General features: G+C 36.4%; 1 protein-coding gene across 3 annotated transcripts; it reads right to left on the bottom strand.

The window, feature by feature from the left end:
- Positions 1-16,554: 16,554 nt before the first annotated feature.
- Positions 16,555-67,631, bottom strand: TSC22D2 (TSC22 domain family member 2). 3 transcript variants are annotated; one of them, XM_068546094.1, is made up of 4 exons: positions 65,179-67,631; positions 52,364-52,435; positions 21,193-21,244; positions 16,555-20,162 (listed from the first exon to the last, which is right to left on the bottom strand). In XM_068546094.1, the coding sequence occupies exons 1-4, from the start codon at positions 67,155-67,157 to the stop codon at positions 19,902-19,904; spliced, it is 2,364 nt and encodes a 787-aa protein (XP_068402195.1). In that variant the 5' UTR covers positions 67,158-67,631; the 3' UTR covers positions 16,555-19,901. The 3 variants fall into 3 exon arrangements, with proteins under 3 accessions (XP_068402195.1, XP_068402196.1, XP_068402197.1); XM_068546095.1 differs by lacking the exon at positions 52,364-52,435; XM_068546096.1 differs by lacking the exons at positions 16,555-20,162; positions 21,193-21,244; positions 52,364-52,435 and adding an exon at positions 40,841-40,979.
- Between the last annotated feature and the right edge of the window lie 4,458 nt (positions 67,632-72,089).

The following is a 72,089-nucleotide window of genomic DNA, read 5'->3' as shown; positions in this document are numbered from 1 at the left end:
TCCCAAAACTATAAGGTAATAATTTTTTTTTAAGTCATCCAGCTTGTTATGGCACCCCTCGTAAACTAGTATACTTGCCATAAATATAAAACCATAAAAACAAATACAGTAAAAACAAGACGATGCTCTTAAATGTTATTAAATTCCAGCTAAATGCTTAGGAATGTACTAAAGACAGGCTTGAGCCTTACCATCTTTTTATTAAAAGGAAGAATAGTCAATGTTAACACCCGTGTTCACAGCAGCATTTTTGGCAATAAACAAAAGGCGGAAGCAACCCGAGTGTCCATCGATAAATGAATGAACAAACAAAATATGGTGTATACACACAATGGAATATTATTCATACTTTAAAAGGAAGGAAATTCTGACACATGCTACAACACTGATGAACTTTGAGGGCATTATGCGAAGTGAAATAAGCCAGTCACAAAGAGACAAATACTGTAAATGATTTCAATTATATTATGCACTTAGAGTAGTCAAGTTCATCGAGATAGACAGTAGAATGCTGGTTGCCAGGGGCTGGGGGGAAGGCAGAATGTGGAGTTACTGTTTCATGGGTATGGAGGTTTAGTCTTTCAATATGAAAAGAATTCTGTGGATGGATGGTGGTGGTGGTGGCACAGCAATGTGAATGTATCTAATGCAACTGAACCGTATACTTAAAAAACAGTTAAAATGGCCAACTTTATAATGTGTATTTTACCACACTTAAAAAGAAAAAAAGAATAGCTAATGTTAAAAGAGGTCGCAAAGGCACAATAACACAAAATCGAGGTGACCTATTCACACAAATTGGACATTAATTGAAATTCGAATTACTTTCTATGTGAGTCAATATAATTTTTTTGCTGGATAAATGTCTGCACAAGGTCATCTCACAGGGTGGGAAACTCTATCCTACAACATGTTAACTTCCCTAAAAAGATTTAAGACATACAGAGCCAGAGACAGGGCTTGAACTCAGCCCTTTGACTCAGTCTAGCACACTTTCCTTGTAACACAAAGGAAGTTTATTTTGAAATAATAACACCTGGTCCTTAGGTGTTGGACCAGGGGATAAACTGTGAGCCTGGTGCCCTCTGTTAGGTTGGTGGTTGGCAGGGAAGCATTCGGAGGTGAAGGAGAGAGGAAGAAGAAACTCTTGGATGGTTGAGTTTCCAGGGGGAGGTCAGGGAGCTTTGAAGCAAAAGTAAAGAGCTGAGGAGAGAGAGACAGTGACCAGAAAAAATAAATACAGTCTCATTACAGTGCAATTGAGGGGGAAAAGTGAAGATCCAAGCTGGAAAACTGCAGTTATTTGATAGTTGTCTATTTTATTCCTGTTTTGATTGATCATTCTGGGGAACTGCAGCACGGGTGATTCAGTGATAACTGGAGACACAAGCTTAGAGGCGTTTAATCCAGAGTTAGAAGCAAGAACGGTGAGAACAATTTTGTCAAGTGTGAATGGGAATAGTGGAATATTTTCAGACCAAATATTATTTGAAACACTGTTTTTATGGGTGGATTGGAAGACATTTTAAATGTGGGTTTAAAATTAGCTTGGAAATTGTCTTTAAGCAGGGATTGCATAAGTTATTTTAAAAGCTGGGCCTCATTAAAAATGCATTAAGGAACAATCAGATACTGTGTGTCTGCCAATGTGATGTAGTCTGAGGCACAGAGCACCTCGTAGGAAGCTTCTAGCCAGGAACGAGGACTTGAGTCTAAGGAGGCCTCTGGAGGTGTTCTCCTATTTACAGGAAATGGGGGAGGGGGGAGAAAAGAAAAGGTTAAATCATAACCTTTGAGCTGAGATTTGCTGTAAAATACTTCAGTAAGGAAAAAAAAGTGAAAGGAATGTGCATTAGTTTCCTGTGGCTGCCATAACAAATTATCACAAACTTGGCGGCTTTAAATAACAGAGATGCTTTCTCTGTAAGTTTGGAGGCCAAAAGTCCAAAATCAAGGTGTTGGGAAAGCTGCACTCCCCCCAAAGGCTCCCGGGGAGGAGTCATTCCCTGCCCCTTCCAGCTTCCACTGACTCCAGCTTTTCCTTGGCTTGTGGCTGCATCACTCCAATCTCGGCCTCCATGGTCATATTGCCTCCCCTCCTTCTATGTCAAAACTCCCTATATCTCTTTCTTATAAGGATACATGCAGTTGCATTTAGAGCCCCCTGGATAATTCAAGATAAGTACCTCCTCTCAATATCCTTAACTTAATTACATCTTTTGCCATATAAGATAATATCCACTCCTTTGCCACGTAAGGCAATATTATCTTTTATGGCAAAAGATGTGATTAGGGCTTCCCTGGTGGCGCAGTGGTTAAGAATCCGCCCGCCAATGCAGGGGACATGGGTTCTAGCCCTGGTCTGGGAAGATCCCACATGCCACAGAGCAACTAAGCCCGTGTGCCACAACTACTGAGCCTGTGTGCCACGACTACTGAACCCACGTGCCACAACTACTGAAGTCCACGTGCCTAGAGCCTGTGCTCCACAACAAGAGAAGCCACTGCAATGAGAAGCCTGCGCAACATGACGAAGAGTAGTCCCTGCTCGCCACAACTAGAGAAAGTCTGCGTGCAGCAACAAAGAACCAACGCAGCCAAATATACATAAATTAAATAAATAAATTTAAGATGCACGCCCTTTCTTCTCTAGCTCAACAGACCAAACACAAAGTAGTTCTCTGAAAGTAGAATCAGAGGACTTTAGAATTAATTAAAAAAAAAAGAAAAGGTGATTAAGTTAAGGATATTAGAATGCGGGCATATCTTTTGCAGGGCCACCATTCAGCCCACAAAATCTTGATAATCACTAAATTTTATTTATTTATTTATCCAATGTTATTGAGGAAAAATTGATATAATTATACATATTTAAAGTGTAGAACATGATGATTTGATATACCTGTACATTGTGGAATGATTACAAGATCAAGAAAATGAACACATCCATTGCTTCACGTATTCAACTCTTTTTTCTTTTTTTTTGTGGAGAGAATGCTAAAGATCTACTCTCATCAATTTTCAGTTTTAAGGTATATAATACTGTATTGTTAACTATAGTCACCATGCTGTACATTAGATTCTCAGAACTTATTCATCTTGACAATTGAGAAATTTGAGTAATGGGCCTATACAGGTTTTAGTTTTGGATAAACTTGTAAATTTTCAAAATTAAAAAAAATTGGATTTCTACCAATGTCAATGATGGAGTAACTGAGACCGGATTATGAAACAACTGTTTCCAAACACTGGACAAAAAACAATGCAAAACTGTGATTCCCTGACAGGAGGAAAACAAATGAGATGAGCCCTACAATCACCCTAGATTTCTGCATAGAGGTCATTTCTAGGTCACTGCACAGGGAGGGAAAACTCAAATAGGGCACAGCAGTGTCACTGAATTGAGAAGACTGAGATGGGAGTTTGGGAAAGCCGAGGAGGTTGGAATTTACAGGGCAGAGTGCTGCAGAGGAAGGAGCTGAATGGAGACATAGCTCCAGAAAATTGCATAGGGTTCCCAGTGAGTATATTGCTCAATACCCAATTGTACATGTATGTGTAGGGCAAAATTATATGGAACTAGGCAAAGAACCACCAGAGGGTTGAAAGATGGACGTCTCAGAGCTTATTTGAATTCCGATCAGCCAGAGTGTGAAATCCTCAGTGAACACCCAGGCCTTCTGTAGAGTCCACACAGGAGTCACACCTTAAAAGCGGGGGCTAAACTAGCTCCAGAGGAAAAGCTACTCTTGGGCTGCCCTTTCAAAAGGTTAAAAATCAGCCTCAGAAAGATTAAGCTTATCCTCAGCTTGCATAACTAACTGTCAGAACAAAGTTTGACACTCTTTTAAGGAAGTCAACAAAATTCAGTAATCAAGAATGTAAAATTTACAATGTCTAGCATCTAGTCATATATTACTAGATGTGAAAAAGGAGGAAAATGTGACCCTTAATTAGGAGAAAAATAAGTAAATAGAAACAAACCCAGGGCTTCCCTGGTGGCACAGTGGTTAAGAATCCGCCTGCCAACGCAGGGGACACGGGTTCGAGCCCTGGTCCGGGAAGATCCCACATGCCGCAGAGCAACTAAGCCCGTGCGCCGCAAATACTGAAGCCTGCGCGCCTAGAGCCCACGCTCCACAACAAGAGACGCCACTGCAATGAGAAGCCCGCGCACGGCAACGAAGAGTAGCCCCGCTCGCGCACAACTAGAGAAAGCCCGCACGCAGCAACGAAGACCCAATGCAGCCAAAAATAAAGAAATTAAAAAAAAAAAAGAGAATCAAACCCAGAAAGGATGAACAATGGAAATAACAGGCAAGCACTTTAGCTATTACAAATATGCACAAGGATTGGCGAGAATGTTAATATAATGAAGAGGGAAATAGAAAATATAAAGGGCTTTTTTTTTTTTTAAAAAAGGACGTCTACAAAAAAAGTCACAGCTAACAATATACTTAATCATGAAAGACTGAAAGTTTCTCCCCTATGATCAGAAATAAGACAAAGATATCCTCTTCTCTTCAACATTTTACTAGATGTTCTGGTCAGTGCAATAAATGAAATAATATTAATTAATTAATTAATTAATTAATTAATGGCATTCGGACTGTAAAAGAAGAAGTAAAACTGTCTGTATTTGCAGATGACATAGGCCTGTATGTAGAAAATCCTAAGAAACCCACCCACCTCCCAAACACATACACACACACTGCTAAAACTAATAAATGAGTTCAACAAGGTTACAAGGTATTAGATCAATAAACAAAAATTAATTATATTTCTATATAGTAGAGAGCAATCTGAAATTGATCTTGAAAAAAATTCCATTCACAAAAGCCTCAGAAAAAGTAATTAGGAATAAATTTTTCAAGAGAAGCGTAAGAATTGTACACTGAGAAGTACAAAATATTGGTAAGATGAAGATTTAAATAAATGGAGAGGAATTCCATGTTCGTAGATGGTATTTCTCCCTAACTTGATCTACATGTTTAATAAATCCCATCAAAATCTCCTCAGACTTTTTTTTTTGGGTAGAAATTGACAAACTGATTCTGAAATTTAAATGGAAATGTGAAGAACTCAGAATAGCCAAAATGATTTAAAAAAAAAAAGAAGAAATTTGAGAACTTAAATTATCCTATTTTAAAACTTGCAAACAACAAGGTCCTATTGTATAGCACAGAGAACTATATTTACTATCCTATGATAAACCATAATGGAAAAGAATATATATGTAAAAAGAATGTATACATATGCATAATTGAACCGTTTTGCTGTACAGTTCAGTTAATACATTATAAACCAACAATACAAGGATGGCCTTTGGAAAAAAAAAAAGCTTGCTATAAAGCTACAGAAATTGAGAGTGCAGTACTTGCACAAAGATAGACATATAGATCGATGGAACAGAATTAAGGGTTATATTTACATTGTAAGGGTTTTACATCTATAGTCAACCAATTTTTGACTAAGATGCTGAGATTCTATAGGGAAAGGATAATGTTTTCAATTGGAATCCATATGCAAAAGGGTAAATTCAAGCTCTTACCTCTTACTATATACAAAAATTAAATCAAAATGGATCACTGACCTAAATATAAAAGCTAAAAAAAAAAAAAAAAAGCTAAATATATAAAAATTCTAGAAGAGAACAAAGGAGAAAATCTTCATGACTATGGGGTAGGCAAAGATTTCTTAGATTAGACTGAAAGAACATGAACCATAAAAGAAAATTTTGATAAACTGTACTTCATCAAATTAAAATGTTCTGCTCAAAATGAAAAGACAAGTCACAGGCTGAGAGAAAGTATTTGCAATACCTATATCTAACAAAAGATTGTATACAGAATATACAAAGATATCTTACAACTTAAATGATAAGAAATCAAACAAACTAGTAAAAATGGGCAAAAGATTTGCAGGGATACTTCACAAAAGATATAGTCATGGCCAATAAACACATGAAAAGATGCTCAGCATCATTAGTTATAAGGGAAATGCAAATTAAAATCACAATGAAATACCACTACAAACTTCTCTGAGGTCTAAAATTAAAGAGTGACAGTACTAAGTCCTTGCAAGGATGTGGAGAACTGGAACGCTCAGTGAGAAAGTAAAACATGTAAACACTTTGGAAAACATTTTGCCGTTTTAAAAATCAAGCGAACTATATATTCACCATATGAATCATTCCTGGGTATTTATCCAAGAGAAATGGAAACAATATATCCATACGAAGACTTGGACACAAATGTTCATGCAGCTTTATTCATAACAGCTCCAAATAGGAAGCAGCCCAATTTTTCATTATCACTGAATGGACGCACTGTGGTGTATGCACTCAGTGATGTGAAGGAATGAATCACTGATAGAGCAACACATATGAATTTCCAAAACTACTGCAATGAGCAAAAGAAGCCAGGTTCAAAAGATTAATTCTGCATAATTCCATTTATATGAAGCTTAACATAAGGGAAATCTAAAATTTCAAAAAACCAAAAACAAAACAAAACAACAACAACAACAAAAACAACCTTCCTAAAACCCAGACAACAAGAAAGAGCCCAGGGGCAGGAGATGGGTAGGACTCAACTGCAAAGGGACAGGAAGGGATTTTTATGGTGAGAGAACCACTCTTCATCTTGACTGTGGTTGTAGTTACATGACGACGTATACTTGTCAAAACTCATCAAACTCTTTATTTTAAAGGGTGTATTTTATTGTACAGGTTACACTTCAGTATAGTTGGTTAAAAGGTGTTAAAGTTAGAACTATTTTAAATGCTTTGAGTAGTCTCCCGGGAGCACTGAGATTCCCGCTATTTGTGCTTTTTTATCCACTCAGATTTTCACCTGGAGGCAGGTGGTTGTGTAGCTAAGTGGAATAGAGGGGAAGGGGTTCAAATAAAAGAAATATAGCCTTTTGATATCTTATCATTAGAATATCAATATATTCGGAGCATAAAGGAAATCTGGGCTTTGGTGTTAGGGAACTGAGTTTCTGTTCTAATAACACATCTAATAGCTATAGTTAATAATACTGTACTGCATATTTGCAAGTTACTAAGAGAGTAGTAGATCTTAAAAGTCACCATCACAAGAATAAAAATTTTGTAACTATGTATGGTGATGGATGTTAACTGGACTTATTATGGTGGTAATTTTGCAATATATACAAATACCGAATCAGTGAAATATAATGTTATATATCAATTACAGCTCAATTAAAAACAAATAAATAAAAAGAATCACATAAAAAGGTATTTTATGATGTTTGACTCCCACCATAAATAAATGAAGATGACTATTTACCATATCTGTGCTAGGTTTGATAGTTACTACTTATAAAATGCTTCTTTGTTGAAGAAGAGTATATTTAGTATGATCCCATTTATGTTTAAAAAACCCCACAAAATGTGTGTATGCATATGTATCTTAATTATATGCAGAGAAAACTGTTAGCAGTTTCATAAGTTAAAATTTATCTTATTGTTTAATTCTGCATGATTATGTGTAGCATGAATACGTACAAGCCAAATAAGAAGAAATCAGAGCAAAAGGCAGTCTTCTCCCATTATCAGCCTCTAATAAGTCCCAGGCAAGTATTTCAACAGACTTTTTAGAAGGTCACATAAGGGAAAATTCCTCAGAAGTCAAGAAATGTGGAGTAGCACAAGTGTATACTTACTTAGTTGTAAAACAAAAACAGAAACAAAACTCTACTTTTTACCCTTTTGAACCTTAGTTTCCTACTTTTTTTTTTTTTTTTTTTTTACGGTGAAATGACTTTATACCCACAGCTCAGACGTCCTCTTATCCACATGATGTGAAGGCAAAGGACTCAAGAAATTGTTGGCCAATACCATTCTTTTTTTTTTTAATTTGAATTTTTGAATTGTATTTAATTTATTTATATATATATATATTTTATACAGCAGGTTGCCAGTACCATTCTTATTCTGAAGAAATTTTCATGCAACTGGACAAAGATATATGGAGAAACAATTTTGATTATAGGAAAAAATTGAGGGCCATCTAATTGTTCATTAATAGGGGAATGCCATGGTATGGCTTATTATACAATACTACGCAATCACTTAAAAGAATAAAGATGATCTCTGTGCTGTTATGGAAGGATGTCCGTGATTACTGTAGATTTGTAGAAAGCAAGTTGAAGAAGAGTATATTTAGTATGATCCCATTTACGTTAAAAAACCCCACAAGGACGGAGGCTAGCACACCATTGTGGGGCAATTGTACTCCAGTAAAGATGTTAAAAAAACCCCCAAAAAACCCACAAAATGTGTGTACACATATGTATCTTAATTATATGCAGAGAAAACTGTTAGCAAAGATTAACTCTGCAGAGTGGGGTTGAGGATGAGTACGGAGAGGATATTTTGGCTCTTTTTTTTTTTAAAGGTAAGCTTCTTCATTGGAATTTTTTTTTAATGAGTATGTGCTCCTTAAGAAAATGCACACTTCAAACAAATAAACAATAGTCAGCACCTCTCCGCTGCACTGAGGCTGAAGAAATCAGCTATCAGTAAGCCGATTGCAGAGTGGTTGGTATTCTATGGATGGTGACTTACCTTTCTTCATCCAAGGAGGATATATCGTCATATATTGTTCAATTTACCCATCCCACATGGCCATCTTTTGAATCACAGATGCTGTGATCACAGACCTGCGTCAATGAAATCAAATAGATGAATCAATGAATAGGAATAATTTGTGTAAATCTTTAACATAATTCGTTCTAGAAAAGTTTTTTCTTCCTGTGACCTCTAACTCACTTGAGTACAATGGGGAGAAAAACATGGGATATGGTTTTGTTCCAGAGCCTGGAATCTAGTTCTACCACTAACCAGATCTGAGATCTTGGGCAGATTCCAACCTCTCTGGATTCTCTAAACCTGTTTCCCTATCTGTCAAATGAGAAAAATATTTGCTTTCCCAAAACTTACGAGGATAGTTGTGAGGATCTAACGAGATAAAGGGGGAAAAAGATTTTGGGGAAGGTGGTTTAACTTATCTAGGTGACCTCTATTATCATAGGTGCTATTCCCAGGTCCTAAAAATCACCCAATCTTTTCCTAGAGCTTTTGGTCAAGAAGTGATGAGGAAAGAGAGCATGGCTTAGAAGGAGGAAAAAATGAAAACGAGAGTAAGCATTTACTGCATACTCACTATGGGCCAGGTCCCAGTTAAGCGATGTACATATTTCATCTTGTTTTATCCTCACAACACACCTATGACTTGGTATCTCAGGCTACATTTACAGATCAGAAAACTCAAGAAGAAAGAATGTGTAACCTAAGTGCGAACCCTCACTCATTCATCCATTTAGTAATAGTATTAGGTACCAGGAGTGCAACTGTGAATAAAAAAGCAGGAGTCCCTGCTCTCGCAGATCTTACCTTTGAGGGCAACCGGGTTTGAAGGTCCCCAGCTATCAAAGGCAAAGGAGGAGTTCTCATTCAGTCAGCTTCTGGCTCTAAGCAATGGCACCCTCCTGCCCTACGTTTTTTGGACTATTTACTTTATGTCCCATATGTTGGTCCCAGAACCCTGATGTCCTTTCTCCTCCTCCCCCTGAGACTCCTCACCCTGTGCCAACATTCTTGAATATCCAGCGGTAGAAGCCTCTATTAACCAGTTTTTTTCTCCCAAGGTGTGATCATCTGAGCAGAGGAAACCTCCAGGAAAACTGCATTCCCAGATGAGTCAGCTGTCATCACAGCCGTTACCTAATGCTGAACTGGATGGGTTCAGGAAGCTGAAGGCAGAGAAAAAGCCAAGACTCACAGGTTTGGAACTCAAGGCCGCTGGAAGCCAGGGGCTGGCCGTGTTTCTGCAGCTGGTGCTGTTTTCACTTGTTCATTCTCTCTGGAGAGCAGGACAGGGTAGACTTCAAGAGTCCAATTTAAAACAAGGCTGATATTCCTGGGAAGAGGTTCCTTCTCAACCTTTCCCAATGAGTGTTTACCAAGGACAGTCAACAGGAGGCAAGGTGGGGTGGGGAGAGGGGAGAGGAAGGTGGGTTGAAGAAAGGTGGATGGGAGGAGTGGTTACTAGGAGGTTCTTAAGCTCAGGTCTCAACACTGAAGCCTTTTCTTGGGTCCGGGGCAAGACGATAAAAATGATGAAGAAGCTGATCTTCGAGAAGAGTCAAGACACGGTTAACAAAGGCGATAAATAGAGCACTTGGGTACCAGTGTTGATCTTCATTGCCTTGCTTAGAAGTAGTGCTGCATAAGCTAAGTGTTACCCATCCCATGCTGTGTTTCTTAGGAAATTTCCTGGCTTGTTGTCAGCTTGTAAGAGGAGTATCTCCAGTCTCCATTTGGCAGAGACTAAGCACACAATAATCCACTGCTTGTTTGCGTAACTTTTACCCCCTGGATCCTCAGGGCACCCTGACCTGCTTTTTCTGGCCACTGATGTTGCTTCTGAACCAGCCCTGACTCTGCCCAGATATGGGCTTCCTTCCCGCATTCCCTCAAGGTACTCTTGACTCAGAAGTTACTTCCAGACTCAGCTGTAAACAGACAAGTCTTCAGGTTGCCATTTCCCATCCTCAACTTTTTGGGGTTATTATTTCCTGGTTTCTCCCTACCAACACCTGAAATATACCATCCCAAATCAACTCACTTTATTTTCTCTTCCTTCTTCTCAGAATAAAATATCTGAGGAAGTCTTCCTCAATCACTCCTTATTTATCTTTATTCCTTTCTAGACACTCAGCTTATTATTTTGAAAACTGAGAAATAAAAGCAAAGAATTAAGTCCCTGCGTTCCTTATATGAACTGTACCTCAGGGTCACTGAATAACTGAAAAGGGCAATTTTCTCTTTAGAGAAGTGTTTTGCTAATGAGTGAGAAGCAATGAGAGAATTAATAGGCTAATGGGTCTAGGTAATGCTTATCAAGGCCACCAAAATCACAAAATAGAGACAGCCAGACATTATGTGATGGAAGTATACACCACCACTGATGAATTAATCTTGACAAAATGTGAACCCAAATCTGATTAAGCTCCTAGAGCTTACTAATTTACCGGAAATACGGGGGTAGATGTCTCTACAAGAATGCAATCAGGAAAATTCGGACTTGGGGAAAGCTATTGGACAAAAAACTCTGATTTTTAAAGAATTTCAAGAGTCTGTACGTTAAAAGAGACTTAAAAGGCATGCCAACCAATTGCAATGTATGGACATTATTTTGATTAGAATTCAAACAAATGCACTATGAAAAAATTTAAGACAAGTGGGGAAAACATAGACATTAACTCTATTTTTAATGATATTAATGAATTATTGTTAATTTTGTAGTGGGATAATAGTATTATGGTTATTTCTTTTTAAAAAGAAACCTTATGTTTTAGAAATGTTATATTTTAGAAATATGTTAAGTGTTATGATATCTTGAATTTCTTTCAATATAATCCAGAGGATCATGGGGGAAATGGGTGCAAGTGTAAATAATACAAGATTAGATAACTGTTTAAGCTGGGTGATAGGTACGTAGGAATTCATTATACTCTTTACTTTTGTACATAATTGAAAATTTCCACAACAAGATGATAAAAAAATGTAAGATAAACCACTGGAAGAATGGACATAGAATGTATAACTCCCAACCATTAGAGGAGATAAAAAATGAATAAGAAAACAATCAATTAAAAGACAGGAAAAGGGAAAAAAGAGGGGGGGAATCTAAAAAGCATTTCAAGGAGAAAACACAAAACAAGATGGCAGAAATATATCCAAATGCGCCAATAATGATAATAGATGGGATCACATAATTAATCTATTAAAAGATGGATTGGGGACCTCCCTGGTGGTCCAGTGGTTAGGACTCCACGCTTCCACTGCAGGGGGCCCCGGTTTGATCCCTGGTCGGGGAACTAAGATCCTGCAAGCTGCTCAGAGCAGGCCCCGCCTCCCCTGCCAAAAAAAAAAACAAAGATAGATTGGGTTAAAAAAAATACAGCCATATATATATATACAAGAGAAACCCCTAAAAAAATACAAAGGAGGAAAACGAAGAGGTAGAAAACTATCTGCTAGACTAAACACGTGATAAGAAACTGAAATTAGGTCAAACAGTTCAATAAGATAAGAATGAAACGTATTGAATGGAATGACTGTAGTAGAAAAGTGACCATTGGTGACTATGACAAGAATGGTTGGGGTCACAATGGGGACCCCAACCAGATTGCATGTCACATGTGGTGAGCAGAAGAGAAAGAAGTAGAAAGGCAGAAGGAACAGAAAAAGCAAGTGGAGGGGGCACATTCCCAGCCTGCGTGCGTACTGATGCGATGAAGCCAGAAGAGAGAGCCAAGTAGAAGGAATGGGAGAGAGGGGGAAAGACAATCGTGGGGAGGAGAGAAGGCTGAAGATGATAAGATCCAGAGTACCACGGGAGACTTTAGCAACGACAAGAAGAAAACACCTTCTATTTGATTTTATTTCTAATTTATTAATTTGTCATTACACAAACAATACATGAATGCATACTCAAAAACATCAGACATTACAGGTAAAGCTAATGCACTCCACCAAACTACTGTGAACAGTTTGGTTAGTACCCTTCCAGAGCTTCTCTGTACATTTTTATAATACACAATTAGGTACTTAAGATGTACACTATACAGTATTTGTGTATGTGAATGGATGTGGTATGTTTTTTAACATCAATGGTATCTCGTGGATTTCATGTATTGTCCTTCCATTTTCCCTTAAACTTTAAAAAAATTTAACATTGTATCTTAGAGATCATCTCATGTCAGCGCATGTAGGACTCTCCTTTTTCATTGATGCCTAGTATTTTATAACATGTACCATGCTCTGTCCCCTTGATGCATAGTTTGGTTTTTCCAGTTTTATATTATTACAACCAAAGGTACAACAGTCATCATTATACAAGCCACCTTGTGAACAAAAATGTGTAAAGTGTGTTTCATTAAAAATTGGAATTATTGGGTCACAGGGCATGTGAATTTAAAATTGTAATGGATACCACTCAGCTGCATTTAAAAGTGGCCGTGCTAATTTATATGCTCACCAGCAATGTAGGATTCCTGTTTCCCCACACTCTTGATTCATATTTATTTTAAATACTTGCCAATTGGATCGGAGATAGTCTCTTGTGTTTTAATGTGCATTTCCCTTATTTTGCTAAAGTTGGGCATCTCTTCATAACCTATTTGTAAAACTTTTTGCTCACGTGCATTTTCACAAGGATATTTCTAAAAGGAGTATGTGACCAAAAAGCATAAGGGTCACTGCTAGTCTGGCTTGAACTTAATTTTTGTGAGTTAGAGATCTAAAGTTGTTTTTCCCAAATGGTTATGTGGTCTTAATACTATTTGCTGAATAATCCATTCTTCCCTTATTGATTTGAAAAGTCACTTTCATCATTTACTCAATATATATTTGTGTTTGTTTCTGGATTCTCAGCTTTATCAGATTTAATTTTGGCATCAGGTACCTGAGTTATTCTTAACTTGGTTCATTGAACGGTAGCTGATTTTATCAGCCAAGATAATGAATGTATTCCTTATGAGACAGTCGATGATGTAATTCATGACACACAAATTCTATTCAATTAAATCAGTTCTGTTATCTACAAACAGAGTATTAAGAAATGTGTAAACTTCTCTTTCAGATTAGTTCTTTTTTTTTAGGGGACACCTCACAGGCTAAATATAGAGATGGAATCCTTTTTACCAGCTCCCCTCTTTCTAGAAGTATTTGATGTTAAAGCTTTTTGGTGATTTAAAGTTTTTTCCTGGCAATGTCAAATGGTATCACGTGGCATGGCAATATTTACTGTTCATTTATAAGAACCTTTCATTCAACAAATGATCTGAGGTCCACAAACTGTGACATATACTTTGAAAAAAACAATGTGACACTCTAGCTTTTACTTTCACATTGGACCATGAGCTCCTGGAGTGCACAAATCATGTCTCATTCATCCTTCTATCCCCAAACATCCAGTACAGGGTGCAGCACCTGAATTGAAATAGAATTGAATTGCATTTCAACAATGTTTCTATAAAATAAAAAATAAATCTCAAGCTTCTCAAAAACAAAACCTTTACTTTAGGGGCATCACAAAATTATACATATTTATTATTTTCTGTCCATCTGCCATCTGATTAAATTATATATATATATATATATATATATATATATATATATATATATATATATATATATATATATATATATATATATTTTCTTTTTTAAAAGGAGGAACGCTAGATTTAGACACTGACCTGATAATTCATGCCCAAGTGTGAGAAAAATGTTCCCTTGCTGTTCGTGGACTTCCTCAGGTATAATCTATGTATAGATATGTTGCTTGCCTGTTAAATGACAGTAAGAACTGTGATCTGGAAAACATTTTGGATTGCAGTGGGCAAGCATACTTTACAGTTGTTATACAGAAATATCTCAGGCATGCAAAAGAAGGAAATAAAGAAGGTAAACTCAACTTTTTTTTATAGGAAAGTAGAAGTGTGACATTTGCCGTATTTTAAAATTCAGTTATTTTTATGATTTGAGTTAGCACACCTTTTCCTTCCTTCTTTCAAAGGGGTAGCTTTGGCTTTCATGGGTAATGCCTTAGCCCATAAACTTCACTGCTCTGTTTTACAGCTCAACACAAGACATTAGACCATGGGAAAATTCCCCAAACTACTTAAACTATCAGTTCCCCTGGTGAGGAGAAGGAAAAATAAAGCTAACTCACCACCCAAGTATGTTGAACAAATTCTGTGACCAAGTAAATCATGCCAGTGCAAAATATCAACTCCTTACCTTACCATTACCAATCCTGAAAGACTGTCTTACTTTTATTTTTGATGATTCTCTTAAAAAAAAAGGATGTCTCTGACCTTTAACTTACTTTGTATAGTGCCTCACTTAGCATTTTTATTTGTGAACACAGCATGTCAGCCTAATTGTAGACCACTAAGGAAATCGTTAAACTACACTTTACAGTAATCTCTCTACTGACGAAAGGAATACTTGCATTTAAAGAACAGATTTTACCATTAAAAATTCTGTGAACTGGTAGAGAAATATATGAAACAGGAATGCATACTGGAATGTCAAAAAGGGAAAAATAGGATGCAAATACACATCACTAAATAATACACTATTAGTATTGCTAGAAAACAAAAACATGGATTACTAGGCAGGAGGAAGTGGGAGAAAAGGTCCAGTTTTGCTTACGCAGGGGGCTTATAGGACAGAAAGAAACCTTCTGAATTGTGTCAAAGAATGAAAGGTTAAAGCCTAGCAAAACCTGTTCTGAAGGGCTGTCAATATCTGCAGTGGGGCTAGAACCCTTATTATCCTTTCTCGGGAGGAAGGGCTAGCTCTGAGGGGCAGACTTTGAATTCATGCTTCTGGGCCATTCGAACCCTAGTCCACTACAAAAGGACTAAATTTGGTTTACCTTTAGGGCTGGATTTACACAGAGGCATAAAGGGACAGCTAAGGCTCCTCTAGTCTACCCCTTTGCTAAATTCTTGAAATTCCTTTAACAGGAAACAAAGGCTTTCGTTTCATAGAGATATATGGCTGTTGGAAGGAAAAGTCTTGAACTTTCTAAGACTTGGAGCTCTCTGATCTTTCCTTGGAGCAAGAAATAACAGGCACCTGATGCTGGGAATGGAATGTTCACCGTGGAGAGAAAAATGGTACAGAAAAACTCAAGACAAACTTCCTTCACGAACCAAGATTGCCTATATAATTTTGCCTAGCCATCATTTCTGTTCTGGATTATTATTGTCTCTTCTAAATTATTTCTCAGTTTCTAGTTTTAGCTCTCCAACTACCTCTCATGTGCCACTGGAATGATTAATTTTTCTGAAATGCAATTCAGATTACAATCCCATTGCTTAAAATCATTCAATAAATCATTCCTGTTTTCCAAATTGATGCCAAACTACTCAGGTGAGTGACACAGTCATTGCCTGCGTGCCTCTTGTGGAACAGTTCTGTGGCTTCTCAAGGAGCTTTGCTTATGCTCTCCTTTAAGCCTTTGAGCACTGTTTTACTTTTGTGACCTTCAAGACTCAGGTGTCACCTCCTTGAAGAAACCTTCCCTAACAAAGCCATCCTTGACTGTGTATAACAAGTCTTTATTATTGCATCATATCTATTAGTTTGTCTATATCCTTAATTAAACTCTGAAACTTGAGGGCTGGGCTTTGTCCTTTTAAAGGATTATTGAAGAGAATTGAGTCATGTCACTAAGTGCCTGCCACTGAGCTATAAAGCTTCCTTTAAAATACGTGACTTCAGATCATCTTAAAAATTTGTTTCCAGAAAATTAGGTGATATTTTATTTCTGGTTCTACAAGGATGAATTCTCATGAACAGGTATTTTGGTTACTCTAATCGGAAGGATACTGCGCCCACCCTCCCCACTTCCCGTTTTTATAAAGGTCCAGAAGTTGACTATGGTTTGGATCTTGGAGAAATACCCTGATCTCTGACCTGTGACAATTCTTTGTGAATAATGGCAGTTTTTTGTTTTTTTTTTTAACATCTTTATTGGAGTATAATTGCTTTACAATGGTGAATGGCAGTTTTAATTACCCATCGCTGAGGGCTTGATGGTAAAGCATTCCTGTTTTTATACTTATTTATGCTTAGCTCAGAACATTGGAAATATCCAGCTATTTAATATCTCACAATCCCTCTATTTCTTGGGGGGAGGGAGGTGTATATCAAGCTATAAAATCACATTGTAGCTACTTGAAATGATTTTTCTTTGGGGAAAATTACGTTTGTACTGAAGACACATTGCCATATCAGAAACAACATTTTCTACCTATGATTTTGTGGTTGGTTGAAGTAAACCAACAGAACACTTACGTGGCACCTTGGTCTATGAGCATTTCACCAAGAAAATTACAGATGGCATTCATACAAGACTGTGCTCCTAAATTGGCATCTCAATAAATTAATATTCCAGCTAACTAGAGACCCTAAATATCTGAGGAAAAACTGAAATTTACTTAAGATCCTCAACTAATCATTTGGAGGAATGCTTGATGTTGTTTTCAAATATACAGTATATCTGATGCTGAAAAGCACATAGCTTTCCCACCCTTAAGTTTGTCCCTGACTTTGGATTGGGGGCATGCCTCATGAGAGTAGGTTTGGATGTACAGGCTTCCTTTCACAGCTATTTTTGGGGGTGTATGGGGGTGATGGGTCATACAAGAGAAGGGGGGGAGTTGGGAAAGCAGAGGACAGGGACTACTATAGTTTTGCATTTTTTGAACATGGCACCAGTAGTTGAGTATCTTCTATGTCATTAAGTTGAAAAGTTTATTATTTAAGGCTCGATACATTTTGCCATCTTACTTCCTAGAAGTTCACATGAAAGCTTGCCTTTCTACATTAGATCCTGCTATTTAAAGGACAAATAATTTGTTAAATATTAACTTATATTTCTTAGGTTACTAGAAGGTGAACCTTTAGAAACTGCCGTTTATTTCTTCTGTGAACTATTCATGTTCTCTCTTCTATTGTGATTTTTTTTAATGTAGAAGTAGTAATAATTGCTTTTAATTACCATTTAAAGCATATTAATCATTTCCTTTGTGACTATTACTTTAGCATTTATAATGTGTTTTTCTACCCCCAACACCAAAATTCATATTTTCACATAAACCCCAACCTTTCCTAATACGTTTTTTTCCACCTGTATTAAATATCACACTGTTCGCACTTGAGGGGTGCACCCGGTGAGCTTTTTGGTTAACATTCCAACGTGGAAGTTTCACTTTCTAGCTCACCTGGGATGGCTCTATTAAAAAATCTTACTCCATATCTTTAGGTTGCTTCTTCAAGCCTAAGTACTTAGTTCCTTTAGTTATTTCTATTAACATTAAAATTGCGTTTTTAGTGAATATATCCTGCAGCATAACTAGAATATAAAGTAATTGGAAATCCCATGTACACTCTGATTTTATGCATTTAGCTTGTGATTTATTTAAGTTTTAATTTTAGATAGATAAAGAACACTTAATTATCTTCTTTTAATGCAAAGACCTAACTATTGATTCTTATTAACTCCTGATTAGCTAGCTGGCTATAGATACAGAGCATGTTAATTTCTACAGGCACCTTTCTGAATTCAAGTAAAAGTTCTGGTAGACAAGGATTTCCTACTTAAGTGTCATTGACATAATATGAATATTGAGTACAAATATTGCTCACCATTCTTGCATTCTTTAAATTATTTTACTTTGAAAATTTAAGAACCATCATTAAGTCATTAATAACATAGGTTTTCACTGAAGGAATATTTGGAACTCTGAAAATACAAATCTAATCAAATTAAATTTTGAACACATATAGAGCCAAATATTTCAACAAAACTGCAGTTTAATTTCAGAAAATGTGTTAAAATATATATTTATACATCAATTTCTGACATATACTTAATGTGTTAGTATACACAAAATGATGCTTTCTCTTGAAACTGTATTTATGAAATGTACATTTTAATTTAAATACTCAGTATACACTGCACTTAATCTGCATGTTGCATTTATTAAATACATTAAAATCTGCAATGTAACAAAACGTTTTCTGCATACGAAATTCAAAACACCATTTTAAATGAACAAAAAGATGGCTCACTTCATTATTTTTTTTTTTTTTTTTTTTTTTTTTTTACAACTAGTGTATAGTACACTAGCTCAGCTCCACCATACTACCTGTTCGTTCTTTTTTATTTGACATTGTTCACAGACTAGTACATATTACAATAAGAGTGCTGGATAAAAACATGAGGTACGAAAGTGGTTCAAAGATTATAGGTCATGCAGATCATGCTAGACAGCAAAGAAAATTGTGACCGAGAGAACACTAAATAAAAATACATAAAGAATGTGCATTATAAAAAAAAAAAACAAAAAGAAAACAAAAAAAAAAAACCTCCATTACACAGCTTTGCTTCTTTGGTTACAAAGTAGGTTGAACAATTTCACAGCTTTTTATTCCCACCCGAAAAAAAAAGTCATACGAAATGTCAAAAAGCAGAGGAATCGTGGCAATTTCTCTATTAGAAAGTAGAAACAAATGAACAAAGTTTTCTTCATCAAAATAGCCCAATTATTTATTATATCACAATAACTGGTGACTACCTGTACAGTTGCACTATGTTCTTCATACTTACACTATACAAAATTTACATTCAAGCTGGGTCTTTACTACTGAAAATAAATACCGAAGGTAAATTGCCATTAGTGTTAGAAATATGCCAGGATTCTTTTGTTCAATTATTGCCTAAACGTTTCATCTATTAAATGCAATCCTGTCTTTCAATTCCTTTACTGATACTTATAATTATTCAAAAAAATTAAGAAAGTTCTGTGACATTGTTCATGTACATTATGAAAATAGCAGCCCTGTAATAAATAAAACACAAATAAATGAAAACTTATGTAGGCAAATGTTACTGATATTGAAAGAAAAGTGGCTCTTTAGATGAACTGTTATTTATAATGCGATAGGAAGGCTCAGGGTAAATCCATGGATGATAGGAAACATGGGAGAGCCACCAAAGCTCTTAAAAGACCCCACTCGTGCGCACCAGGTAAAATGCTAACTTTGCTCTCTTTAATACACCCCACCTATTATTCTCCTTGTGTACTGATGACATAAACTGGACATCAACAGCACTGCATGACATCTCAAAGAGAGGAAAAGCTCTTGCAGAATGATTGTCTAATACTGAAAAGGCCAAACACACAACTGAAGCATGGCTACCTGCTTTCGTATAAAGTGGAAAGAACACCAGTGGCACACAAGGATAGATTGCTTTCAGTTTTTTTCTTAATGAGGCAAGAAAGCTTTATGCTGAGGACACATTCGGCTGCTGCGGAGGCTGCGTTGGCTGCGGAGGCTGTGCTATCACTGCTTGCTGTTGAGAAGTGCTACCAGCATTGGCCTGTTGGGCTGGGAGTTGGGATAACTGATCATTGTTTGAAAGAGATTTTAACAGTGCATTTTCTCGTTCAAGTAAAGAGTTTCTTTCAACTAATTCTTTTATTTGTTCCTTTAGAACTTCCACTTCTTCTCTTACTGCATACATCAAATGGCTTTTCACCAGATCCTGTGAAGAACAAAATTAGGAATGTCAAAAAGAGTGAAAGGGAAAGGAGTTGCTATTTGGTTCTAGCCTACCTGGTGCCTTATAAACATTAGGCAGTTTTATATTTATATAGTTTTACATAGTTTATATTTATACTATAAATATAGTTTATTTAAACTACATTTATATAGTTTTCCTGCTCTTGCTTTTAATGTTTCTACTGTTTCTTGACTGACACTAAGGAAGATGGGGTGGAAAAAATCTAGTTCCCAACTAGGGCAGCAAGCCCAGGATTTTGTTTTCAAAGTTTGGAGTGATTTCAAAAAATACCAGCTCCTTAAATTGTCAATTAATATAAGCTTAGAATTAAAAAAAAAAGTTTAAAATCATATATTTAGACGTCAGATGAAGAGAACAAAGGATATTAAACTGTCTGATAATAAACTAGTTATAGTACTGCTTTAAGAGATGAAGTGACCTGCAATTTCCAACTTTAAAACCTCAGGATTAAAAAAAAAAATAGTTTGAGACCAATGGCCTTTATTTATAATCTATCTATGGTTTTAATAACTTGAATCAAAATATTTTAAATAATATGAGTAGAATATCTTTAAGAAAACCAAAAAATTGATAGTAATAGCAGAAATCAGAATCAGAATCAACAGAAACAAGTCTATTAATTAAAGCTGAGTAAAACAGTCACTGTAAATAACCAAAGGATGGAAGAGATTTCCAGCTGAAGTTTTCATTTTAATAGTCTTCTGTCTCTAAATTATTTTTGATGCTGAGATATTTAGGGGATCAAATGCATGTTGATTATGTATATTCCCCAAAATGGCATGAAATGTAACATGTTCAAGGGGAACAGGGGAAATATTTATTCCACTGGTATTTCTAGACTAAAAATTCTCAACATTCTAGCATTTTCAACCAAATCTCATTATCAAAATACACTCTGGTCAGCTTGGTTTAAAGAAATTAGGTATTTGTTTTTTAGAATTGATAAAACCCAACAATCTCTGAAATGAGAGGACTATAAAGTTTTACTTACCATTGCTTGTTCTATTTTGTTGTCAATGGCTACACCACCTCCCCCAGATGCACTGGAAAAAATTAGAATATTTCATTAAATTATTCTAAAAAATGTAAGCTCCCTTCCAACTCTTAAAATAATTAAAAACAATTGTGTTTTACTTAAAACCAAAAATAGTAATTTAAAGTAGATTATTAGCCTATTCTCACAATTTCATACTCAGAGCTTTCGTTTTGAAAATCTCAATAAACAGATGGCTTGTAAAAATCTTTGTAGTTTCAATATTTCTAATTTGCCAATGACATATATATGCTACTTTAAAAAGCAACTCCCAATTCTATTCAGGAGTTCTCAATTCAGTGAACTTAAGATACATTTTGAATGAACAGTACCCTCTCCACATCTCTTCATTTACCAACTATATATTCTAATTGCCTTTCATGTAGAAATTCCAGTGGTTACTTATTGCATTAAATTCAGATGATGATTTTTCTACTATAGATTTTATATTTTAATGTCTGGTTTTTAAATTTTAAAAACTGGCTTATAAAAACGATTCAGAGGGCTTTTGGGCAAGCAGTACTTGCAGGGTTGGTTAACAAGGAACTCAACATTCTGGCAGACCTGTATGCTTTGACTGTAGTTTACTAGCTGGCAAAAATCACCTACTAAGGTATGTGGTTTAGACCAATTTTTCCTAGAAAAAATTGGTAATAGTCTAGCTGGTAAGTACATCCCAAGTTTAAATATCACCTTAGCATTTCTGTGATAATGACACAGGAGGTTGAATAATTGTTCTCTTTGGCAGTTTATATTTCCCCATGTATATAGCGAGGATCTATATCCTTTTCTTGGTGTTTTTGTAAACTTTAAAGAATAGTTATTAGATTTTCTTGTAAATATAAATCGGATATGTTAATTTACTGTATCAATACAAAAAGAGGTCTTTAAACCATTTTTATACAAAACTTTTACTACATACTCTTCATTTAGTACGTAGTGCTAAATTTAGGTGCTAATATATCTGAAGACTATTTTGCTTTAGATGATGTGGACCCTCAATGTTCTATCAGACTGAGCCTCAGAAATATCCTGTCTGATGTAGTGGTGCCTTTTTTTATTATAATCTAAGTAGATCTGGTTACAATCCTGGTTCTGCTACTCAGTACCTATATGACCATCAGTAATCAACTATTTAACTTCCCTGGACCTCAGTTTCCTCATCTGTAAAATGAAGGGGCTGGTGTCAATGCCTCAGTGGACTTTGAACTTTTAAATCCTGAGTCAATGTGTGGAAAACACTAAGCTTGTTTATCTGAGCATTAACCACATTAATTACAGATACTACTTCACTTCTTGCTGCTGTTGCTAAGATGAAAAGGGGCTTCTGTATACCTAATAACTGGAAAGGATATATAGATCATTAATAAATACTTATATATGTTAGGCTTTAAATGCTTGTAGAGAGCAAAGTATGGCTTCATGTAACTATAAACTACAGAACTATATAAACTTTAATGTAAAGTTCAGTTCAGACACCATATAGATAAATTCACCAAACACTGGTCATAATTTGGCAAAAAAGATAGTGATAGGCATTTAGATTAGAATTTGCCTGAGAATCCTAGATTATACTTTATTTTTTTACTTCTTTGTCAAGGAAAAAATGCAATAGTTTTAGTCATTTCATGACTTAAATACATTCAATTCTTTTAACACATCAGTTTTAAATAGAATATCTTAAATGCTAACTTTAACACCAGTTTTACATATTAATGAGCAAACGAAACAAAAAACCCAAATAAACCTCAAAAACCTTAAAAAAAGGTTTATTTCTTCTTCTTCTTTTTTGATAATTAAAACAAAACCTAGTCAGTTTCCAAACCATTCCCTCAGCTAAGGAACAATAATTAGCATCCTATTCTTTGCTGATATAATAACCTCTAGTCCTGACTCAGATCTCTTTTACTGCTACGGAGGAACAGGTTTGCAAAGTATAAATGGATCATGTTGAAGAGATATGTGTCTCTTAAAAGGTATTACTATTCCAATTTTGTTAAACACTGTACTTTAACAGAATCAAATCAGTCACAGATACAATTACTATCACTATAGTCACCTTTGGCCACTCTGAAGGTTGTTATCAAGAATCCTACAACCTACTGCAGAGGTTCTCAAACTTTAGCATGTACCAGAGTCATCTAGATGTTTTATTAAAACACAGATTGCTGGGCTCCACCTTTCAGATTCAGTAGGTCTGGGGTTGGGCCCAGGAACTTGCATTTCTAACAAGTTTCCAGGTGATGCCAATTCTGCTGCCAGACAAATCATACTTGGAGAACCACTGGCTTAGAGATGAAAATTAGAAGAGAAATAATAAAAAAAACCTAACTCTACTTAAAAAATTTCTTAGCCTTGTATGCAAAACCCTTTACGACCTTGACCTCAGCCTTCTATGGTCTCCTTTCCTCTCATACCCCAGCTGGTATACTGTGTTATGGTCTTTCACAGCTATTTGCAGTCTGTGGAACATATGTCCTCTCAGGTTTCCATGGCTTTGCAGAAACTGCTCCCTCAGCTGGAAACGCTCACAGTTCCAATTCATCTGGCTATCTTTAACTTGTTCCTTAAGATGCTCAGTGCCGCCTCTTCTGCAACACCTTCTGATTTCCTAAGGTAGAACCAAATATTCCACCCCTTTTGTGGTCCACTAAAATCATCACAAACTTTTTATAGTGCATAACCAGGAAATTCTGGCTCCTCCATATACTCACTGTGAATTCTAGGAAATTATTTAACCTTTCTAGACCTCGTTTTTTGTTTTTTTTTTTTAATCTAAAATAAGGATTATATACCCCAATCCACAAAACCCCTGTGAGGATTAAGTGAGTTTAAATAATACTACCACTGTTAACTCTATTAGACTGAGCTCCTTGAGGGAGGTGGATTATCTTCTTCACCTCTGTGAAGAAGTGAACAGTGCTTGGCACATAGGAGCTCAAATGCATACTGAAAGAGTCAATATGATAGTAATTGGACTAGAAACGATTACTGGTTCATGTTAGGAAGCCATTACATTCTTTTGAGTTTGAATAAATCAGTAGCTCTCCATGTGTGGTCCCTGGACCAGGAGCCATCAGCATCATCTGGGTACTTGTTAGAAATGTAAGTATTCGGGGTCCACTCAGACCTACTGAATTAGATACTTTTGAGGTGGGACCCAAGAAATCTATTTTAGTAACTCCTCCAGGTAATTTGAAAGAAACTAAAGTTTAAGAACCACTGCCTTAAATAGCCTGATTTTTAATAAAGATACCAATATGGTAGTTTTAAATATAAACAAATAAGAGTGTATTCTATTTCAAGATCCCAGAGAACATGGTTTAAGATTACTGTTTCAATGAGGGAAACAAGTTTTCCGTTGTGTTCAAAGTCAACATAGTGGTTTGGGCTTTATGCTCTTTTAAAATGAGAATGATCAGCCGAAGCAGAATGAATAATTTTCTTTCATTTGTTTCCCTGACCTAATGTTATAGTATTAGGCCTTGTTTTCTTTCTTATTATTGTATTCACCACACTATAACTAGATGCTTAACCTGTTTCCGCACTTAAGTTCCTTAAGGGAAGGCTTCCTAAGACTTTGTAACTATTCTGTTAAACTACAGAGTGCTATATAAAAAGGGATAATTTTTAAAAAGAAAGAAACTTTGTTACTATGGGTCTCTCTTTTAGAATAAAATCGTAACTGGATTAGCATTTACTAGATGAATAAAAAACTGTGGGTATGGAGGGAATGGACAGAAATACAGAACTATGGGAAAAAAAAGAATGACTAAATGACTTTTTATATAATGAATTTTCATTTACTGGAACTGCGGCTCCCAAAAGAACCAAATGAGCTTGAATTTAGTGTTTAAATAAAGTAAATTACAATCACATTCCTAAGAAAAGTAAAACTTAAAAGTATCAATGGTACACCAAGCTAGATTGGATTTCCATGCTGTTCATCTTTTAGCTCATCCCAACTGGCTCCCCACCACAGCTTTTCTTCCCAGGCCTGCTTACTCTCATCACAATAGATTACTTGCAATCTCACTGAGAAGACAAGAGGCCAGATAGGAACCTCTGCTCCGGCATCACAAGTTTCTTACATTTGCATCCTTCTTAAAAGGCTAACTGTTTCATCCATGCTCTCAGCTCAGTGACTCTGCAAATCATCCCGTCTTGCCTCTCTAAAAATTAAAACCAGTGAGGGCACAGTTAGGCTAACTTGATCTCACATTTAAGAAAAAATTTTTTATGAGAAATCAACTTTTTTCTTTATTAATGTGGACAGAGACATCATGGCTACTGTTTAAGATAAAAATAGTGCAAATTTCTTCTCTATTACATTTTGGCTACGTTGTCTTTTCTTCTCCTTTCTCCTCAATACAAATGCTTATTAAAAAAAAAAATATTTATTTACTTTTTGGCCACAACCGCACAGCATGTGGGATCTTAGTTCCCTGAGCAGGGATCCAACCTGTGCCCCCTGCAGTGGAAGCGCTGAGTCTTAACCACTGGACCGCCAGGGAAATCCCACAAATGCTTATTAACAGAGCAACAGGGTAGAGGGAAAGAACACAAACGACTGCCCACTTCATGGCAGCACACACCGCTTAAGTGAGTCTTTACTACAAGCCTGAGCAACACTCTCACTTTACAGTTGAGGAAACTGAAGCCAAGTAACTAATTCAGACACAACCCTAGGGAGAGGATTAAAACCTAACCTAATTAATGTCAAAACATATGCTTTTCCTATCAACAGTCAGATTGTGAAAGGAAGAAAGCAACTATCTATAATGATCTCAAAGAAATCCAGCGTTGTGTACATTGTTAAAAGTGCTTTAACCAAGCACCAAATGTTAGTTGTCAAACCATAACCGTGGATCCAAAGATTAAACTATGTTCATAATATACCATTTATCTTATCTAGCATATTCCTAGAAGAGGTTCAGCTCTGAGAAAAGACTTCTTAGAAAAGGGACTTGCTCAGTGATCTTTAGACAGCCAGTATAGTTCACCTATTGGCTAAGGACTAAAACGTTCTTTTGGTTTGTTAGAAAGATGAAGATATCTTAAGATTATATGGATCTATATGCAGAATATTATAAAAAAAAATTTACCTTGCTTTACTCCAAGACCCTCCTAACTTTCTCTGTTGAATCACAACACAATTAAAAATCCACTACAGGAATTCCCCAAATTACAAAATAAAATGTTTTGTGATGAGAACTTATTTGAGTTGGCAAATCTCGTATATCAATACTTATGTTAAAGCTCCCTTACCCAAACCAGGTAAAATCAATTCTTCTTAAACTTACAAGTTGAAGCTACAATCTTTCTTGGAGGCCAGTCCTCAGGAATCAGGTACTGTTTCCAGTAAATCATCTACAACCTTAATCCCCTTGCCCTGCTGCAATAAGCTCTATAACATCATTAGCGCTAAAAATGCTTTAATTCTAATCTGGGCAACATTTTGCCTCTTCTCTAAGAAATGTATGTTTTGCTTTTTAGAAAGAAACTGTTAAGTCACTGATTGCAAAAAAATAAATCTAATGAATCTACAGCTCAGCAAGCCTATCAAGGTTAAAAAGAAAAAAATCCATCACCCTTCTGTAAAACGAATTTAAAAAACATTTACACTTTAACACAATTTAAGAGCAAATAACAATCCTCCTTCCAAAAAAGAGCCTAAATAGATAAAAATCATGTAGACAATCTCTGGCCAAATGCAAACCTCTGTGGTTAAGAATAAAACTATTAGACAAAGTTAACAGTAAATTAAGCTAAGAACTCAAAATTGTACATATTCTAATTATTAACCGTAAGTTCTACCAATGTAAAAACAACCTGTTTAATTTCATGATTTAAAAACTCACAAAAAGGACCCATGGAGATTTTTATTATCAGTAACACAAAATAAGTGATTTTTGTGGATGATAAAAGCTATTATTCATGCTAAACAAGCAGGGAAAATGGCTACTCACAAAACTAAATGTTATTATTTTCTCAAGTAACCAATCTTACTGTGAAAAAAGCTTTTACCAAGGAACTACTAAAAACTGAGCTAGATACTTATATAAAGATTGATATTTGTTTTTATCATCTATAAAAACTTTGCTCACCAATGCCCTCAGCATATTTCACATTCATCTAATTAATTTCAGGTCAAAATCCTGACCAGAAAAGAATATTTAAAAAGAGGAAAAAAGGACACAAGCTGTGGATTATACCAATGTCAATTTCCTGGCTTCAGGTATTATACTCTAGCCATGCAAGATGTTATCACTGGGGGAGAACTGGGTAAAGGGGTACATGAGACCTCTCTGCACTTTTTTTTTTTTTTTGCAACTTATTAATCTATAATTACTCAAAATAAAACTTTAAAAAAATATACATATACATGGTAAAGAATAAATTCAGAGAGTATACACAAAAAAGTATACCATCAATACAAAGTCCCTTTCCTACCTCAGACCCCCTTTGTCCAGAGTCAACCATATCATCTGTATTAATGACCTTAAAAAAGCCTATTTAGGAAGAATTTCTTTACTATTTTGGAGAGGAGTAGGAGAGGACTTTCTAACTATATGCCTCAAAATATATATATAAATATATTTTTAAAAAAGCATCTTTAATAATTTCCCTAAAATATAAAGTACTTCTAGGAATCTGTAAGACAAGAAGCCCAAATAGAAACACGGGTAGAATTCACATGAACATTCACAAGACATGAAAAAATACTCAACATCTCATTCATAATAAAAATAGAGATTAAAACTACAATGTGATATTATTTCCCTAAACAGACTGGCAAACATACTAAAATTTAATACATAGTTAGTGAGGCTGTGGGAAAATGGGCCTTCTCTTCAGCTGGTGCAAAGTGGTATAATGGTATAACCCTTATAGAGAGCAATTTGGTTATATCTAATAAATTTTACACACAACACACCATTCACTCTTTGAGCCAGCAATCCGAAAAGTGGGAATTTATCCTATAGATATTTTTGCATACATAGGAAATAACGTATTTACAAAACTACTCATTACAACACTTGATAACAGCAGGCTTTTGATTAGCAATAGGGAAGGGGTTAAATAAATCACAGTATAGTCATCCATTCAATTTAATACTAGCCATTTATTAAAAAATACCTACAAGGATGCTTTTCTGTGTACTGAGATGGAAACAATGTATCTTGAAGATCCTTAAAGGTAAAGGTACAGATGTGTGTATATTATCATTTGTGTGAAGAGGGAGATAATATACATTGTATTTGCTTGTATATACAATAAAGAGACTAGAAGGACACATACACTAAGAAAGTGCTTATCTGTTTAGTTAAGTGCTTATCTGGAAGGCAGGCAGAAGGGGAACAGGGATAGAAGACTACTTTCTCTACACTTTGAAGAATACTGAAAAACACATTCCAAAATGAAAATGACTCATGAAGGAGTTATTTCCCTGTACAGTGTGAACTCAAGACATGAACAAATGGCAGACAGGAAACAAGAAAGGAAGAAAGGGAAGAGGATCAACAACTCCACTTGTATTTGGAACTATTTCCTTCTGAAAGATTAGGTACTGTGTTTAACATACAAAATAACAATCAATATAAATAACATTTCTGATTTGTAAAATTTATTTCCTTAGCTTAGGGTGAATTAAAATCACTTAAAAATATGGTGTAAATAATGTTTATAACTCCCAGTATAGTTATTTCTGTTCAAAGTGACGCTAGTAAGTAAATAGTAAGAGTCTCTCCAATAAATATCTAAAGATACAATAGGCTACATAACCTTACACAATGTTGCATTAAAAATGAATTCCAAAGAAGGTACAGATAAGATTAATACTAAGTTTACCTTCTTCTTCCAGATCTCTTTACACTTCAAAGTTATGATATTTTGGCAGAATTATTTTAGTATTTGGTAGTAAAATTCTGATATAATTATGTTTTTTTTTTTTTTTCTTGAAGAGCTACTCTAAGGAAACAACTTAAAAACTAGCCAAACTAAACATTTTTTTTTTCTGTTAAAACAGTCAAGATGGAAGATGTAAAAATTTAGTCTGGAAAAACTGGAGACTTATACAAAAGTAAAATAGCACAGCAATTTTACCATTACAGGCCAAACAGTCCAATAAACTCAGGAAGTTTGTTTAATATTCTATTACCTCAAGTTAAATACTTAAATGTAATAAGAACATGGAATCATATCTACTTAAGATAAATGAGCTTATACACTAGTTAGTTATTTCTTATTAGACTAACATTAGGCAAGCTTTGACACAACGAAAAAGTTATTTCCTTCCTCTGAGTCAGATTGAAAAACAAAAGGGTGTGAGAAAGGGGTAGGAGGAGGGGGTGGCATTTTCCCCAATGCTGGAGTGCTTACATTTAGAGCAGACTCTCTTGAAAGAGATTTCATTTTACTGTTTACACAGCAGCAACAGGTAATTTGATGATAGCATAATTATGGGGGAGTGAAGGATACATAACCAAGGGGCTTAAGTCCAAATTAAAAATTTGACACTATAGTCTTGGCTACTTTAATTTACTTCCTGGAGACTGGGAAAACAGTATTATGATTGACAATTATCTAGATTGAGATGTACAGTGGTACCTGAGAGTAAAAAAATGGAGAGGGATTAGAAAGGAATTTTGCCAACTGATGTCTAGTTCAGAATAACTGACAAAAACCTAAATAACATAGTTATATTGAAAAGTAATATAGTGGATGTATTGATAGTTTCATATATTCATTCTAGATATTCTAAAACCACTCCTTTAGTCTGCTGGGATAGAAGCTGATGGTTAACCAACTTCTAAAAACATCAGAATTTATGGGACCTCCCTGATGGTACAGTGGTTAAGACTCCACCCTTCCAATGCAGGGGGCGAGGGTTCGATTCCTGGTCAGGGAATTAAGAACTCACATGCCACACGGCACAGCCAAAAAATAAAATTAAAAATAAATAAATAAAACATCAGAATTTAGCAATTAAAGTACTGTATACTTTAGTAATAGATCTATGGTTTTCAATACTATTTTAAGGACTATCTGTCCTACGAACTACAAAAGTTTAATAGAAGAGAAAAATTCAATGAAAATTCTTAATATGAATGAAGACATTAAAAACACATGAGTTCAAATTTCTCCAGCTGTGTTAGGAAAAGGATAAAGATTAAGAAAAAGCCTTCCAGGGAAAGGACTATGTTTAACAGCCATTTTGTAGTTAAGATCACTTCTCCTTTAAAAGGTTAACAATATAGTATTCCTTCCCTTTGACTATGAGGAAATCACAGCCCTTTCACCACCTAAGGAAATGTTCATGGTGTAAGTATATAAAAATGAACAAAACTGGAGAAAGAACATAATAAAATAGAATGTCAAGGGACACCAAGGGGGGAAAGTGGCGGGGGGTGGTGGTGGTGGTGGGATGAATTGGGAGATTGGGATTGACATGTATACACTGCTGTGTATAAAATGGATAACTAATAAGAACCTGCTGCATAAAAAAATAAGTAAACTAAAATTCAAAGGGAAAAAAAAAAAGAATGTCAAGGGAAATAAAAACAAAAACGTAAAGCTCTTAAGATTTGCATTTCATTTCAGAGACCAACAAGCATTGAATAAATTTTCACTTGGCAGTGGGCCTATTATAAAAACAACCTATGTAGCTAAATTCATCTAACATTTCTAAAGTAACGCAGAATTCTTCAGCAATGACATACAAATGGGCCAAAGGGGGGAAAAATCAGCAACTAGTTTACTATAAATTTCTAATGCTAACCTTTACATTATCCCACCCCACTTCCTCCCAGTTCCAAATGCCTGCTCAACTTTTGAACTGGGTAGCCTAAACTCCTTTACGACCCTCCATGGTTTACTTTTACTCTCTTTGTTCATACTGTTTCTCACTCTCTAAGTACTTCTGTGGAAACTCTACCATTCTTTTATAGATTTCAGCTCAAATATTTTCTCTTCTGTAAAGGCTTCTATAACCCTTCCAGAAGTAGTATAGTAAGTCATGCTCCACACTACACTTATGGCACTAACCACATAGGCTATGTTTTAACAGTTGCATCTGTCTCCTACCAGACAAAGCTCTACTGGCTGTACAAAAATCTACCATGAGGCTGGCAGCCATTTAATAAAGAATGCCACAGATACTTGGACTCAAAAACTGTATACTTGGAATTTGAGTCCTAAATATATACTTGCTACTCTGGGCCCCCCTCCCCTTTTTTTTTTAGCTATAACATGAGGTAGCTGTATTAGATCAAAGCCACTTCCTACACTTAATGGCAAAACTGACTTTTTCCAAGCACTCCTTGGTATTTAATAAACATGGGTAATGCTATTATTTTAACTAAACTCAATAAATAATTGGGGAAACATTCCTTAATCTCATTCTTCATTTTCAGTCTGAAACTACAATTGCCATATGTTCTTGCTGCCTAATATTAACATCTAATCCATATATCTAGGTAATCCAAATTCCTTTGGAAGTAACAGGTCATAAATCCTGAAAAAACTTTTGCCTTTTATTTCCTAATAGCCAAATCTCAGTAACATTTACCTTTCTAGGTGACACTTTTGCTAAAAAAAAAAAAAGTTCCAATCTGTCGCCTCTGCACACGCCCAATACTCAACAAATACTGGGTGGAAGAACATGAAGTTAGATAGTGTCCACCAGTGGGAAGATCACTAGATGTGGAATTAGCAAATACACATTGCAACTTGGCCTCACCTCAGATTTGCTGTGTCCAGAAGTAAGTTATTCTCATTGGGCTTTTTTTCTTTCATCATTAGTTTTAGAGACTTTTTATGAAACTTAGTGTAACCACTCAAATGTGGTGTTTTGTGTATGTGTGTGTGTGTGGGGGGGGCAGGGTTAGTGAGAAGGAAGGATAGTAACACTCAAGACAGGTCTTAAAAAAGTTACCTAAGCAAGCAAAGGGGAATAAGGGATAGCAGGACACTGCCAAATGCTTGGTCACAGGGATTAAGCAAGGGAAAATGAAAGTTTTTATAACTGAAGCACAGAGAGTCTGTGAGAAATCAGAGGGATGATAAATGAAAGAGACTCATCTATAACAAAGAAAATGCCAAGGATGACTGCAGTTTTTAGCATGGAGCAACTAAGGAGTGGGGAAATGGTTAATGTGTCACAGGAAGATGGTTAGATTTCTTGAGGGATGGGGAGTGAGTGGCAGAGAAACCTGAGATGAAAATGAGAAATTTGAAGTTACATTTGGGACTTTTGAATTTTGAGACATCTGGGCTATAGATCATGGTGGAGAAATAAAGAAAGAAGGTTGAGAAATAAGGAATGGTTGCTAGAAATAGGCATCTAGAACTCTAATCGCTGGTGACGAGTCTAGATTTGAGAGTTATCAGAATGTGGTAGATAGCTCAAATTGTGAGAGATGAGTTTGGTTAAAGAGTAAAGACAAATAAGGGCCAAAACACTGGAGAAGACTAGCAGGTAAAGAGTTGTAGAAGATGGGATGGGAAGAAACTACCCTTTCTTGGGAAAGCTAATTATTTCCTTTGCTGAATGGCCTCACATTTGCCTCTTCTTTCTCAAGCATTCCACATACTATTTTTTTTCAACTCAGCAAACATTCTTGAACAAATCCTCTCAATCCCATTTCCGTGATGAGGCCTAACCAAATGAGTCAAAATGAGACTATCCCCTTGAATATTAAATGCCAAATACCAGTGAAGAGCACACAGATAATTTTTGCTCATGTTATAGCTAATCTCTTCATTTATGTCCATTTCTTGAAGATGCAGAGATATTATTTAAAATAGCTTTACAGAAAAAACATAATTCTATGGACAATATACTTGACAAAGCAAAATTAGCCACTAGAGTTATCTGACTAAAACCCAGCTTTTGTTCCTAGGTTAATAATTAATCTTTCTTTGCCACCTTATGTCCCTTCCTAATCTGTCCCCAAAGTCCAAGGATAGTAATAAATGAAAATGGAGGTTATCAAGAAACTGTTTCAAAGTAGGGATAAACCCAGAAGAATAAAAGTATCATGAGGTTTTTTTAAAGAGATAGTTGCTTCATTAAGGGACAGCACCAAAGCATGGTCATTACCCTTCAATAAAATGAAGAGAATACTCTATCAGGGAAAAAATCTGGTCTATTTTACTTTTAATAAATCAATGAATGTTTTGCATTTGCGATGTTTTAAAAATTTAGGTTGGTTTGGGTTTGAGCAAAGAATTAAATTGCTGATCTTCAACAAATACAAGAAAAGTATTGTGAAGAAATGCCCTAAAGAGTTAAAACTGTCTAGGTTATCACTTTACTACCACTTGGCCTAACTCTCTTTTGCTCTCTACTTCACTGTGGGGGTGAGACAGCTTACCTCTCAGCAGCTGCCAAAACAAAAGGCTGAATTCTAAAAGAGTAATAAAGTGGTTTAAGAATACAGGCTTTAGGGCTTCCCTGGTGGCGCAGTGGTTAAGAATCCACCTGCTAATGCAGGGGACACGGGTTCGAGCCCTGGTCCGGGAAGATCCCACATAAAAATAAAAAAAAAAAAAAAAAAAAAGAATACAGGCTTTAGAATTAGACAAGCTGGTTTTAAAATCCCAACTCCACTACCTACTAATGAAGTGATCCTACCAAGTTAACATACTGAAACCAGTTTCCTCATCTGTAAAATGGGGTCATGGTTGTACTACTTTAAAGGATTACTGTGAGGATTATATGAGACTTTTTACAATAGTAGACACTTAAAAAATTTTTGCTCCTTCTATTGTTTGGATCAATTTGGATTTTGACACAATATATACTACTATCCCAGTGTATCTTGGATTACAAATGAAGCAGTGACGTACAAATAAAAATTATGATTAGTATTAAGAAACAACCTTTGTATTTATGTCTCACCCAAATAAAGAAATAATCCTAGTTATGCTTTAAATTTACTTGATTTCTTTGTACTCAATCAAATTTTAAAGATTCAATGCAGTCACAAAATATATGCTAATAAAAATTGTTTGACTTGAGATTTAAACTTGCATCTATTTACTAAGCACAGCATTCTGTGGATTGAACATTAGTAAAGTTCTTATTGATCCTCGATAGAATCTCAAAATTTCATTGTTCAGAATATAAATAATCTTAACCTACTGGGGGAAATTTTTCCAAAGGCCACTGAGATATAACTGAATTGGTTTAATTCAACATAAAAACTTCCAAAAAACTGTTTAGCTAAAACTATCTCATGCCTTTCTTTAGTGTTACATGACATTACAACAATAAATATTACTAAAAACAACTCAAAGGAGTGGGATAAAGTGTTGTTTTGCTTCTAAACCACATTTACTCTAGTTGAGAATCACTGCTTTAGAATTACCTAACTCAAAAAGGAATTCTGGTATAGGACAATAAAGAAAAGTATAAAGTAGCAGTATTATAAAATCTAAAGGGTTATAAGGTTTTTTTACTCAAGGAGAACTGTACTCAGATACATACATTTTCAGTGGCAAAAAGTTTTTAACAGCTAACTACTTTTTCTCACTTCTTTCTTTCTTTATTTTGTTTTTTGGCCGCTCGGCTTGAGGGATCTTAGTTCCCTAACCAGGGATTGAACCCAGGCCCCTGGCAGTGAAAGCACCAAGTCCTAACTACTGGACCACCAAGGAATTCCCTACTTTTTCTCATTTCAATCTAAATCCACATCCTTGAATTATTCTAGGCAATAACAATTCTGTAAGATAGACATGGTTAATGGCAGAACTTTACAATAGTTTGTAGGCATCAATTTACATAAAAATTTTATGATTTCTAGACTTACATCATGACTTGAAATTTGTTAAATCAATTTAGATTCTAGAGATAAGAATGAAATGAAATGGGATGCTTTACCAACATAATCTTTGCTCTCTTCCTTTCTTGCCAACAGGCCCCATCCCTCTGACTCTTCCATAAATAATTGTTTTTGTTGTTTTCACTGAATGTTCTTCTCCCTTGAATTAAACCTTAAAGGCAGGAGTTGTGTCCATCTCAAGGGTCTACTTATTGCAACACTCTGCATATAATTGATACTGAACATTTAATTGAAGAAAAAGATGGAATAAAACATACAGTATTTAATATATTATCTAATTATATTTTGTAAATTCAACATGAACTTATGTCAAGTTGAGCTTACTGTGCCAGGAAAAAGAGTTCAGAAATTAACCAGCTACTTAAACTATTAGAAACTAATTAAGGGTATCACTGGAACACAGTGAAAATGGGAAGACTTCCTGAGAATTTGTTTTTTTCCTCTCCCTGACAAACTCAGCTTAAATAAAAAGCCGATAAACCTTTTTGTGATGAAAGCATCTGATTGATTGTTTCTCACTGAGAAGGAAGAAAGTATAACATTTTTTTATATAATATAGGCAACTGAATTAAGTAGAGAAACTAAGTTTGAGGAAAAGAAAAGTCAGAGCTCTATGGATTTTCAGGTTACTTCTGACAAAATTATGCCACTGAAACTTCGTTCCATGTATGGAACATGGTCATGACAAAGTCATAGTAGACTTTGTGGAACATAAAGCGGACTTTAAAACCTCAATGATCTTTTGGATAAAAATCTTGACAAACATCTTTTTACATTAGAATCATGGATTCAGGGGAAAATCTTTTTGTAAATCTAGTGAAGGCTTAATTGTATAATCACACTTCATAAATATCCATCTATGGGGTATTCCCCAATATCATTCTCTATAGACAGACAGAACTGAATCTAAAGGGAAAAAGTAAAAGAAACCAACAGCTATCCTGAAAGTGGAAAGAGGAGGCCAAAGACTTGCTGGTTTGGTCAAGTCACAGAAAGAAGACAACTCAAACTGTCATGTCTTTAAGCATGTGTCATGAACAAGTAAAACTTCTAAGTGAACTAGATCCAGGATTCTGAAGAAATTCAGATGTACTTCACTCTTTTTACACTGGTGGATCAAAGCACATATAAAGGAGTCCCATGAAACTCCTACATCATCACTAGAATCAATAATTTCGAAGAGGGGAAACATCCTTGCGATCTCTAAGATGTTAAGCAATGTCTCCTTATCCATTTTGAAAAAGAGCTTTAGAACTAAAACCGATGACTTAAGGCCATGAACTAGAACCCATATTCTTGATTATAGCAGATATGAAAACTAACAGAACTAACTAGAGAATATGCTCGGTTCAATGTTTCCATAGACTGTACTGCAGCTTACATTTTTACATGAACCTAATCTCTTTCCTAAATCTTTAAGTGATGGCAAGATATTTTTCTGCTTTACATTTTAGATTCTCTGCTGTACAGGAAGGGTTTATAAAAGGTTTAAACATGAAATGGAAAAACAAAGAAGACCAAGATGCTAAGATAAACATCACTGGAGGTGTTCAAAGGCTAGATGACAACTTGGAAGGTGTGTTGCAGACATGATTCAAGTATGAGACAAGTGGTTGGAATAAATGACCATTAAATTCCCCTCCAACTCAGATTTATAATTCTAGACTCAGAAGATAAACTCGGAGGTGGTATCAAATAAAAGGGCTTTGGCTCTGGAGTCATACCCAGGTTTGAATCCCAACTCCATCATTTTTACGATATGACCTCACACAAGTTATTTAGCCTCTCCAAAGGATAATAATAGGACCAGATGCTAGGATTCAGTGAGATAACACATGAATGTCTGGCACATGGTAAGCACTTAATACATTAACTATGTCATCTGTATTAGTAAGGTATAGCAGCCTAAATCTAAGTGTCATAAAATACTCAAAGAATATTGCCTTAGGAGTTAGGTGATTTACTTTTTACAGCTGACTCTTGCTTTTTAAGGAAATACACTATCAAATAAACATAATCCCAGAGTTTACAGTTTAATGAAAGAGACAGACAAGTTAGAGGTGTGATAAATGCTCAGACAGGGCAAGATTATAGAGGGTGTTTTGGGAGCATATAATCAAGATCTAGGGTCAAGGAAAAATGTTTAGTAGAGGAAGTGCCACAGTTGGGTGGAGAAGAAAAGGATACACACACACAAATGTTCCAAGTAAAAAGAACAGCAGGTACAGTTAGCCACGTTAGAAAACTCAAATAATGAACACCAGTTAGAAGTTTGTTGCAATTCCAATTAAGAAAGGACTGTGCCCTGAATAGATGATGAGAGAGATGAATATGCTGAAGAAATACTCAGGAGGTAGACATGGCAGCACTTTGTCATTAACTGGTTATGAAAGATCAGATAGCTATGAAAGTTGGCTGTGAAAAATCAGGGAAATTTGAACGTAAGGACAGATGCACAGGTAATGAGTTTGAGTGCCAAGTGCATATACATGGCTTCCTACAGCATATAGAGGACATCCAAAGCCATCTATATGCTCTTAGCATGATGAAGAATGGGTCTGGACACCATCCTGAGTATACCAATAATACTTAAAAGGACAAAAAGAAAGGAAAAGTCTGCCAAGGGGACTGAGAAGAAACAACCAGAGAGGTAGGAAGAAAAACTGGAAAGGACGGTTTCACAGATGTCGAAGTATCAGTCCAAAATTCAAAGCTTATATATATCAGTATAAGCTTTGTACAAATGGACAAATATTTGGAACACTAAAAACTATTTAAAAGCTACTTAACCATGATTGCAACTATTAATATCCATGCATATGTGCTCAAAGTCTGGAAGGGAATATGTAAACACTGAGACAGCAATTGTGTTAAAACATGGATTAGGTGTAATTGTTCTTATTCTATTTCCCAAACTTCCATAGCTTAATTTTGAAAGGGTACATATATTACTACTAAAAAAGCTGGGGTGCAAATATATTATCTGAAAGGGGACTTTTAATATAGGATTCTCATATTCTGATGACCTATTATGTTGTTTGTATATTTTCAATCAAGTTTATACTTGACCTGCAGTCTATTTCAATTTAACTGAAGAAAAAAAATTCTTATAGTTTTACTTGTCTTTGTTTTAAGCAGTACTATTATTGTAGATTTACCTTTAAGCCATATTTAGACTCAGGAACTTTATTATAAACACTTAAAAATAGGGAAAAGGTTATAAGGTTTGGAGCTCATCTGAGGATAAAATTTAACCAATGAAAAGGATTTGCACAAAGTAGGTGCTCAATAAAAAAATCCATTTTCCCCCCCCCAAATAAATTTTGCCGCAAAAATGTTTTAAAAGTAGGCATAAAAGAGGTTTCTTTATAGAATTATTCACAACTAAGGGCAAATGTGATGTGGCTTAGTAGGGGGTTTTACATGTGATTCATGTCCCTATCCCAAGAAACATTCGCGGCTTGAAGTAGCTTTTTAAAATGCTTCCAGTGTTTGCTATTTATAAATCCTAAATATTAAAGGGTGAATTCCTTAATGGTTACACTTAGTACAATACTATTCTAGTAAGTACTAAAACTTTTCTAATACATATATACTTGTTTATAATTATAAGCATTAAATTTTTTTTTAAGCATTAAATTTGAATGGAGGTTATTTTATAACACAATAAATGATTTTAGATAGTAAGCAACTTACCAAATTTATTTTTTGGCAAGTGATTTAAAAGATGGTTTTATAATGAGGATGACCCATTGCTATTAATACTTAAGTTCAAAGGAAATCAAATTTATGTATTCACATCTTCATACAACATGAAATTTTCCCTTATCTTATCCTTCAAGTTTTCCAGGGTTACTCTCTATACCTGCATACCAATTGAGAGCCCAGGCTCCACTTAGAAAGCTAGATCTGAATCCTAGTTCTACCACTTAATGGCTATGTTACCCGAGAAAGTTACTTAATCTCTCTAGGCTTTCAATTTTCTTCTCTATAAACTGAGGCTATTGATAGTATCTATACTACTGCTGTGAACATTAAATGAGATAACATGTCAAAAATACTTACTATGGTATCATGCTAAGTATTTTTACTTAGCAGTCACTGACACACAGTAACCACTAAGTAGCAAAAAAAACAACTACTCTGTGGAGAAATCCAATCAACACTTGAGCACAGAGACAGACAGAATGCAATTTCTAAACTAAAAGCAATTAGGCTCTGATTTGTTCTATCAGTCTAATGGTCACTTACAATAAACTAGCCTTGGAAAAATTTCAGTAGGAGTTAACAGATCAGTGTATTCATTAAAAACTTTCTTCATAAGTCACATACTTGGGTGTCTAACAAGGCTTGTCCCTTAGACACAAACATTCACTAGCAATGTTACTCAACTGTTTTTGAAAACCTGGCAAATGCTCTGAACTTTTCACTGAAAACATACATAAAGTTCTATCCAAAATTCCACAGGCTTCAGGATCCCCTGAAGGCCACCCACTGACTACTAAATAAGGATATCCTACTAAAGAAATTAGAACATACTTTCCTAACTACCAAAGTTATACAGACATATTGTAGAAAATAAAAAAATAAAAATGAAAAATATATATAGAATATGGGACAACAGTTTTGTTGTATTTCCTTCCAGACTACCATTGATTGTTATTACTGGTTTAAGAACCTTAAGTTTATATACAGAATATGATCAACACGAAGTCATGGAATACTATTATCTGAAACAATTTAGAATATTATTTAAAAGACAGAACAGGTATGTGTGTGTGTATAAGAGAATAACATATCTCTGGTTAAGAATAAGGTCAGAAATAGATATTGTAGCCTATTTAGATTATACTTTCAAATAACTTTGATAGACTTGTAGGATATGTGCACCATATTTTAATGAAAATATTAATTCTAATATTTTCTGTATAACCTTGGAAGTATAACTTAACCCAGATTCTTTTTCTTCATACACAAAATATGATGATCATCAGATTGAAGATTATGATATCCTAATCTAAACTGCATTATTCTGAGAGTCCCCCTACAAAATACAGCTGTGTAAAACAAAGCAAAATAAGAAAGTATACAAAACAAATTTGAAAATTTTTGCTTTCTAAGCAGAATACAGTTCTGAAAGGAAATGTTTTTTCAGGGCACACAAAAAATGTATATTGACTTCAAATATATCATTTTCATTTGATATTGTCATCTTAGGTGTTCTCAACTAGGAATTGAGAACATTTCTTTGGCTTTTATTTTTAGAGACAGCAGGAAAAATGCCTTTTATTGAGAAAAATAAAATCCCACAAGTAATAAAACTATTTAAATTATATTTCATGGAGAAAATGGATGAAAATTTTTTTATAAAAATAAAAGATTAATATATTATTTCTCAAATATCTATTGGGATAGTAACTAGAAGGTATATGGGGCCCCTAACTATATTGTAAGCATCTACAGCAGATGCAATAGCAATATTTAAATAATCTTACTATAATATAGGATGTCACTTTATTTTTTAAACTGATTATTAAACACCACTGCAAAGACAGGGTCTTGAGCCTCATGAGACTCTGAAAGAATTACATACTCCAAGTATTTAAAATTCCAAGTTTTAACTTATATATTTAATACTATACTCTTAAGTTATACAATGTGCTCAGTTTGTTCATAAATATTCATCTCAATACAATAACATCAGGTATAATACATAAAATCTAATCCATTAAGTCTTACCAATTTATGACCTGATGAGACACTCTTGTGGACAACATTCAGTCCTTAGAAGCTAGAATAACCCTCCAACCATGTGAGGGCATCACAACTTTTAAACTTTCGGCTTTCGATCATTATTATGTCACATTCCTCCTCCGATGCTGAATTCTAAAAAAAATTCTAGCAAAGAGTTTAAGTAAATAAGTGTTTTAATCAAATAGCCTTTAGAAATCTTTTATAGCAAAGTTGTATGCTTTACCATGATTACACAACTGATATTTTGTACTTATTTTTTTTAATGTAAAATAATTTCATATTTGATATGGATACTTCAAACTTTAAATAACATGGACTTTCAGGCCATCAGAATACTTGTTAGTAGAGAGTCAAGTAGAAATGGAACCAATCAAAGGTTTAAGATCATGATCCAGAAATTATGATTTAACACCATAACTTGGTATAGACAGCTTTGTAGTCCTGCAGAATGGCACTTGAGTTCTACTGTTTGGTCCACATCCATATATGAATTTCTAGACTTATACAGCACAGGTGGCTGGATCAGTAATAATCTATATCATTCATTTAAATGCTCAAGACAGCATTCAATTTTTATACCTAAATCCTAGTCTATCTCTATCATCCCCGATTTTAAAATTACAGAACATGATGGAAAGAATGAAATTTTATTATGTGTTTTATATAATAGATATAACAATGTATCCTATTCAGGAGTAATCCTACTGCTCATCTGCATATGGGCATGGAAGAAAATTGGGGGTGGGAGGATTTAATAATGGTAAAACTTACTTCCTTAAGAATATAATCTTACATTTATTAAATTTTTTAAAAAAGCTTTCAATTGGGCACCTATTTTAATCGCTGGAAGGTAATATTAATAACATTTTCTGTTTGATAAGAATGCTGATTTATATTTTTCGTTGCCAGTAATCCACAGAAAAGGCAACCCACATATTTATGGGCATATTTTTACCTACATTAACCCCCTAAATAAAATGGCATAATGGGGTAAGGGGGAGGGGGAAAGGAGGAGGCCCTTATTCAAGAAGATTAACATGTGCAAAGCTATAGAAAACTCAAAGGCAGCATTGTAAAGGAAACTCTGCAGCCATCTCTCCAGAGATATTTGACCCAAATACAGGGGGATGGAGTTACGTTGTTATAGATTTTAACTTTTAATGGAAATTTTCTATTAAATACACACGGTCATTTAAAAGTCTTCTATACAATCTGAAGATCTATTAGAATTTTTCCAATTTACAAATATAATCTTTCCAAACGTAATCTCACAACACATTTGACTTCAATAAAACCACACAACTACATTATAAGGCTGTGCTTTGAAAAGACAGTAATCACCTGGTGAAGGTAAAAATCCATATTTATTAGGATAAATAATAGTTTAAGGTTGTGGTCGTTTCATCAACATTATTACCAAAATGTTTTTAGAAAGTTTTTATGCAACTCGTCTCCTATCAACCAAAATACTACCATAATTTAAAAAACAAAAGAAGTTACTTTAATGATTTACTCTTTTGAGGGACAAGTCTCATGAGAAGATACAATACTTATTTAGCAAAGTAAATGCTTCCTGAGATATATCTATCAGTAATGCTGGTAATTTGCTTGTCTGTAAGGCTTTGATGAACTGGTCATTTAAAAGGCAGACTACTCGGTCCTTTGTTAAAGGACCTGCCAACAACAAGCACTGTTATGATAAATGCCTGGAAAAAGAAATCTTTGGAAGACAGAATTAAACCAGCCATATAAAGCAGACTTAGTTATTTTACTGTGAAGCTTATAAAAAAGATAATTTTAAGGGTGTGTGCACCATACAAATGTATAGGAAATTTAGGACGTAAGAGCTGTATACACTGAAAGTATGTAAAACTTCTGTACCAAATTTTTCCCGAGCATGCATTTTCAAAATTAGCTGTTACCGAGTAAAAGGCTCACAACTGAAGAGTTTGAATCACTAAATTCCAACATGTAGGAAATCCTTATTAAAAATCTGAAATAAAACTGAGTAACTGAAGTGCATGTGGATGAGTAACAGAGTTAAGATTAATTAGATATCCTTTAAAATTTAACTTAAAATTAGAATTCTCCTAAAAATGAATATTTATTTAGAAAGCTGTTCTACTATATAAATCATAATCTTGAATCTCTGGCAAGATTGCTATCAAAAACAAATCTTGAACATTTCCTATAGATATCATTTCATTCTTCTTTAATTGCTGAGGAAAAAAAATCCCATTTAACTGAGAATGTGCTATTGAAAGTTCTTATAGTATAGTCCAGCAAGAACTAGGCTTAAGTTTACCATTATTTAGCTTATTTTATGGCAAACTTATATTAATAGAACAAAAGAGTGAGCACAGGGGCAAAGAGGTAGATGACTTGCAATTTCCAAGTCATTATTTGAAAACTGATATGTGAAATCAGACAAACCTATACCTAAGAGTTCCTAAAGGAACTTGCTATTTGAATGAATGTGCTTAGCTTCTTTTGGTACAAAGTTTACACTTTTGTACCAAATGTGTAAAACACATTTCTCTAAAAAGTTTACTACACTGTTTTGAGAATTCTTAGACATTATATAGATCAATGTTTGCTTCTGTAAAGGTCAGAAATGCTTATTTTTTAATGGTGAAAAGGGGAAAATGGGGCAACCCTGCATGCCCCTGATAATTACATATAGTCTTTCCATATGTATTGGAGAAATGAGGCTAGAAATATCAAAGATAAACTTATAGAAAAAAAATAGCCCAAACGTACCTAACAGAATAAGAACACTGACAAACAGTGTTCCAAGAAACTCACATATAAAAAGACATACACAATTATAGGAAACTTGTACCTGTGGTTGAGCCAAGATATAATTTAAGACAATGATCAGTTATGTTAAAAACTTAAAAAAAAGATGTTTAGCATTTTATGTATTGTATCAAATGCACCTACTGGTGGAAGATATGCAAGAATTTCATTAATGCAGCTTTGAAAAAGAGCTCTAACAAGATAGTGATAGATATTTTTAACAGATCATGTTTATTCACAAATGATTCATACTCTTCTTTCTTTCAAAAGGAGTAGAAACAGCTTATAGAGAGGATACCAAAAAAAAAAGGAAATTGAAATTGGGGGTGGGAGAAGATAAAAATGGAAAAACAAAGTAAGCGGAAGCAAGTTGTGTGTTACTCAAATATATGCAATAAGGTCCTGCAGGCTTTGTTAACACAGAGCTATATATTTGACTTTGAGCTCTTGTTAATAACAGTTAACATAAAAGAAATGTAACTGTTCGTAAAATTTAAAATATCATCACGTGTTACACCTAAGAGTTAACATCTAATTTCTTGAAACAAACTATGTTATGACCATCCCAGACATACATTTAGCAACATTTTCTGGACTAAGTTAGCAATATCTAAGAAACAGCTGCTGTAAATAAAGACAGAAATTTTCTGAAGATTAATGGTTAATAGTCACTGTGAATATGAGTGGGATTAGTCAGACACAATAACTCTTTTTCCCTTCCTGTTCTCCTTCTAACAGTGTGTAGGTCTAGAAAGAGAATACCTTCTTTATCTTGATATTACCACTAGTAGACATGTATTAATAGAAAGATGTTTTTGGCTTCCAGGACACAGGTTACAGCACCACTATTTCTGGGCCAAATATCACAATTAAAAACCAAAAAAAATACAATGAGCACCTTCCAAATTTTTTAGTATTTATAACCAAGGATCTTCAAACTTTGACAATAACCGGGAAACAAAACAGCATAAAAATGCTATTTCTTGAGGATATTTATCAATGAATACACATTCTAAATTATTACCACCTATTTAAATTTACTTGTCAAATGTGGAAAATATTTTAGAAGTTGTCAAGTGAAGCCTAAACACAGAAGCTAATTTCTGGTAAGCAAATGCATTTAAATGCTCTATATCCATCACAAAAATCTAATACATTTCCTGATTTGCGTGATTTAGAATATTAGTACAAGTGCACGCGCACACACACAAAGAATGTCAGCTAGAATAGAATCAGTCATTTCTCTCATCTAACTACCTACCAACCCAAATATTAATGAAAACAAAATATTAAAATAATTCCACTTAGTATTTCTTTCTTCTCAATAGGCTGCCAAAACTATCTGCAGGTTTAAATACATAGAAGAGGTATGAGTTCATACTTTTAAATTGTTGAAGAACTAGAATGGAAAAAACCCCCAAACAGATGTTATATGTTTGTTCTGGTTCAATAATTTCAGGCTATATTTAAATTTCCTTCTCATCTGAACAAGTTCAGTAAGAGTCTTTTCTTAAAAAGCTTTGCTACAGAGTTCTAGATTCTTCAGGAAAAAAATAAGATGGGTTTAGCAAATTATACACACACGTTTCTGTTCTGTTCAAAGGCTTGGTTTAGTTAAAACCCATCTGGTGAAAAGTTAAAATACAACAATAACAGAGACCTTACCAACTATTTCCGCATTTTTTAATTGTTTCTCAAATTTCATCCTGAAAATAATTATCAAGACCTCTCAGAGTAGGTAGGCTGTGGTGACTTATGTAGAGAAAATTTACTAACTAAAGAAGAAGGTGGTAAGCACATGAACAGAAGCATGTAACAGTGGATGAGCAGTTAATAATTTCTCATCTCCAATTCTGAAGCCCCGTCATGTGCTGAAAATAATATCAGCACGTCAGGTGTCCCATTTCAGCTAGCCAAAGAAAAGCTAAGAGAAGAAATGCTTAGGATCCACTGAAACACCACTTCAAACAATGAGATACAGATCTATGGTTAAAAATCTGGCAGCAGACAATCCACCTTAGGCAACTATCACAATAAAACTAGGAGGATACAACAGACCATAAAGGATAGCAGTCACATACTTTGTGAACCCAAGTGGTGAGTAAAAATGTCTTCAAATTACACTACTTTTTCTCAACTCAAGATAATTAAAATCCCAATTTAATACATATGTATAAAAATCACAGTACAGAAAAAACTAGTACAAGAATACACCTCAATTTCTGTTCTAAGGGATATACCCACATTAATATCCACATGTTCTTCTTCTCTTGCCACCCCCTACTAAACTTTGAGAAATAAGACTCCTCTTAAAAATTTCTCTAATCCCAGTAGTTGTTTTAGCTGGATTTTAGGCAGTACTCCCTTTCCTCTCTCTTCTCCCCAGCCCCTATAATACAGATTAGTTAAGCAGATGCATTTTTCCCCAGTATTTCATCCAGAACATTAGCCCTTCCTTTTCTGGTGACTATTTAAACAATCTTAAAGGAGGCTAATAGAAGTGAAGTACTTATTTATTTATATAAGACAGTAGGAAAAAAGACAGGTGTTTCATAATTAAATGTAATCTGTGATCTTGTTTAGGCTCTTGGATCAGGTAAAAAATGGTCATGAATGACATTATTGGAACAACTGGCAAAAATGTGAATATGAACTGTATGTTACGTATTAGATAATAGTCTAACAAATCTGAATTTGGTAATTATACTATTTTTTACATAATAGGAAACATATGTTAAAGTATTTTGGGGTTAATAGACATGCTATCTGCAAGTTACTCTTAAATGGTTCCTAAATAATATGTTAGGATGATAAAGCAAGTATGACTAAATGTTAACAAATGTTGAACTTGGTAAGATTATTGAAAATTTAAAATTTTTTCAAAACAGAGATTCAAAGATTTTCCCTTCTTTTTGGTTAGGAAATAATATTCTTAGAATCTTCTAGTCTCTAAGACCACTTATCTTCTTCAAAGTTTCTGTGGTTCTCTAAATGTAGGTAGTGCTGCCCAAGGTCCTGGCTTGACCCTTTTTCCCTACTCCGTTCCTAGGAAATGTTAGCCTTTCCTAAAGCTTGAACTCTAAAATAAAATAATAATAACATAAACAAAGAAACAAATAAATAAAAGATTCTTTGATCTCTTCTAGCCTTAACTTCTCTACCAAGCTGCAAGTCTGCAGCTAAAGCTGTACCCTGAGTATTTACTTCCACCTTGACTTTCCACTGGCTCTTCGACTCAAAACAAAATCTCATCACTATTTTCTCCTTCCCAAACCAACTATTTCACTAATACTTCCTAATGGTACCACCATTCCCTCAATTAGGTCTGACATGTTGGAGTCAAATTTGACTGCTTCCCTATCATATCCAATCAGCAGCAAAATTCTTTAATTCTAACCTTCTGATAACCATTCTTTCCTCATCTCCATTGCCTAATTCAGGCCTTCATTACCTTTCTAATATCTTTGATCTCTATCCCATCCACCATTTCTTCTCTGTTGTCTTCAAATGTTTTATGCACCAATCAAATTTAACCATCCTTATCACATATGCCCTGTACTTCCACAGTGGTTCACAGTATTTCCTCTAACTGGAAGGTGCCTTTTCCCTCGGTCCTTTCACTCTGCATGACCAAATTCTAACCAATCATTGGTTTCCCAATTTGTGGCCACCACTTAATTGTCTCTGACATGGGAATTCTTTCCTAATAGAGAATAGTTTGTTAGCCTTCCATTCCTTAAGCAAATTCACAGCTCTTTGAGGTTTTCTGAAAATCATGGGCAACAAAGACAAAACAGAAGTAAAGCAGATCAATTTCATAACTTTTCTTACCTCTTTTTCTTTTTCCTTTAGAATTAAGTGGTGGGGCAATAAAACTCCACAAGGTAGGAATTTTGAAAGTAATTGGCTCTAAACCTCGAAGTCAAACATTCCTGATTAATAGGATGACAGCTTTATTATTTCTAGTGATTGGCAAAACTGTTTCCCTGGGGGCCCATCTCCTTTCAGAAAGTAAGCTCAAGCCTGTCTGTTGAAACACCCACCTGGCTGTCCAGGTGGAATATAAAGAAAGAAGATTTTCTAGCTAGCTTTGTATTTAGAGTAACTATCCTACAGAAATGGAGTACAATAGGTCTGTCACCATCTTTTCCTATTCATTCTAGTTAGATAAATATTGCCTCAAATTACATTAGCTTTTGTGGCAGGCTTGTCACTTGCTAACCAATTACTAAAAAATGCAGCCAACTAGTATCTAGGTACTTTTTACTCTACCTATTCAACTGAAGTTTCAACCTCCCTGAATTTACATACACATTCTTTCACTTTCTCAACTGCTGCACATACTTTAGACTGTTAAATTCACAAATGCTATCATCCAGTAATAGCTATGACTTCCTGCTTTAACGTCATCTGAACATTTTATAAGCATGTTCTTAGGTTTTCATCTAAATCTGAGATCCAGTCCTAAAAAGATGACAGGCCATTAAAAACGTTTCCTCTAATTTTTAGCATCTCTGATTATCCTCTACTAGATACCCTTAACTGAAATTGGTCAAAATATAATCAGATAATAAATTATGTAAGTACTAGGTACAAATTATTAGGAAATATATTTGGTGTGGTTACATAACAGTTTGGGCTTATATCCTCAAGGTACTTAGAGTATAATTATTAGGAGAGAACATTTAACCAGTAACAATCTCTAACAAGTAACCCACCATGGTGATTCTTTAAAATTATGTAGTTCAGATCCACTATGCAGAAACATATAGATGAACCTCAAACATAATACTGGGTAAAAGAGGACAGACACAAAATACATAGTGTATGATTCCACTTACTGCAAGTTAAGATAGAGGAGGGAAATAATAGGAAGGGGGCACGAAGGGGTCATGAAGAGCTTATACTACTGTATCTTGATCTGGGTGCTAGTCACGCAGATGTGTTCAGTTTGAGCTGTACATTTATGAATGGTGGACTTTTCTGATACAAAATATACTTCAATAAAAAGATTTTTAAAAAGTCATTAGCACCGAGCATTCAAAAACTAGATTATCCAAATTCTGAAACCTGAGTTTTTGCCATCTGGGTTAACAAGTGGGTGTTAATGATGTATCCAAGCTTCCTGGAGTATGAGTGAAACAAAACAAATTGTGTCATAGGAGTAGTTTAGTTCTGATTTACTCCTAACTTCAAAAATGAAATCTCACAATGACAGGAAATATTGGATGCCTTTTCTAACACAAAATACTTGAGGTTATTTAACAAGAACATTTTAATGCAACAATTGTGAAACTAGATGTAAATAGATGTAAGTAATCACTATAAAGACTTAATTTAACTGAAATCATCAAGTATCCAGAAAAAGACATAAACTTACTCAGACATTCATTTTAAGTTAATAATTCATGTGTACTACTTTCCTTATTCATTTCTCTTTAAATATTGGTGCTATCATGAGGAAGGACAAGCTGACTCAAGGGGATGGTGCACCTAGCAACTGTTACTCTCATTTGTTAACTACATTTAAGTATTTTCTTCATTGAGGCAGAAACACTTTTAAGTGTTTATCAATAAGGATAAATCCTTACAAGCTATGTGATTTCTTCCTTTAGTCTACCTGAGGTAAAGTTTCTTCGCTCTAGTACTCCTTTACCTTACTGACCTGATATTTACAAGAGGGTAAAGTTGTTTGCTATAAATTCTTACCCTTAGCTTTTACAGACAAAGGACTCCCAATGAGAGCCTGCTCCCCAGTGATCATCAGGATAGGTTTCTAAACTAACTCTGTCGATTTAACCAAGTAATGCCAATAATGATTAAGTCTGGAAAGCTGTTTTTTAAAGAAGAAAAAACAGGAAGTCAAATTTTCAAGTTACTATTCTGAAATGCCAATAGGCTAGGCTATCACTAAAAATTGGCACAGGGCTTAAAAGCTTTCTGGAGAGTAAGATAATCTCCAGAAAGCTACATTATTCATTTTAATAAACAGTCAATGCAAATAGTCTGGGCTCCCTGTATTATTTTAGCTATCAGTATCTATTATTCTTATATTTGGTGATGATTTCAGCTGACTGATTCCCTGATGACTCTGCAAATGACAAATGCGGAAGACAGAAAATGACGGCACCTACAGGAAAAGGGAAAGGAAGGCTTGACAGGAGCTTCGACTTTAGTATAATAACTGAATAAAACATTGGGTACCAATGGAAAGAGAGAATATCTAAATATAGGCAGAAGCAGACTGAGGGAAAGCTTCTCAACTTGCTAACTCTAATTTAAATAGTGGAGAAAACAAAGGGGCCATTAGAGAGCTCTAAGTCAATGTGAGGAAGGTATATTAGTTACTTATATTTTGATTAAAAGATAGTCTGCTGAAAGAATTCTGGGAAAAAAAGATACCAGTCTTTCAAGTAAGGCAAAAACCAAGAATCTTCAGCTATCTAGGGCAGGTTTAATAAAAATTGGCACAGGGCTTAAAAGCTGCCCCTACTGAAAATGATTTCTAAGATTTCATAAACAGGAGCCTGAAATATGGTATATATCCACATTGATAGGCAAATTTATACCTCTTAAGTAGATAATGTAAGGAATTTATAGTCCCTTAAATCTCTGAATGGTTCTGTTTAATAGAATCATCCTTGAAAAATACTGATAATTGCCAAATTATTAATAATATTTAAAAAATCTTAAATTTATAATAGTCAAAAATGAACAAGGCAGCTTGGTGAGATATTTTTCAAAGCTTAACACACATTAATCTTCAAACCCTGTCTGTGAAGAAAAAGAATAAACAGTCCCACAATACTTTATTAGCTCATAACCTATTAAAAAGTTTGCAGATACCTGCCAACTGAAGTTGTAGATGGTTAGAACTAAAAAGGCCAGCCACTACTGCTATTCTCAACTGAAAATTAATTAAGCTAGTTGAAAAGCTAAAAGGAAGCCACTAGTCAGTTTCTACTGCGTTGGGCTTGTCACCTTGGTACCAACATGCCAACTTACAGTGAAGAATGGCTGATATAGAATATAAGTTCTGATTATATTTTGGCACTAACACACTATAGACAAGTATCCAAGTATCTGTTAAAATTCTTTGGTTCTGGACAAGAGGCTCCAAGGAGAAGAGAAAATATTTTCAACCCATGAGAAACTATAGATAAAGCAGCTTGCCTGATTTCTGATACCTTAAACGTTTCTGGTATCTAAAAAAAGAAAACAGATAAGGAGTATTTAGCTGTAACAAATGATGAGCAGGCAACTTCTACGGCTGCTTTATAATGAAAAGAAATCTTTTAATTAGATCCAAATTATAAAAAATAAAGCTCAAAACTTTCTACATTGTTTTGATGAAAATAATAGGTATTATTCATATTGATGTCATGGTAGCTCATGAAAGTTAGCTATTTGAAATAAATTACCATATATCTAAAAACTATTTTATAACATTTCTGAAGAGTGCTATTTTTCCTTTTTATAAGGGAAAAGTATAAAGTACACCCCAAAGTACTCACCCTGGCTACATCTGGTAAGCCATTTGAATGATTAAAACTTCATGCTTGTTTCATGCCACAATTTACATTTATGTCTCAATTTATATTGCTACAGCTATACAATTTAAAAATTGAATTTATAAACATAGCACTATACATTTTAAAACTTCTTGTTCTACAAGTAACCATTTAAAAACATTTTTAAGTTAAGTAAGGAACATATCACCAAAAAGACAGTTTGTTAGAAAATTTCTTGAGTGATACAGTAAATCAAGCCTAAGAATTAAAACACTGTTATCATTTCTGAGCAATGTAGGCCATGTCTTCACATGACATGTACATGCACATAGCAATACGCTATTCTAATGAAAGAGATGCAGTTGAGTCCAGGAGTGTTATCCAAAATATGCCAAAGGACACAAATGCGCTGCCAGGCAGAGTTAAAAGAATCTAACAAAGCTTTGTGTAAGTTTTAAAAACATTGTTTGCACTCAACTTCTATTAATTAGCCACAGAATGATGGAGTGCTAATAATATTCAGCAAAATAAGTGAACAGAGCATATACTACTTAAAATGTGTATTAAGCAGAAAGATAAACCAAAGTATCTGTCGCCATACATGAACTCCAAGACTTCAGTCTATATTTTAAAAAATTAAAAATAAAATTTATACAACATTTCTGTGAGAAAACAAACTGTTTTAGGGGTTTATAAAACAGTAATGCAGATCTGGTGAATTCTAGCAAACAAGCCTAAGGTTAAATTTTCTTGCCGAGAATTAAACAATGACTACTACTTTGATACCTTAGTCTTTTCCCTCCTCCAATTTCTTAATATGAAATAACATTTTGCTTTGAGTCACTACGGCTTTTACAGAGAAATCATATAAAATGGCACAAAATTAAAATAACTGTAGGTAGTTTATTTTATAAAATATGTTTTTACATTAAATACACATGGGTAAGGGGATATTTCATGTAATAAAATCCAATAGAAAAAGTCCTTCAAAAAATACACTTTTAAGTGCAGTAAAAAGGAAAGTATGTCTATATTCTATTTAAAATATAGTTTGTCCTTTTGGTTTATTTTGCTGCTTTGTCCCATGCTAGATAACATGTGATTTCCCCCCCTCCTAAAATAATAAAGATCAGTTTTAATGATGAGAAACCATTACAGTGCAAAGCAGTTCATGCATACACTTTTGCATGTATGCATTCCATATGAAAGTATTCATACCTATCCCAGAGGTTCTTTGATTCCTGAATCGTGTTCAAATGGAACGCTTGGAAGAAAGCAGTTGAAGGATTCCTGTGAGATCCAAGAATCAAATGGAAAAGCAGTTGAGAAAGTACAGTAAAATCACTACTTTTCAAAAAAAGATGGAAAACTAATGAGAACCTACTGTATGGCACAGGGAACTCTACTCAATGCTCTGTGGTGACCTAAACGGGAAGGAAATCCAAAAAAGAGGGGATATATGTACACGTATAGCTGATTCACTTTGCTGTACAGTAGAAACTAACACAACATTGTAAAGCAACTATACTCCAATAAAAATTAAAAAAATAAAATAAACTCATTTCCCAAAAAATTAAAAAGACTTTAGATTTCTAATACAATGCAACTGCTTTAATAAAAAGAAAAAAAAACCCACATAAGCTTGATTAAAAACATTTCGAAAGAAATTTAAAAACTGGACAAAATCCAGCAGACCCTAACAACAATTCAGGATCACAGTTCTAAAAAAAAGGCGTAATACAGATAAAATGAAATACTAACTAGCACCCAGTTGTGTGTGTGTATATACATCTACATACATACGAATGTGACCAGTTCATAGCCTAAATCAACAACTACTCTGTATCAATGCCTTTATAAATTTAACAAAGCTGTTCTCAGGTACAGTATTCATGTAAAATTAGTTAAACAATAGCTTCATGATATGAAAATTCTTCATAGGACCTATTTGACAGGATTTGATGGTGACCAATGAGTCCTTTTCTGGGTTGGACTTGACACAATTTCCACCTTCAGAATTCATTTATTTATGGGTGGTTTCTCTGGGTTAAGGCAAAAAATGGCGCTGCAATTGCAGGGCCGCCTTCTAACTTCTTGCATTTGTACAGTGTCCCTTTAAGGGGTAAAAGCTTATACACCATTACCACCATCCATTTCTACTCTTCCCTGGAGACACATTCCCTAGGGCTATAACTATAGAATCTTAATGGGGCAAGCTCTCAGCATGCTGGTTTCACCTCACATCTCAGAAGTTCTCAGGAGACTAACCTTTTGACAAATCTGCTCTCTAACAGTTCTGTCTCCACCTCAGCATATTTCCATGGTCTCCGCCACTCCCAACCCATACAATAGGGAGTCAACAAAAACTTGCCACATCACTTCTAAAATTCCTGACTGGTGCTGTAGCAGAATAACAGTAGCAAGCTAAGAATATAAGTGCTTATTATATACCACTATATATAGCACTATTCTAAGTGCTTTACATTTATTAACTCAATACTACAACAGCCCTAAGAGCTAGGTGCTATTATTATTCCCATCTCACAGATAAGGAAACTGGGTCAGACAGAAGTAACTTGCCCAATGTCACAGAGCTAGTTAAGTGGCAATCTGGTCCCAGGGTTTATGCTCTTAAACCACTATGCTAAGCATATAACAGAGTTAAATTTTAACCTCTCTAGGTCTGTCTCCATCAGTTAACTGGTGATATTACCATCTAGCCTTGCAGGGTAATAGGTAACTAGTGCTCCTGGCATTTAGTCAATGCTCAATAAATGACAGTTATTATCTTTATCGTCAAAATGAGGTTCAGATACAACATGGCAATTCTGAGACCCTAACTAGTGCCTTAGGAGAGTCTGCAGTATTATTAGTACAATAAGAAAACTATTTCCAACTTCAACTGGCAATCAAGTATCAATGATCATCAAATAAAATACTCACTCAATAGAATTCCATGATTTCAAAACTCATAGGACATCAAGACATATATTATCAGGACTTCCCTGGTGGCGCAGTGGTTAAGAATCCGCCTGCCAATGCAGGGGACACGGGTTCGAGCCCTGGTCCGGGAAGATCCCACATGCTGCGGAGCAACTAAGCCCGTGCGCCACAACTACTGAGCCTGCGCTCTAGAGCCCACGAGCCACAACTACTGAGCCCGAGTTCAACTACTGAAGCCCACGCGCCTAGAGACCATGCTCAGCAACAAGAGAAGACACTGCAATGAGAAGGCCATGCACCGCAATGAAGAGTAGCCCCGGCTCGCCACAACTAGACAAAGCCCGTGCACAGCAATGAAGACAACACAGCCAAAAATAAATAAATATATAAACAAACAAACAAAACAAAACTTAAAAGACACATACTGGGGACTTCCCTGGTGGCGCAGTGGTTAAGAATCCGCCTGCCAATGCAGGGGACACGGGTTCGAGCCCTGGTCTGGGAAGATCCCACATGCCACGGAGCAACTAAGCCCGTGCACCACAACTACTGAAGCCTGCGTGCCTAGAGCCTGTGCTCCGCAACAAAGAGTAGACCCCGCTCGCCACAACTAGAGAAAGCCTGCATGGAGCAACGAAGACCCAACACAGCCAAAAATAAATAAATAAATAAAATTTTAAGAAGACATACATTAATCTACTGAATTGTAAAAAAAAATATTTTCTAGAAGGCATTTTAAATTTTAACCAGTAGGGTATCTTTTAGACGATCCAAATCTGGGAAAGGCAGATAGACACCAGATGCCAGTATGTCACCAAAGCAACTGTTTGATTAATTAGGAGTCTTCAGTGTGTGTACTTCATTTTGCTTCCCCTACTTCAACTCCTTTCTGTTCTTTTAACTGTTTCTCTACTTTTCTCCTGACTAGGTCTAAGGCAATTAAAGGCACTGATTGGACCTACTAATATCAAGAAAGAATTAAGAAGTTGCTAACTATGGTTTATTTAACAGCTTGTATCCTCTCAAGATATATTTGCCAGGCCCCTTTTTTTCACTGTACTTAGAAAATCAGTCTGCCGAATTAAATGAAAGCCAACTAAACCAACTGAAAACTCAATTTGGCTTTTTTACCAGGCTCACCCAAGACCATATGGGAATAAGTCTGCTATTCACACAGGTCTGTTTGGAGACTTTGGGTTTAAAATAAACAGAGTGACACAAAGAGGAAGATAGTAAATACAAGAAAATAACAAAGAGTAAACTTGGAAGTTATTCTGCAAGTCTAGAATTCAAAATTCATTAAAGAACATTTACAATATATTTTTAAGGGAGATATTCTTTAGAAGAACTTCAGATCCCCTGATTTTGGAAAAATATATACATATATATTTAATTTGAATCAAATTCAAATGCCAAATAAATTGGTTTTAAATAAAGTCACATGACTTTTGTTATGAAACTCCAGAATTTTTACAGCATAGATACTAATAACGAAATGTTTCTCATAGGTCAAATGTAGAAGTGAAAAGAGAACATATCTGCAGTTAGTCATGTATCTTGGGGGTGAGAAAAATAACTGTGAAATAAAATACAGTACTATAAACGGACTTAAAGTCTTTAGAACATGTCAACAAATACACTTAGGTTGCAAAAGCTGGCAGTTAACAATTCCTTTTTACATATATATTCAAAATGAATAAGCCATATGGAGTTATACAATCTATGTAGTTTTAAAAACTTTTAAATACTTGGGATTCCAAGGATAAACATTTAGATAGTCTTATTATAAAATATGAAATTTTTCGTTTCTGGAATACTTAAGCTGGGATGTTATCCATAAACTGATTTTTCGCAAATAGCAACAATTAGTCTCAAAACATTGATTAGCAGCACAGATTAAAGGAGTCACGTCTGTGAAACCTAGTTGATCAAGAACTTCAAAAGAGCCATCTGTAAATACTGAAGGGCCTGATCATCAAAGACTTCTCTGTTTTGGAATGGCATAAAATTGAGGAAATTAAGAGTTCATGGAAAACACTGTTAATGGGGATAATTTCAAGTTTACAGTCTATGAAATCTGAAGGCACCAAGAGGCAAATAATATTAAAAATGTGTTAGAAATATTGAATTTTATGCAGCTTTGGTCACAAATTCTCTTCTGCTCAAGAAATAAAATTTAAAATTTGAAACAGTTCTCTAACAACATATTTGATGTCAATGTAAGCTACTAAACTAAAGCCAATCAAGCACTTCTTAGGAAGACTCACCTAAAACACTGTTTTCCTATTTGTAGAAAATTTTCAAAACCAACGAACAAAATACTTCTTTTCTCTCTGACTTTATATACTGAACAGTCTGTCATGATAATCACCAAGTACATGAAAGTAGTACATGAGAAAGTCACTTAAATGTGACATATGTCTACCTGCTAAACTAAGATACTATCTGTGTAGGGTAACTAACTATAATAGTGAGGAAAAACATACGTATATATTCTACCTCAAAACTAAGCTAAAAAACTGTTGAAGCTTAAGGAATGAGGTACATGAGCCCTCTCCTCAGCAAAAACCTTCTCCTTCTCTTACGTCAAAACTCAACTTCAGAAATCTCTAAATAGAAACCAGGGAAATACAGTAAGCCGAGGAACAAGGGCCATCTCCAACATTATCATCTACGGATTTTAAATGATTTAAAAAATATCCTTTAGGTAAAGGGTTACAACACAACAGATCAGGGCAACAGAAGCTTTTCCTGCATCCTATCTTACAGTCAGGAAAGTAATAAAACAAAACTAACTCCGGGAATATCCAAGAGCACTGGCTTTGGAGTCAGAAGGCCTGAATCTGACCTTAGGCCTTGTGTGACTTAATAGCTGTGTGACTCAAATCCTCAGCGCCTCAGTTTCCTTAATCCATAAAAAAGGGGAGAAAAACACTCATTACAGTTACTGAAAAGATAAAATGAGATTATGTATACATACGGTCTGAAACAATTAAGCCTGGTCTGTGTTTAACATAGGGTTATGATTTCCAAATATGCTGTATAAAGATCAACTTTTGGTACAGTATCTTAACATATACCAAATATTTCATCATTATTAAGGTACTACTGAGGCAAACAGAACACTTAAGGCAAACAGAATTCATAAACTTAGAGCCAGGTATACCAAGCTATTTAGTACATTCGAACACTTAAGGCAAACAGAATTCATAAACTTAGAGCCAGGTATACCAAGCTATTTAGTACATTCCATTGGAGAATTCCACCTCTGGGATTCAGAGCTCCCCCAGGATTTCCTTATACACAACTGTACCACAAGATTTTACTTAAAAATACAATAATCACTAAAAAACGTATTGAAACGGTTCCAAGATACATACTACTTTAACAATAAAAGCTTCAAGAAACACCTTAACAGCAACCATAGACTTAAATGATACAAATTTCCATTTCTCTCCGTGACATTTAAACCCTTCACTCTGATCACTGTCAAATTAATCACATCACGTTCCAAATCTGACATATTCTCACTCTTCCATATTGTTACACAAAACTGCCTTCTCCTTCTACTTGGAAAATCATCTGCTTCTCTCATCAGTGACCTAATCTGAATGACTCTTAAGATTCAACTCTAGAGTTAGCTTCAGAAGAAAGCAAAAGTAATAATGGGTTGCTTCTGAGGACAGAAATTGGGTGGCTGGAGGACAGAGGTAGCAGAATGGCTTTCAATTTATATTCATATATTTTGAATTTTGAACTGTATAAATGTATTGCCTATGCAGAGAGTAAGTTAATTTTAAACAGAAATCAGTCTAATTACTTCCTCCCCACACAAATCTGACCTGATGTCCTAAGTTGCTCCCATTAATAACTTAAATTTACTCCATCACAGCCTGTAACGTATATCAAAGTATGCAACTTCAAATCGTAATTATTTTCATATAGCCAGAGATCTTGGAGGGAAGGATAGTTTTATTTCTGTATCCCAGTACTTACTACTCAGAAACCACAAAGAAAGTTGAATGATTCACATATTGCCACTTGAAATGTTTTCCTGGGCATTCAACCTACTTAAGGAGTATTTGCAAACTTCATTTTTTGTCACACAATAGTCTGGGGGCAGGAAAAGGGTTTGACCAAGAGGAAGGTTTAAGTTGGCAGCTCTCTCATGAAACATGTCTGTGTATGGACTCATACTCAGGGAATCTTAAAATCTGACCAAAGGCTCAAATTCTAATTTTACCAATGAGGAAAACCAAAAAAGTTAAATGACTTGACCAAAGAAATCAGCTAAATGGTGGAAGAGCCAGGATTAGAACACAATTTGCTGTACCACTTAACTACATCACGAGTTTTCTGGCCTGAAACAATGTCTCCTTTTCTGTGATTATATCCATGCCATCCAATTACATTTTTGGATCAAAACTAAACACTCTTGGTATGGTTTCTAGCATGTCAAGAGTTGATCTGGGAAAACAGTGTAGACACTGAAACATTGATGTTTCTGTGATGTATGTTTGCCATACATACTGTTTTAGGTTATGCATGATTGTTCACAAATCACTTGCATACCTCATTTAATCCTCTCAAACTCTCCAAGGTAGGTATTACCCCATTTTTCATATGGGAAAACAAGGCTTAGAGGGCTAAATAACTAGCTCAAGGTCAAATGTCTCAAGTATGAGGCACAGTTGAATTTCAGCCCAGGCATGCCTGACTCCACTGTCTATAATGGTTACTCATATGATATGCTATAGTACATAATTAAACACACTATTGATTTATTTGATCAGGAGCCCCCTCTCCTTTTTTTGCTTTTGTTTTGTTTTCAAAAGTTAGGTAGACCATATAACATGGATTTGTTTTGGTTTAACTTACAAAACCTGTTAGTAAAACTGAATTCTAATTCTACTTAAGAAATTAGTCGGCCTTAAACTTTGTTTTGGGTATCTTTCATGCACAGATTAAACAATTTACTTGTGTAATAATGAAGATGGATAGCCTAAACCTTTACAAAGAACATTTAAAACACACCAGCATTATTTATAATAATTGACACATTAATCGTAGTTTCTCTTCTATACGTCAATACTCTTTAGTCAAATTATAGTGAGAGCTTATAGGAAAGGAGGCTTTAAGTAATTTAACATTCAGACTTCACTTATTTGTCTTGCCTACTCTGATGAGTATAAATTATCAAGACATTTACTAATCGTCTATGTCCGAGGTGAACACTATTAAAATTATTAACTCAATCATCTACAGAATTTTCACGTAACTGTCCATATATAAATGTACAACTTAAAGAATGTGAGTTCATTCTTTTTAACAAAGGGTAGCTTGAGTACAAAGATATAAAACTAAATACTTTAATCTGATTTGGGGCTTTAAATTTGAGAGATAAGCAATCTAGAGTAGCATATATGAAATTGAACTCACCTGATTTAAAAGTAGAAATTATGCACATACTTTTTAGAGGTAAAGCAGATAATCAATATACCTTTAATATTACCAGCCAAGTTTGAAGTGTATACATTATATTATGAAAGTCACCTAATGATGTATAGGAATGATACAAATTGGTTACTGTTCCTAAATCTTTATGGAGGAGTCCCAATTCTTACCCTAAGCAATGCCAGATTAAGAATATAACAAATATTGAGTAATCTCAGTCTGGTATGTTCAAGAATTGCTGTGGGAGGGCTTCCCTGGTGGTGCAGTGGTTGGGAGTCCACCTGCCAATGCAGGGGACGCGGGTTCGAGCCCTGGTCTGGGAGGATTGCACATGCTGCGGAGCAGCTGGGCCCGTGCGCCACAGCTGCTGAGGCTGCGCTCTGGAGCCCTCAGGCCACAGCTACTGAGTCCGTGTGTCGCAACTGCTGAGGCCCGCTCACCTGGAGCCCGTGTTCCGCGACGGGACAGGCCACCGCGGTGCACCGTGGTGAGGAGTGGCCTCTGCTCGCAGCAGCTGGAGAGGGCCCCAGCGCAGCAACGAAGACCCAATGCAGCCAAAAAAAACCAACAGAATTGCTGTGGGAAAGGCCTAAATTATACCAATGATTCAGGCATGCATATTCTTTGTGATGCGGTAATTTGTGTTACACCATTTAAAAGAACAGCTTCAAATCACAAGTCTACTGGTTTAGTATAAAGAAAAAACAAACTTAAAGGATTTATTCCAATTCAGGAAATTCGCTACCACAGACCCCTTAAATACTGTCATCAATTAAGATTTATTAAAAATCTGCTCTTCCCATTAATAAAAAATTACTTAGAAACATCATGGTTCAGGCTACATTTAACCAGACATACCTGTTTTTGTAAAGCCTCTCTTGTATTTCGAGAGTAATGCAATTAAGAAATAAACGGTATCTGTTTGGAAGGGGAAATACATACTGGTCTAAAACAATTATTAAAAGAAGGAATTAGACCACTATTCCTCACTAGTAACACGTGTTCCTATTCCTTCTGAGACCATATTTCATGTCATTTCACTACCTTTACTTCTGTGTTGGTTACCTGCCATTACTCCCTACTCCCACAACCCCCCAGCTTCTACCATTTCGGGAGAGAAAAGTCAAGATCCTTTTACACTCCCCTATCAACCATTCCTCAGGGAAGAGATTCACTGGTTTCTTTACCATCTGATTGGTGGGGCTGCTCTTTGTTCCTAGAGGACTCTATAGAAGCATGACTGCTTCCAACCTCCTTCGGTGCTGAGAAAGACTAAACTCTATTCTAAATTACCAAGTACCAGATCCATAAATCCAGTATCATGTTTTATCATTTCCAAATTAGTGCTATCAGAATTCTCAAAGAACAAATAGATTGGTATTACATTTATTCTCATAAAGAAGAAAGCATATATCCCACTACCACTACTGTGAAAAAACAAAAATGACTTCTCATAAAGGCAGTTTAGTTCAAGATACATACCCTCCAGCCCTTACAAGAAAAAGACAGTATTAATAAATTAGTTACTTGGAGTGTGTCTTATCCACACACATAAAAACCCTTACATTTTCTAAAAAGTTAACCAATGTTCAGCCTATACAATTTAGTTCACACAAAATTTTAAACAAAGGTGTATCACTGTGAATAAAAAAGGCCATGCTCCCACTTATACAACTCTTGGTTTTAGGAATTTCAGGCTCTTTTGGATCATCGGCCTTTCTGGAAATCTATGATAATTTCCTTAACTTAGAGCCAGGTTTATGACTAAAGCATATCAACATGGCACACTGATGAATGCATCAGTATCATTTTTATACTAAATAATGATGTCACTCATACACAGGAGATACTACACTTTGATTACAAAATCCTTACTAACTTAGATAGGCCTAAGATGGTACCTGGCGTGTGATTTAAGCATCAACTGTAAAGCTGCAAGACAAAATTACCTCCACACTTCAATACTGATAAAGAACCATAAGCTCCCAAAGAAATACAGATTCAAGTTAAGGAGCTTTCATTTTTAAAGACTAAATGCAGTAAGACTTTTTCAGAGTTCTAAGAAGTTCCCTATAGATTTTTGAAACAAAGTAAGAGTGACAGTTCTGCCTCCTGATATACATTTACATAATCCTCTCTTAAACGTCAAGTTAAAAGAAAAAAAACTCCATTAAAAGAAGTGTGTATATATGTATATCTCATACATATGTCTATATAGATATATATAAAGTGTACAAGCACAATCTATATTTATAGCACATACCATGACACGCCACTTAACACTCACAATTTATAATATTTTATCAGCAATCATTAGCAAACTACACAAATAAAACTATTAACAAGATATAAAGATATCTGCCACTAGAGGATCCTTACAATCAGGTTTTCAACAGTCTTTTGGTTGCAGTTGACAGTCCACAATTGCAGCCATTCATAAGAGTTCCTGGCATGTGGCCTACAGAGTTCACAATGGTCAGCTATCTATGGAAAATGATCTGTACCATGTTCCTTTTCCAAAAGGGCCAGTAATATTTTGCACCTCCCCCTATTTACCAAATAGGAGTCTGTTAAGCGTGTAGGTAGTTTAAACAAATTTTGTAACGTTCACTGTAAAAGTGTCTATGCATTTTTTTATGAACTATATCTTCAACCATTATTATATCCTCCAGTTTACACAAAATCAATTTGAAGAATCTCAACAACTGACCATAAACTAGAATGATATATAAACTTCATGCTAATTAATACCATATGGTCAATTGGCAATGTTAACTCAGAAATTTAACACTTTAATTATTTTGTATACACAACCATCAGCCCTTTTAAAGGTATGATAGTATATAAGGTCTGAGTCTTTAAAATAAATGGTCTCAGAATGAGCCAATACAGATCCTTGTATTAAGTGACAGAAACAAAATCACAAGATAGAGTGCTTAATATATCAACTTAAACCACCCGATCTTTTTGTTAATCTTCCATTTTCCTTCCTTTTCTCAACAAAATAGACTGTGTTTACTAATGTCTTAATGGTTTTTTAAAAGGCAAACATCTTTTTTTACAAATATTTTCTAAGGATCTGAAATTTGTCAGCCTATTAATAATTACTCAAGACCTCTCACTCCAATATGCTTTATTTTACATCTGAATGACTGCAAATAAAATTGTATGAAGATTTTAATTTAAGAAGGCAACCTAAAATCACATTAAAATCATGATTTTGTTAGTACTATCTCCTCAAAAGTAGTCATCTCAGTAATTGAAACATACGCCTGGAAAAACTGTTACTTAATTTCAAGAATACAACTTTAAAAATGCCCTCTCTTTTACAAAGGCTTTCCATTAAAAAACAAATTTAAAAAGACCCCAAAATGATTTCTACTTAATGGATTTATTCCTTCACCAGGTGTGTTGGTCCAGTGACAAAAACAGTCAAATGTGTAAGATTACAACTTGGAAACTGGCATGTTAAATTAGAAAGCAATGAAAAAGTTATAACAAAAATTAGAAATGCACATTTGATAAGCAATGAAGATTTTAAAAGACTGGGTGGGGGAGGGAAGCGCCACATTTAAAATAGGACTATACACACATGAAAACCCCTGCACTGGATTAACTGTTACAACTGATAAGAACACTGATACAGTAGTATCTGTAGTTCAAATAGTCACAAATTTGGAAATGAGATTCTTGAAATTCAACTCTTTTAATAAAGTAAGAGAAGAAATAAATGCATCTTTGAGGTCATACCCTAAAGAATACATCCCAGAGTTTCCATTTATCAACAGATCTCTCTGCTTCATATCATATCGTCACCAAAAAGTTCTGGGGAATGTAATTACAAATGCTGTAAACTGAGAGGTGTGAAGAGGAGAGAAAACACATCCTTCATTCATAGGTGTGCATGTGTTTTTGGGGTAGTGAGGGGTTGGGAAAACCAGTCATCATTTCTTGAAGAGATACAGTGTGAACAGGAACAGAGAGGTAGTAAGCAAATGGTTATGTACGAACCCATCACAAAAAATTGGCTTCTGGCAGCTAGAAACAGGAAGATGCCTGTTGACTATTACCATGTTGACTATTACCAAAGGTGAACAAATAAACTCAAGTGGCATTTCAGGTGTGCCCCTACGTGTGAGAAGTGAAATATGGCAGAAAATGTAAAGAGGGATTTTTGAGTGGCTTGTGGAATCAGTGTCTTTACTTGGTAGTCCCATCCATATAAAATTTCTCCATGACTAGCTAGCTGAGCTCACTCATGGACACGTGGTACTACTCTCTAAGAGTTCTCAAATGGAAGAAAGACTCCCCACAAACAAGTCACCTACAAAAAAAAGATGAACTTTGAATTACAAAAGGCAAAGAAGATGAATTTCAGTGAGCATTTTTCAAACCAACAGAAGTATATAACAAAAATACAAGGCTAATTCGAAATGAAAAAGAAAAGAATGTGAAGGAACTCAGAAGAAAATAGGAAGAAAAAGCTTTAACAGCTCTCATTGTAGTCTACATACCAATTATTCAAGAAATCTATAAAAATAGTTCTGCTCTTTCAACACATCTAAAATTAACCTCTCTCAAAACAAAAACCTCAGAAAATAAATTTCTAACTGTAAAGTACCTGAAACTTTCTCTGTAATTTTTAAATGTAATATCTGGTAATAAGTCAGTTTTTAAACATTTGTATTATACACACTACATCAAATTTTCATGTGACATTTCCTCAAAACCACTTAAAATCCTCATTAAACCATAACCAAACATCAACTGTACTGGAACTGGTATAGCAATACACCAATTTTCCCTTAAACTATTTAAAAGCATCCCCCCTAAATACAGGGAGCCAATTGTTAACATTTATACTTTTACTATAAAATTACTCTAATTTCAAGAACTACAGCTTTCACTACTGTCAAGAGTCTCCTACCTCCCTTGCCTGTAGTAAAAAGATTGATGGAAGATAAGAACATCTTTCCAATACACTTTTTGCTTTTAAAAAAAAAAAAAAAAAAAGCATCTTAAAGAAGTCACTGGGACGCCTCCTGACCTTCTATCCTCTTTTACTAAAGGGCTGAAGAAGATACGATCTTCAAAGCCGGATCTGACATTTCACCATTATCTCTCCAGCCTTTCCAGATACACTGGAGGAGATACCTTACGTGGTTCTTTCTCTACTAGACGGCTTTCTGGTTTTCCAGAATGGGAAATGTTTAATTTTATCTCTCAGTCTCAAAACTCACACTGACAAAACACTCTGCCATTAAGTGTTCAAGTGTGATTGATATCTAATAAAGGGACAACCCTACACGGCATAACCTACTAGCCACCACTTCTAAATTGAGAGGATTAAACTAAAATCCGCCCTTTTGAATCAACGATGTTGCATTCCTATCCAATTTAGTGCTTCTAAACAACTGTGACGCCAATTCTCTCCTTACACATCTTTTTTAACATCAGTAATCTAAAATTAATGTCTTTCAAGAACCGATGAATCAATTTTACTAAACACAAACTAACTTTTATATTTAGAAACATTAAGGGCCTCAAATTGAGAAAAGAATCTCCCACAGTTGCATCCTAAACTACAATGTCCGGTCAAGCATTCCCATCAAATATTTCAAATAAAATTTCCATACCTGTCTTCATCACCATCAACAGGAATAGCTATGCTGAATACAGAGGTGGAGAGACTGTTCATAGGTGTTAACTGAAGGGGGTTTGCCAGGGCATCTGCAACAGGAGGCTTCACAACAGGCTTAGTTTCAGCAATGAGAGAAAGTGGTGGTTGAGGTAGGGGTTCGGATTTTCTTCTAGTATCGTCAACTTGCCCGACTAAAGGCTGGGTCTGAGTCTGAAACTGGCTTAGGTCAGACTGCGGTAGACTCGTCGGTGCACTGGCCGTGCCTGGCGCTAAGGGCAGCCCCACGTGCTGGATGATGCTGCCGCTCCTGCTGACCGGAGGATGGCTGCTCAGCTGCTGCGCCTGGGCCAAGGGCGCGGGTACATTTGGCATAGTAACAGAAGTGGTAGACACACTAGGCACGCTGGGAGCGGGCGCGGCTGCAGGCACGTTCGGAACTCCGGGCACCACGGCGTGAGGGCCGCCGGGCACTGCCGATGGCGTGCCGCTGCCGCCCATCTGCGGCGGAGGCGCGGGCTGCGGCTGCCCGGCCCCGGCGGGAACCAGGCCCGACTGCGCCGCGCCTCCCACGGCAGCCGGGGGCACTCCGGCCGGCTGACCGGGGGCGGCCGGTCCGCCCTGCGCGGGGCCCGGCCCCGGGGCCACGGCTTCGCCAGGCAGGGAGGCCGCGCCCATAATCTGCGCGCCCGTGGAGGAGGCGTTCCGGCCGGGGCCCGCGGGGAGGCCGGCCGACGCGGCGGGGCCCGCTCCGGCGCCCGCGGACGAGGGCTGCGCCGGGCTGGGCGGCTGCAGGCCGGCCATGTGCGGCTGCAGGTACTCACTCTGGCCGGCGGGCTGGACGGGCAGCAGATGGCCCGGCGGAATCTGAGCCTGGGGATACGCGAACTGCTGGGGCGGCGGCGCGGCAGAAGCGCCCACGGCCGGGCCGGGCTGCGGAGGCAGGGCCAGGCCGGGCTGCGCCAGGGTTACATTCGTCAGCGGCAGGCCCTGTCCGTTGGGCCCCGGGGGGACGGAGCCAGGCGCGGCGCCCTGGGGCTGGCTGGGCGGCGGGGCTGCCATCATCTGCGGCGGCCCAGCCGCGGCTCCCGGGTACGGCGGCAGCGGAGCCGAGCTCGGAGCCACAGCCCCACCTACGGGCGGCGGCTGCGGCTGCGGCTGCCCAACGCCAAAACTCTGCGGCGGGGCCGGGGCGGGCTGGCTCATTTTCTCCGACGGGGGTAGCTGTGACACAGCAGTCAAGGAACTGTCAGTTCCCGAGTCGGGTCCGTGCGCCCCCGGCATGGAGGCCACCACCACCACCACGGACCCTCCGGTGGCGCCCAGGCCGCTGTCCCGATCCGCAGTCTGATCAAAAGTATTGCTGTGCCTAATGCAATCCCCGGACCGCGTCAGGACGCTGCTGTCGGAATCCCGCTCATAGTATTCCATGCACGTCCATCGGCCGCGTCTATACGGCTCCCCGCTGCCGTGGTCCAGCTTGATCACGCGGAAACGGGAACTACAAGTGGTGGGGGGCTGCGAGGGGGCGGCAGTCCCTGGCCCGGCGGAGGGGCCCGCGACCGGGGGGGCTCCGGGGGCCCCCGGGGAGGGGGCCGAGGTGGCGGCCGCCGCTAGGGTACTGGCCAGCGCCCCAGCCACGCTGCGGGCCGAAGTGGCTCCTCCTCCGTTGGCGGGAGTGGCCGCCGCGGCCGCCAGCTGTCCGTCCAGGACGAGGTTGGGGGAGACGGTACCGGGAGTCTCCGCATCCCCAACATTGTTGAGCGTCTCTTCGGAGGAGCTGCGCTCGCAGACCTCCTCGGGGCCGTAATCCGTGGCCCGAGAAACGTCGAATATCTCGGAGGAGACGTCCTCTGTGCGTGACTCGTCCGGATCGTCCAGGCTCTCGGTGTCCTCGGTGATGCTAGTGGCCACCTGGGCCGTGGTGACACTGGTGATCTGGAAGCAGCTCTTCTTCTTGGCCGGCATCTTGGACATGGTGAGGAAGGCTGGAGGGCAGAGAGGTACGCCGGCTCCTCTGCGATCTTGCCGGAAACCAGGAAGGGCAGAGCAGGGCCCCCAAAGACAAAGTCCGCGTCCGCGCTGGGGTCTGAGGCCCGCCGCTGTAAGAGTCACGGGTTGATCCGTGCGTCGGCCGCTCCGCGAGACATCCTCCTCCCGTTTCCTTCTCCGTGTCGGTCTCTTCAGCTCTGCCCCCGTCTCACTCGCGCGGCGGCTCCTCCTTCCTTCTCGCCTCCCGCAGTCGCAGCACCTCAATTCAATCCCCCCAGTGGCGGCGAAAGCGCGATCCCAGGGGCGGGCCGGCTGCTTCCTCCTCGCGTCTCCAGGCCGCCGTGGTCAGTCCAGCTCGGCGCTGCGCGCGGTCAGCAGGCCTAGGCTGGGGGGTGGGAGTGGGAGGGCGAAAGGGAGGAGGCGGCGGCGGCGGCGTGAGGGGCGGTGCTGTCCCGCTCCTCGAGCCAGTGCCGGCGTCAGCTCCGGGCTCTCGGACGCCGAGAGGGAAGAAGGAGGAGTGGCGAGTCCGGAGCCAGGGATTCCTGATTCAGCCGGGAGCCGCGGGCGGGCGGCGGAGCTTCGGTGCGGCCGGGCGGCCCTCCCTCCCCGGCTCTAGCCGGAGCTCAGCCCCAGGGACATGTCGACTGTCTCTGGCGGAAACCCGCTCCGGGGGAGGGGAACGCCGGCTCGGTCCTCCCCTTACAGGGGGAGCCACCCCCGCGGGCGGGCGGCGGCGGTCTCGGCCTCCCCTCGCGGCTCTTGAGAGAATGAGGGGCGGCGGCCGGCGGGCCGGCAAGCGGCGGCGCTCTGGCTGTGTGAGGTAGCGGCGGTAGCTTCTTCGGCTCCTCCTCGGTGCGACCGGTTCGCAGGCTCTGGAGAAACTGAAATTCAAACTGCTGAAGCGGCGGCTGCAGCTCCCTCCCCTCAGCCAAGATGGGGCTGAAATGGCCGCGCCAGGGATGCTGGGAGGAGCAGCAGCCCCGCTACCGACGCCGCTGCCGACTAAAATGCCGCCGCTGCCGCAGCCACCGCCAGCGCCGCAGCCGCCGCCGTTCCGTGACGCACCGGCGTCGTGACGTCACCGCCCCGCCCCCTCCGGTTTCCTGCGGAGTTTCGCGTGGAGGCTGGGGGGGGGGGCGATGGGCGGGGCTAAAGGTTAAAAAAGGGGAGCGGTTTTTTTTTTTTAATTTAAAAATTTTTTAAATTTAAATTTTGCGCTATAGGTCTTTAAGAGTTGAAGAACTAAAGACTCTTAAATTCCAAGCCTAGAAAAACTTACAGCCGCGCCAATCGAATGTTTTTATATCGGTTTATTCCGAGACACTGGAAGACTGGAGGTCATGTGCTTGCTGTGTCTAATGTTTAGCAAAATCTTAGTGAAACAAGGCGATAGGAATGGGTGTTGGGGGGGTTTACCTAGGATAAGGAGGGAGACGGCTGGAGGAACCGAATCACTTAAAAAAGTCTTTCCTGATAATAAATGTTATCCACTATAGTCAGAGGAGTGAAACGTTGAGAGAAATGGGGATGATTAACCAAGAATAGCAAGTCAGATTGAGTCAGAAAAAGGATCTTATAGCCAGAAATTCTGTCTCCAACAATGGCATCAGGAGATGGTTTCTTGCCCAGGGTGAGGTCAGTTTAAAAAAAGATTGGAGGTTACCAACATATTCCTAATTTTCCTGAGTTTGTTGTGATTCCAGCATCGAAGAGTTCATTTAAACATCTTGAGATTGTTTTTACTTTCAGCATGAAATCAGCTTATGGGCTCCATAAATGTAGAACCTACTGCGTTAAATAGTTGTAGCTCTTTCTTTTGTTTATTCTAAAACTCCTAGTTGGAGCCAGAGTGTTAGATGTTTTGGATTGGGCCATGAACAATCAGAACAAGTTAGAAAGCACCCTTTCCTGTCCAGAAAGCAGCTATGAAAGTACTGGAGAATTTATCATTTAGTTGCCTTCTGGTGAAAGAAAATGGTAAGGCCATTCTTTTAAGCAGTTAAAAAAAAAAAAGAGGAAGGCAGCTCTTGAACTTTGACATACTAATACATCATTTAGGTAAAATCTAAAATGTCTTGATGGAATTCAAAATTTCATATCTATTACAGCTTTAGCTGTCATACCATGATGACTGACATAAATCAGTTAATCACTGTACTCAGTTCTCTAATCTTTGAAGAATAGAAATACTTTTTATCCCAAAGGATGTTTTGGTAATTAAAATTTACAGAGAATTTTTTAGGTCCTTAGTTGTAAATAATATACAGAGATTTGTCGTTTAACTTTAGTAGAACCCATGTCCTCCATACCCAAGTGACTGAGGTCAGGATGTGAAATAAGACCACATAATAACATCCCTGTTTCTTAAGGGGGTGGGAGAGAGTAACATTATGCTGCTATTGTGGCAGAGATAGCTAATGGAATGTTTCAGTTCTAAATCTGTAATTTCAGTAATTGTTAGAGACAGTTTTCCATCAGTAAGTTAGATCAACTGGTTACGTCCAATATGAATTTATAAAAACTTAATTTCATTTTGGATTGATTTCAGATTGTTAACAGGGGTGACCATTGGGTGACGTTGACTGTGCGGCTTTTGGAAAAATAAGTATTGTATGCCTGCTTGTCCCATTACATTATTTTATAACATCAACTTCTTGATTACTTGTTATGATACTCTTAAATCACACATGTAAAGGAATCATCTTAAAGTAATCTGTAAGACCGTTTCTCCTTAAAGAACATGTAAAGTGTTTATTATGAAATGAAAATGATGGCAAAGATAATTTAGAACACATCAGTAATGGGCTATATTTCTGGTAAGGATGGGGTTAAAGATGTTAAAAGACATCTAGCAAAAAAATAAGATTTATAAAGTTAAAATGTTTTATTTATCTGTTTAAGGATTTGTGTGTGTTTCAACTAATAAAATAGTTCTCTTGAAAGTAAGTTTTCTAAAAGCTTTAAAGGCCCTAGCTTCTTTTATACATTTGCTCTTTAAAAACGTTAGGAACTTACTGCATAAAACTTCTATTAAGAAATGATAAGAATTCTGGTTGTTGCAAATAAGTTTGAAATCATTTTATAGAGAGCAAAAAATCATATAACTACAAAAAGCTATGTAATTTCTGGTTGGTCCACAAAAAATTAAAAGCTGTCACGTAACTAATTAAAATGATAGAAAGCAGGATGTACGTGCAAGTATGTGTGTGTGGAGAGTTCATAATAAGTAACTCGGTAGTCTAACACACTGGAACTGGGTAGATCCCTGGAGTTCCATACCTCAAGACTAGGGGTCTTACTGCAACTATCCTGGCTTCCTGCCTGCACCCAGAAACTGTAGGTGGAAACTGTGGGAATCCTTGGTTACTGCTCAAGGACCTCCAACTTGACTGTTCTACACTTTGTTCTTCCCTCAAAGACTTAATTTGAAGCAATGTATGGGAAGCATATTTAGGAAGAACAATGCACGGGGAAAAATGACTTAGAAACTAAGGACTATTTCTGCTGATTGGAAAAAGACAAAACAAAACAAAGCAAGAAACAACTATGGCAGCAAGATCTTTTCATCATTTGAGAGCATCCTATCCCCAAATTCTGCTAGATTATCATCTAACCATATCAGTTACCAGATGGAAAACTGTTTCATAGTCACAAGATCCTGGAATGTTAAACTACAGAAATACTCAAGAAAACCTGACTTTTTTTTCAATGAATGCGTATCATATTTAAATTAGTAATGGTACATTAATCCAAACACTCTGGGATAGAGTAAAGAAAATCATATTTTCAGTAGAAATGAAGCAACTGTCTAGGTTAAGAGAAGTAACCTTTAGAATTAGTACTGTCAGTCAGACGGTGACATTTATTGAGCGGTCCCTTGTGTGCATTAGGAATTGGACAGCTTGTATCCCAGCCAACAAATTTTTTTGGGATTTAGAAATAACATGTTTATTTTCTATATTTTTATCACTAAATTGTTAGAAAAATACAAAGTGGAGGACTAGTTTTCAGGTTCCAAAAAGCGTTTGCTGGAAATAAATATCAGTTGTCTGAACAAGTAGTACTGGACTTATTACTATGATTTACCTGGGGTTCCATTTCTGGAACAATATCTTATTAATAACCCCCTGCAGTGAAGCTGTTGTGTAATATTATCCAAAAAGGGGGGAAAAAAGGTAACAAAAGAGGACTAAGGCTAATGAAATTCCATGAATACTCTTATAAAGAAAAACATAATCTGATTGAGATGTACAAACTTTGAGAATGAAGTGTGTAAAATTTTCACATGTAAGAAAAGTTCTATAGCTACTCTTCTAGAGTTCAATATACTATCAAACAATGATGTCTTTTTTTAATAGTGAAGATTTCCTTGAGTTCCAAAGACCTTTGAACTTCAGGCAAAATAGAGCAATTTGGTGGAAGAAAAGGGTGAATTCTGAACTAATAATAAATACAATGTCCTATTAAAGCTTGTTTTCTTTTATTATGGAACTTAACTTAGAATCTAAAACATTAGTTCTGTGGTTTTGAAATCTAGCTTAAATGCTGCAGTGTAGGGCGACTTCAATAGAAAATCTATTAATGACTATATTCCTTTTTTTTTTTTTTAACATTATATGTTACCATTTGGGATAAAAGAAATCTGCGTTGCCTAATTGGAGAGAACTTGAGATCAAGAGTAAGCTCCAGTTTTGCTATAGACTTGTTTTCTAACTGCTGACAAGTCTATATTAATCCCTCAGTTTCCCCATTACTAAAAAGAAGCAACATTGTGGTAAAGAGGCCGTTAAACTACCAACCCCAGAGACAGAATGGATGGAAAAAAATAACATATGGCAGTGTTTTGGCATCTTTGGAAAGATAGAACTCAATGTGATGCTATTGGCAGTAATGTTTTCAATACAATTTGTTAATTAA

Source organism: Eschrichtius robustus, chromosome 6 (genome assembly GCF_028021215.1).
Source record: "Eschrichtius robustus isolate mEscRob2 chromosome 6, mEscRob2.pri, whole genome shotgun sequence".
Lineage (NCBI taxonomy): Eukaryota > Metazoa > Chordata > Mammalia > Artiodactyla > Eschrichtiidae > Eschrichtius > Eschrichtius robustus.
Note: the sequence above shows the minus strand (reverse complement) of the source record. Positions and strands in the feature narration are given on the sequence as shown.

What these genes read in the sequence shown, in the direction of transcription:
- TSC22D2 (XM_068546094.1), bottom strand. Translation starts at nt 67,157, where the DNA reads ATGTCCAAGATGCCGGCCAAGAAGAAGAGCTGCTTCCAGATCACCAGT. An exon ending in GTTGATGGTGATGAAGACAG is followed by an intron (nt 52,436 to 65,178) that starts GTATGGAAATTT and finishes TGGATCTCACAG; the next exon opens with GAATCCTTCAACTGCTTTCT. An exon ending in TCAAAGAACCTCTGGGATAG is followed by an intron (nt 21,245 to 52,363) that starts GTATGAATACTT and finishes AATTTTTTCCAG; the next exon opens with TGCATCTGGGGGAGGTGGTG.